Here is a 72,089-nt window from a genome sequence, read left to right on the forward strand (position 1 = left end):
ACATTGATTCTATGTCAAAATCAGAATTCCTCTCTCTCTCTCTCTCTCTCTCTCTCTCTCTCTCTCTCTCCCTTCATTTTCTGGAGAAGGATCCTTCAAAAAGCACTTATTAAATGCTTACTATGCAGTAACCTCTGTGTATTCTGAGAAATAAAAAGGAAAAGCAAATTTAGTTCCTTTCCTCAAGGAGCTTTTATTCTAACAGACAAGATCTACATAAACAGGTATTACAAGACATCTAATAATTGAGAATAGAAGACTTCAGTAGTTTTATGCAATGGGACAAAAAGAATTCTTGCAAAAAGAAAAAAACGTTTAACTAAGCCTTGAAGTCCTTCTTTGTAATGTTTTTAGTGTGTTACTCAAGGGAAATAGAGGAAGAAATAATGAGAGCAATGGATAATTCTGAGATATCAGATAGCAGTATATAATATAATAGACCCCTGTTCAAAGCTTATCCTTACTATCAGCATGGTGTTGAGCAAGTCCCTATTCTTCTGTAGGCCTGTTTTCTCATTTATAAAATAAGGAAGTTAGACTAACATTATCTCTAAGATTTCTTCCAGCTCAAAATACTACTTGGGATGTTGCCCTAGGCTAGTTAACCCTGAATTTCTCAGACTGGGAGGAACCTGAAACTCTTTGAAATCCAGCCCCCAAGGAAACTACCATCAAAGAGAAAGCTATCAAACTATGAACAATCAGAGAAAGCAAGGACTGAGATGGAGACTTTATTTATCTCAGGATGAAGGAAACTCAAACACTTTGAATATAAGCAGATAAATACATAAGAAAACATTAACAACAGAAGGAAATATAACATGAGGATCTAGTAAACTGGTATAGGTGTTTATGAATAAATACTGCAAAATAGAGATAAGCAATCAAAAATTGGTGAGAGAGATACCTTTATGGAATATGAGAACACAAAGATACACCACATTGTTCCTGAGTGTTTCGAAAGAGAAATGAGAATTAAGAGCAAAATGTATGTTCTGCACAGCAAAAAACAATGGGGAGAATAGAAAAACTGGAATCTGAAATGGCAAATCATACACAAGAAACAAAGAGAGAACAAAGATTGAAAATTCAGATGTTGGAAGTAAAGGGCAATGTAGAAGAAGAAAAGCAAAAAAAAAAAAATAGCATCAAAAGAAGATATGCTCATTATTTAAGTAAAACAATACTAATTTCCAGGTTCCTCTCAACCCTGGCAAGACGCAAAGAGACAACCTGAGAATCATGAGTATTCCCTGAAAACATGCCAGAATTGAAATAACAAAAAACAAAAACACAGAAACAACACCATAATGCAGGAAATAATAGAAAAGAACTGCCCAGAATTTCTAAATATAGAAAATGAAATATAAATAACACCAATTAAAAGAATTCATAAATCACTTTAGGGGGCACCACTTCAAACTCTAACACACATAGTAGTTAAATTTAACAATTTAATTCTTTTATCATATAAATTTATTTATTTTAAGTTTTCAGCATTCACTTCCATAAAATTTTGAATTTCAAATTTTTCCCCCATCTCCACCCTCTCCCCACCCTAGAGCAGCATTGATTCTGATTGGCCTTTCCTCCAATCTACCCTACCTTCTATCACCCAGCCCCTTCCTTTTCCCTTCTATTTTCCTGTAGAGTAAGATAGATTTTTGCTCCCCATTGCTTATATATCTTATTTCCTAGTTGCATGTAAAAGCAACTGCTAACACTCAGTTTTAAAGCTTTGAGTTCCGCATTGTATCCTTTCCCCCTCCCCACCTACCCTCATTGAGAAGGCAAGCAATTTGATGAAGGTTTTACATGTTTTGTCGTGTGAAACACCTCCATAACAGTGATGTGAAAGACTATATTTCCTTCTATCCTGTCCTGTCCTCCATTTATTAAATTCTCTCCTTAAACCTGTCCATCTACCAAAGTGTTTCCTTCTAATTACCCCTTCCCCCAATCTGCTGCCCCTTCTATTATCTCCCCTCTCTTATCCCCTTCCCTTCTATTTTCCTGTAGGGAAAGATAAAGTTTCATACCCAATTGAGTGTGTATGTTATTCCCTCCTGAAGCCAAAGCAGATGAAAGGAAGGTTCACTTATTTTCTCTCTCTTTCTTCCTCTCCATGGTGAAAAGGTTTCTTGCCTATTTTATGTGAGATGATTTAGTACATTTTATCTCTGTTTTTTGTTCTCCTAGTACATTCCTCTCAACCCTTAATTTTCTTTTTTAGACATCATCTCTTCATATTCAGCTCACTCTGTGAGCTGTCTCTCTCTCTGCATATATACATATATATACACACACATACACATATTTATATACATACATACATATACATACACATACATCCATATACACATATACATATATATAATCCCTCCAATGATCCTAATACTGCAAAAAGTCTCATGAGTTACAAATATCATCTTTCCATGCAGGAATGTAGACAGTTCAACTTTAATAAGTTTCTTATTGTCTCTCTTTCCTGTTTACCTTTTCATGATTTTTTTGATTCTTGTATTTGAAAGCCAAATTTCCTATTCAGCTCGGGTCTTTTCAACAAGGATGCTTGAATGTTCTCTATTTCATTGAAGTTCCATTTTCCCCCTGAAGTGTTATAGTCAGTTTTACTGGGTAGGTGATTCTTGGTTTTACTCCTATCTCCTCTGACCTCTGGAGTATCATATTCCAAGCCATCTGATCCCTTAAGGTAGAAGCCGCTAAGTCCTGTGTTATTCTGATTGTGTCTCCATGATACTTTAATTGTTTATTTCTGGAAGCTTGTAATATATTCTGCTTGATCTGGGAACTCTGAAATTTGACTATAGTATTCCTAGGAGTTTGCCTTTTGGGATCTCTTTCAGGAGATGATTGGCAGACTCTCCATTTCTCTTTTACCCTCCTGTTCTAGAGTGTCAGGGCAGGTTTCCTTGATAATTTCTTGAAAGATGATGTCTATGCTCTTTTTTGATCATGTCTTTCAGGTAGTCCAATAATTTTTCAATTATCTTTCCTGGATCTATTTTTCAGATCAATTGCTTTTCCAATGAGATACTTCACATTGTCTTTTATTTTTTCATTTTTCTGGTTTTATTTTATAATTTCTGGATTTCTCATAAAGTCATTAGCTTCCACTTGCTCCATTCTAGCTTTTAAAGAATTATTTCCTTCAGTGAGTTTTGGACCTCTTTTTCCATTTGGCTCCTTCTGCTTTTTAAGGCATTTTTTTCCTCTTTGGCTTTTTGGACCTCTTTGCCATTTGGGTTATTCTAATTTTAAAGGTGTTATTTTCTTCAGCATTTTTGGAGGTTTCCTTTAGCAAGCTGTGTACTCATTTTTCATGATTTTCTTGTATTACTCTCATTTTTCTTCCCAGTTTTTCTTCTACTTCTTTGACCTGGTTTTCCAAATCATTTTTGAGCTCTTTCATGGCTTGATATCAATTCATATTTTTTCTTAGAGGTTTTGGATGAAGGAGCTTTGTTTTTGTTGTCTTCTGGATGTATGTTTTGACCTTCTTCATCACCAATGATGTAAGAAAATACCTCTTCACTGAGAAAGTAAGAATCTATAGTCTATTTCTTTTTCTTATTTGCTCATTCTCCCAGCCAATTACTTGACTTTTGAGCTTCTTAGGTGGAGAGCTCCAGAAGCAGCTTCCTTTTCAGCAGTGGCTGCATTGTGCAGGGTCTGAGACTGAGGTAGGGTTTGGGGCTGGGGCTGGGACTGAACCATGCTCATCTCTAAGTCAGGTGAGAGACCCTTCCCACTGACCTTTGAAGCTGTCTTTAGCATTTGTGTGTTGAGAAGTTAGGAATTCACAGCAAATTGCCAATGATTCAGTCCTCTAAGTCCTGTTCCTGCTCAATCTAAGCCAGTATAGCCCAACAGAACTGCATTGTGCTCCTAGCCTGATGCAAAAGACCCTTCCCATTGACATTCAAGATTGTCTTGGGATGGAAATTTCCTTTGGTCTGTTAATTTGTGGCTTCTGCTGTTCTAGAATTTGTTGAGTTATTTTTCCAGATATTTTGAGGGGTTTTGGGGGAGAGCTGTAGTAGGCCTCTCTTTCTATTCCACCATCTTGGCTCTGCCCCCTAACAATTTAATTCTTAAACAAATTCTGCAAATGATCAGAACTTTAAAGAGTCAGGAAAAAGTATTTGAACATTTTTTAAAGAAACTAGCCTTGAACACCTCAAGCAATTAAATGTAGAAGAAAAAAAATAAAAGTGGCTTCCAAGGGCAGCAGTAGCAACAGAGTGACAAGAGGGTAGGAGGAAACTTCCTTCTAAATGTACCCAATGAGATAGGGGTGAAGGCAGAAGTCTGGAGGAGGTAAAAGTGAAGAACCAGAAATGAGAATTGTGGGCAGAATCTGGTGATACTCTATAGACAAATGAATCACTTTCTTGTTTTGTTGTTTGCGTGTGGGGAATATATGGGTGAACATGGGGGAAATACATGGGAAGGTACAAGAAAGGGAGGGAGAGGAGTAAGGGAATAGAGAAGAATGTATGATGTGCTAGTCAAACCAAAAGGTAGTAATGAGGAGAAGGTTACTTTGGGGGCCTCAGAGAAGGCTTACAGGGGAGGGGCTAAGGAGGAAGGGTTAGGGAAAGTAAAAAAGAAAGGAGGCCTTTCTTTGGTATTGAGAGTAGGTTTCACTGATGAATGATCCTATGAGTCAAGAAGAGATGTTTTGTGAAGGGATATGAGCATGACCTGGGGAATTTAGTGTTTGAAAAAATCTACTCATTTTATCTTAGGAGGAGGGAGTTAGAACTCCTGGTGCCAACTGGCACCTGGGGGATGTAGAGATCATAGAAACAGGGAGATTTTGAGGCAAATAGGAAAAAAAGGTAACAAGAGTAAGGTACATATCAATATATCAATGTTGGGGTACAAAATGAAGGAGATGATATAGAGGGGTTCCACTATGGGTCAGGGTCTTCTGTGATACTGGCAGTAATTGAAATTTTTCTGGAAGTGAAGCAAAACGGAAAAAGGGAGTCCATGGGACAAGCTCTATAAGACAGTGGCAGAAATTTTCTAGTCAGGGAAACCTAAAATAGTTACCTTGAAAGCTTTGATGTAGCAAGATACACAGAGAAAAGAGAAAGTTTAGATAAATATAGGGATCATGAAGCAGAGAATGAGGGATCTGTATACAGAAAAAGAGAAAGAAAAAGAAGTCATGAAGAGAGAGTGATAGTTTGAAAAGGGGCATGAAAATGAAACTAAAACAACTAATTAACAGAACTAGCTGAAGAGGAAGAGGAAATTTGCTTGACTGAGAGGGAAAAAGCAGAGAAAAATCATATCCAAATAAAAATGGGAAAGGAAAAAAAAACTAATAAGGAAAACTCCAAAGAGAAAAGGGAAACAAACAAGAGGAGGTAATGAGGGTTGTGGGAAGGAAAATCAGTAGGAATAGGGTCATTAAGGAAGATTAATGTAAAGTAACTGAAAAAAGCAAAACAAAACAAAACATCGTACTGTGTTTACAGCAGAAGAGGGAAGAAAAATATAACTAAAAAATAACATTTACTATTAAACAAAGGTGGAGGAAAATATAACTTTAACAAATATAAAATGAGAATGCAATAGAATCAGACTACAATAATGTGAATGTAATAATTGCAATAAAATGAAAACTAGTGACAAATTTGATGAGAAAAGTAAACCCTACAATTTTTTGCTTACAAGAAAGACATTTAAATAAAAGAAAGAAAAATAGGCTTACGCAAAATAAAACTAAGAGAATGGACAAAAAAGATTATTATAAATCAAGTGAATCCAAAAAGTTCAATAGTTGTCATTATACTATCTGCCAAAGCAAACATTCAAACATGTTTAAATGGATAAGCAAGGAAACTATATTATGCTGAAAGGAATCATTGACAATGATTGAATATCAGCAAGAAATTTAAGCATTCAAATGACCAACAGGACTTCAGAAAAACCTGAAAACATTTATATGACCTGATACTGAGTGAAATGAGCAAAACCAGGAAAATATTATACACAGTAAGAGCCACAGTATGCAAGGACTATATCTGGTAAACTTAGCCCTTCATAGCAATGCAAGGACCTAAAACATTTCCAAAGGACTCATGATGCAAAGTGCCATCCACATCCAGAGAAAGAACTATATGGTCAGAACGCAGAATGAAACCGAATATTTTCTCTTTTGTTATGTTTTGTTTTGTTTTTCTCATGATTTCTCCCTTCATTTTAATTCTTCTGTGCAACTTGACTAATGTGAAAATGTGTTTAATAAGAATGTATGTGTAGAACCCATATAGGATTGCACGCTGTCTTGTGGAAGAACAGTGGGAAGAAAATTTAAAGCTCATGGAAGTGATTGTTGAAAAGTAATTATTAAAATATTTAAACATTTGAAATGCCTTAGCATCCAAATTCTTAAAGAAAAACTTATTTGAGCTTCAAGACAGTAATACAATAGTGACAGTAGATTTCAATATTCCTGCCTCAGTTTTGGATGAGTAACAAAGATAAACAGAAGGAAAGACACAGAACTGAATAAACTGCTGGTGAAACTAGAGTTTAAGGCTTATGGCATGTTCTAAATGAGGCAGCAAATATATACATGCATTTTTTTCAGGCCCACATGGAATTTTTACAAAAAAGTGGCTAGGTACTATCATATAACAAAAATGCAAACAAATTAAAAAAGATAGAAATATTTAATACATCCTTTACTGATCATAACACAGTGAAATTATAATTATTTCAGGAACTACAAACAAAAGATATAGACTCAAATGGAGACTTAACAATGAAATATTAAATAATGAATAATGAAAAAACAAATCTTGAATAAAGAATGAATTTTGAACATAATAATTGTGTAAAAACTAAAATTTTGTAATACCAAAATTCCAGGGATGAAACTAATGCAGTTCTCAGGGGAAAAAAATAACATCTTTAAAAGATACATTTAAAAATTATCAAAAGATAGAGGATTAATGAATTGAATATGTATTTAAGAAATTAGAAAACCAGAATATAAACAAACCTTACATAAGCACAAAGGAGATATTAAAATTAGAGTGAAAAGAGATACATTATTAATAATAAATGATAAATAAAACTACAAGATTGTTCTTTGAAAAAACTAATAAAGCTAATAAACTCTTAAAAGATTAAAAAGAAGAGAGCAGAGAAATAAACCAACAAAATAGCAAATGGTCAAGGTCAAATCATAGCAAAAACAGAAGTAATAAATAGATGAATCAGGACATAATTATATTCTGTGCACAGTTTATATGCTAATAAATCTGAGAATACAAACAAAATAGAGCAATATGTTCAAAAATATAAAACATCCTAAAATCAGCAGATCAGATAGAAATCATAAATAACCCAATCTCAGAAAATGAAATAGATTTATCTATAATTCAACTACCAAAGTAAAAACTTCTGGTTTGGATGATTTCACATGAGAATTATATCAATCTTTTAAGAACAATTGCTACCTATACTTAACAGATTACTCTAAAAAACTGATAAAGTTACCCACCAGGATACTTTTATGAGAGAAATAAAATCCTAATACCTAATCCAGGGAATGATAAAAGACAGAAAAAAATAAAATATAGTTCCATATCATTAATGAATATTGACTCAAATAATTTAAGCAAAATCCTGTCAGATTATAGTGATTTATTCCAGAAATCATTCCTTAGGACAAAGTGCAATTTATAACAAAAATTCAAAAATGGTTCAACATTAAGAAAACAATCAACACAATTAATCATATTAAAAACTAACACAACCCAAACTACATGATTATTTTCGTAGATGCAGAAAAAAACCTTTGACAAAATATAGCATTCTTTTATGCTAAAAAATCCTCGAAGGATTGTTTCATATCATAAAAATAAATCTATATAAAGACAAAAATAATCATCACATACAATGGAGATACACTAGAACTTTTTCCAAAAAATTATGGGAGTGAAGCTAGGATGCTTATTCTCCCTACTATGATTTGATATGATCTGTAAATACTAGCAACAGTAGTAAGCCAAGATAAGCAAATTAAAGACAGAGTAGGTTGTAACTCATAATGGGCATGTCACAAATTTGTACATTGGTTGAAATTGCTGACAAAAGTCATAGAGTAAATGCTCAATGAGCATTCTTCAAAAGTAATTTGCACCACCAACCCCAGATCATCAGTTGTTGAGGAAGACATAAAATAATCTGAGGATTCTATTTTTTACACTGTTTCTTCATTGTTCCTAAAACAGTGAACATGTTCCATTCTTCAGCACTTTGTCCTTTTCCTTATGTTCAATCAGCAGAGGGGAGAATGAAGGGGAGGGTATTATTCCTCAGCATTCCTGTTAATCTTTAAATAAACATCTATTCAGCCAAAAGAGTGTAATGACCAATCAAATCAACATTAAAGGCTTGCTTTGGATGTTCAGGTGAGGAAGCTAATGAGGTTCAGGTCCTTTAAGTTAAAAGGAACAAAGATTTAAGTAGTTTAGCTTAAGAGACTTAAGAATTTTATTCTATGAACTTACCACATCCACTATCCACAAATTTCTTTGTCATCTTTGCTAACCTTAAATACCATTTAGGTGTCCAGTCATTCCTCCTCTTATAAGAGTAATACCATTTGTTTTAAATGCCTATTTGTGTTTTGTGCAGTAAATATTGTGTTTCTTCCTTATTTTGAGACTTCTACCAATGTTTTCTAACAAATGTCTTGCAACCCAAAATCACACTAAGTCCTACTCTGAAAAAATCCTCTTTCTATTTGATCTTGAGCAGACCAGTCTTTTATAATTTGCCTTCTCTCACAAGGATTGCAGAGAGATTTATATGAAGGGGTTAGATTAGAATATTTGATTTCTAAGACTCCTTCTGACCCTTTCATTCAATAGTCCTATATTCATAGTGACATAGATCCTACAACAGTCTATTAGAGCACATGAGTATTATATAGTCAGTCCTACAAGGGACCCTAAAAATTGGTTAGTACAGCCCCATAATTTGATTAATAGAGTATGAGGGTCTAGAGAGATGGGGAGACTTCCCTGTCACCATACAGATAGTAAATAGCAGAGCTGAAAGCTAAATCCAGACACTGACAAATCCAATCAACTATTCTTTCATGAAGTAAAAATTGCTAGTCAGTTAGGTGTCACAGAGAATAAATAGAGTTTTGGGCCTAGGATCAGAAATATGAATTCAAATGAATTCAATCTAGCCTACCACACTTAGTAACTGTGCAACTCTAGGCAAATCACTTAACCTTCATCTGCCTCAGTCTCTTCATCTGTAAAGTTGGAATAATAATATAATTTGTTCCTCAGGTTTATTGTAAAAATCAAATGAAAAAAAAATTCAAACTGTTTTGCAATCTTAAAACACTCTAGAAGGCAGAGCCAAGATGGCAGAGTAAAGGCAGGGACTTGCTTGAGTGCTCTATCAAATCCCTGAAAATACCTTTAAAAATTAAATAAATTCTAGAGCAGCAGAACCAACAAAAAGATGGAGTGAAATAATTCTCCAACCCAAGACAACTTTGGAGGTCAGCAAAAAAGGTCTGCTGCACCAGAGTGAAAGTGGAACACAGTCCAGCATAGGCCCTGCCAGAGCAGACCAGGCCCAAGTAAACCCAGGACAGGCCTCAGGGTGACTGAATCACTGGCAGTAGTGGCAGTTTCCAGACCTCTTAGTCCTCAGATGTCAAACATACCATAGAAAGTCAACAGGAAAGGTCTGTCACAAATGGGTGAGACTGGAGCGCAGTCCAGCACAGGCCATGCCAGCACCATCTTGGCCCCAGCAATTCAGGAGCAGGCCTTGGGAGTTACTGAATCAATAGCAGCAGTGGTTGCTTCAAGAGCTTTCAGTCTACAGTAAGGAAATCTAACAACTGGTCAGAAGGAGATTGCAGAGGTCTTTTTGTTGGCACTAAGACAGGACTCTATTGCTTTGTTCATAGTTGGATCTGGGTGGCAGTGCTGGGTGGCAGTCTCAGGGTGAGGAGGAACACTACCATAGCAGAGCTTGTGGTCACAGTGGAGGTGGACCCTCCTCACAGTTCCAGGGCAGAAAAGAGTGATCATGGTCCCTTACAGACCAGAGCACAACCAGGAGAGTAGTAAACATCTCTCCTTAGACTATACTACCTTGTAAAAACTGAAAACTTATAGATCCCTAGAAATATCTCTGAAAACAACTGCACAAAACACCATAAGCTTGGGACAGTGAGCTCTCCACCCTGGAAGCAGAGCCCTCCTTTAACAAAGTTAAAAATCAAGTAATAGGCTAAGAAAATGAACAAGCAATGGAAAAAAAAACTGATTATAGAAAGTTACTATGGTGACAAATAAGTTCAAAACACACACTCAGAAGAAGACAACAAAGTCAAAGCTCCTGCTTCCAAAGCCTCCAAGAAAAGTGTGAATTGGTCTCAGGCCATGGAAGAGCTCAAAAAGAATTTTGAAAATCATGTAAGAGAGGTAGAGGAAAAATCAGGAAGAGAAATGAAAATGATGCAAGAAAATCATGAAAAATTAGTCGACAGTTTAGTGAGGGAGACAGAACAAAATATCAAAGAAAATAACACCTTAAAAACAAACTAGGTCAAATGGTAAAAGAGGTCCAAAAAACCAATGAGAAGAATAATGTTTTAAAAAGCAGGATTGACTAAACAGAAAAGGAGATCCAAAAGCTCACTGAAGAAAATAATTCCTTCAAAATTAGAATGGAGCAAATTGAAGCTATGACTTTATGAGAAATTAAGAAATCATAAAACAAAACCAAAAGAATGAAAAATAGAAGACAATGTGAAATATCTCATTGGAAAAACCACTGACCTGGAAATATAGATTTAAATATGGTTTAAAAGGTATTGAAAGCCTGAAAACCATGATCAAAAATAGCTTTGACATCATCTTTCAAGAAGTTATCATGAGAAACTGCCCTGATACTCCAGAACCCGAGGGTAAAATAGAAATTAGGAGATTCCAAAATGAAAACTGTCATATTATAGCCAAATTTGACTTTCCAGAGAGACTTTCCAAAGAGAAAATGTTGCAAACAATCAGAAAGAAACAATTCAAATATCATGAAGCCACAACCAGAATAGCACAACATTTAGCACAATGTACCTAAAGGGATTAGAACATGATATTCTAGAGGAAAAAGGAGCTAGGATTACAACCAAGAATCACTTACTCACCAAAACTGAGTATAATCCTTCAGAGGGAAAATGAGATTTTCAAGCATTTTTGATGAAAAGACCAGAGCAAAATAGAAAATTTAGCTTTCAAATACAAGACTTAGGAGAAGTACAAAAAGGTAAATAGGAAAGGGCAATCATAAGGGACTTGATAAGTTTAAGCTGTTTACATTCCTACATGAGAATATGATATTTGTAACTCCTAGAATTTTCTCATTAGGGTAGTTAGAAGGAGTATACAGAAGAGTACAGGTCTGAGTTAAATATGAAGGAATGATATCTAAAAAAATACAATTAAGGGGCGAGAGAGGACTATACTGGGAGAAAGAAAAAGAGACACATAGAACAAGGGAAATTATCTCACATAAAAGAGATATGAAAAACTTTTAGAATGGAGAGGAAGAATGGGGAGGGGAGGTAGAGTGAGTGAAACTTACTCTCACCAGAATTGGCTCAAAGAAGGAATAACATACACACACAACTGGATACAGAAATCTATTTTACCCTACAGGAAAGTAGGAGGGGAAGCACATAGGAGAAGGCTGAGGTGATTTTTGAGGAGGGAAAGGGTGAAAGGAGAGAAAGAATAGAATAAACTGGGGTGGTGGAGTGGAGGGAAATAAATTAGCAACAGTAGTTGTGAAAAAAAAATTTGAAGCAAGTTTCTCTAGTAAAGGAATCATTTCTCAAACATATAGAGAACTGAGTCAAATTTATAAAAAAAGAGGTTTTGCTCAATTGATAAATAATTCAAAAGACATGATCAGTTTTCAGATGAAGTAATCAAAGCTATCTATAGCCATATTAAAAAAAATTACTGTAAATCACCATTGATCGGAAAAATGTAAATTAAAACAATTCTGAAGTACTGCCTCATACCTATTAGGTGGGCTAACAGGACAGAAAAGATGAATGACAAATGTTGGTGAGGATGTGAGAAAAGTGAGACGTTGATGAATTGTTGATGAATGATGGTGAACTGATTCAACCATTCTGTAGAGCAATTTGGAACTATGTCCAAAAGGTTATAAAATTATGTCTAGACTTTGACCTAGCAATACCATTACTAGGTCTGTGTCCCAAAAGAGATTTTAAAAAAGAAAGAAAGATAAAGGACCTATATGTGCAAAGATATTTATATCAGCTTATTTCTTGGAGCAAATAACTATAAGTTGAGGGGCTGCCCATCAATTGGGAAATGGCTGAACAACTTGTATTATGTCATTATGATGGAATTCTATTGTCCTATAAGAAATGATGAGCAGGATGCTCTCAGAAAAACCTGGAAAGACTTACCTGGGCTGATCCAAAGTGAAATGTACTGGGTACAAGGTAACAGCAATATTGTAAGATGATCAGCTTTGAATGACTTACCTGTTCTCAAAAATACAACAATTAGAGACAATTCTGAAAGTGTTATGACAAAAAGTGTCTTCTATCCTCAGAGAAAGAACTAATGGTGCCTGCATACAGCTTGAGCATACTGTTTTTTAGTTTATTTTTCTTGAGTTTTTTGTGTATGTTTTCATTCACAAGATGACTATTATGAACATATTTTGCAAGGTTACAAATTTATAATCTATAATGAGCTTCTTGCCTTCTCAAAAATAGGTGGAATGGGGAGGGAGGAATGGAGAGAGAGAATGTGGAATTCAAAGTTCTAAAAACTAATGTTCAAAATTGGTTTTACATGTGACTGAAGGAAAATGAAAAATGAAATATTTTAAAAATTAAAAACTTTATAGGTGAAAGCTATGATTTTTTAAAAAAAATGCACTATTGTATAGCACTTCAAGGTTTGCAAAGTACTTTTTGAGTAACAAATTTGGGAGATATATAGTGCAAGAATTATTATACCCATTTTATAAGTGAAGTAACAGAGATTTTAAGATGTTAAGTGAATTATTTGGTGTATGTATATATGTATATGCATGTATATATATATATGTGTGTATGTATCTCTATTTGGCATATATATATGTATATATATTAATAAGTATATGAGGGAGGATTGATCCTCACAAAAGTCAAGATTTTCTAACTCTGGGTCTAGTGTTCTTTCTAATATGCCTCCCTTACTCTCCAGTTACTGCTTTCATTCTATTCCTTTCTCTTGTACTTATGTTGAGTTTTGCACATTTGCTCTTCACAAAGATTTTCTTATTCGAAATTACCTTGAATAGCCATGTCAAGGTGAATAACCTTAACCATTATCCCTAAAAAGATCAAGTTAAGTTATGTCCACCTCAAGTTGTTTTTAACATCTCAGGTAAGTTGGGTTAATGAGCTTTAAAGATTTTGTTTGTTTGTTTGAGAAAAGTAGTATCTTTAACACAAATGAGAGAGAATAGTAAGAAAGCAAAATGGAAAACAAAAAGTAAAAACATGAGTGAAGGGCACATGTGCTTTGAAATGTTCTTGGTTTTTGCCCAATTCACTTTCTTGACCTATGTATATATTTATTGGCTTGCTGATTTGCTGGACCTGTTTTTATATAATAAAAACAAATTAAAACATCACTGGATTTGGAATCTGAAAATCTGAGTCCAAATCTCAATATTTTAAAATACTTACGTGACCTTGGATAAACCATTTCCCATCAATTGGACTCTCCTTTCTTCCTTGTCAAATGATGGCATTTGCCTAGGTGGTTACTGAAATTTCTCCAAGCTATTAGTCCCGTGGATCTATGAAATGAAATGTTCCTTAGGTCAGTGAAGCTGTAGGCATGATCTAGAGAACTCTATGACCCTGACTATTACTAGTATTTTTATTAACTTAGAGAGAAGTTGTTACTATGTTATGTTTAAATGACATTTACATGTTTTGCAGCAAATATGAGCAGAATTAATAATGGACAATATATCCAGTATTTTGGAAATCAGTGGTATAGTTGAAGTTGGGTAGCATGTAGTTGTTTACAAATTAAATTAGAATTTTTAAATATCACACGCGAGATGGAAGATGAACTTTATTTGGAAAAAATATACACATGATGATTTTACTGGATAATATTACAGAAGTATTGTATATTTTGACATTGCCAATTCCCAATGCTATGGATATCTTCTCTCTCTCTCTCTCTCTCTCTCTCTCTCTCTCTCTCTCTCTCTCTCTCCCTCTCTCTCTTTGTCTCTTTCTTTTTGCCTGTTTCTCTGTATTATGTCTCTTCCATAGTCTCTGCAGCTACACATCACAGTGGATAGAGTACTGGACTTGGAACCATGAAGACTTGAGTTCAACTCTGGCCTCAGATAAAGATTAACTGTATGACACTGGTTAAGTCTTTTAACCTCCATCTTTCTCAATGTCCTCAATTGTAAAATGGACATCATAGTAGTGCCCACCTCCCAGAGTTATTGTGAAGATCAAATGAGATGATATTTGAAAAGTGCTTAGTGCAGTACCTAGAACATAGTAGGTGCTTTATAAATGCTTGTTTTCTTCTTTTCTTCTCTCTTTCTTATAGATACCTGCTCATGGAAATTTACATGGAAAGTCAATTATGGTAACTGGGGAATATTAATGACTCTTGACTTAAATAATTGCTGGAGAGGTAGTGTCATTGTGGTTAGAGAGGTGGTTTTGGGACCTGGAAGACCCAAGTTCAAACCATGGTTCTGACACATATTAACTGTGTGCCCATAGCTTAGTCACAACTTCATAGTGCTCCTAAAGAACTTGTAGAAGGTGACAAGTTGCTGATCTACATGAATGCAGTTTTCAAATACTTAAATACTTATATATCATATATAATCTCAAATAGACCTAAAGTTATCTTAAGATTTCTATGCTATGAATTACATCATTTGATTCCTAAAATATTTTAGTGAAATTTTGACTTGTCTTTGAGCATTTTTAATCTTTTTCTATATATTTTTATTCTCCTTCCTGGCACTGTTTTCACCTCTAATTCATTTTCTCTAGGTAAATAGGATTGTTATATTACCCCTAGGTTACTATTTACTTTTAATATATGAGAACACTGAAGCTCATGAAGGATAAGTCTTCCAAGACCATATGATTACTAAATGGTAAACCTAGGACTAGAGTCCAGGCCTTCTGGCTACTATTTCTATGTAATTTTCCACTCAGGAGGTACTGGTTTGTTTTGTTTTGTTTTTTTTTTCTGTCTCCTGTCATCTCAAGTTATTTGTGTAGAACCTATCCTGTTTTCTCTCTGAATCTTCACTCTCATCGTCAGATTTAATCCCTGGAAGGTGCATTTTTTAAAAGTTCTAAGAGTAATCTTGAGTGGTTGGAATTTCTAATACTTTTACTTATAAGCCCTTATCCACCATACTCCTCACTATCAATTGACCAGTTGATACCAATTAGTTTTTACAAAAGGACAAAAGTTAAAAAAAAACATTCTTCCAAACTGGGAGTGAATTCTCCCCTATATCTACACACAGTCCTTTCCCATGATAATTCAGTGACACCTCTACTATTAATGCTAGCTCTGAAACTAGCCAGAAAATTGTTTTGTCAACTCATAGCACTGGTCTTTCAGGTGATAGACCAGAAGGACGCTTCTCAAATTTTAATGTTTTGGATTAAAAGTAGGCAGAGGATATTTCCTTTTTTTTCTAAGAATGGGATACTCAATGCCCGGTCTCTTACTAAATTGGTGGGGATTGTTGTTGTTACCTTTGAGATGATTTAAATTTCATAGTTATTTCAGGTATAGAAGGAGATACATAAATATTACATTTGAAGATAGTGGTTGAAATCACAAAGTTCTATTCTTTGTGAATAGAATATAGAGGTATAGAGGCATGGAGGTAACCTTGGTATCTTGGAAGATATGCCAAGTCTTGGCAGATTTCTCATGCCAGAGAGGCTTTCACCATGGCCCTAGTAATAGAGCAAATCTGTTTTCTGTAGACCAGACTAACTCATCATAGAAAGTTATATCAACATCAGGCAGGTCACCTAGAAATGAAATAGATTAAAAGATGACTGAGAGGTACTACTTAGTGAAAGGAAGAAAAATGATGGCACAGGTTTTCTAGTACATTCCAAAGCAACAGGAAGCATTACTTCATAAGACATTTGATAATCATGTATTGGAGCACTAATGGTAAGAATTTGTACAACATACTGACATCAAAATAATTGTAGCTCATGCACCAATAATAGTCGAAATACCAGAGAAATTTAATTTTTTTCTTCCAAATTTATTAATTTATTTGTTTTAAGTTTTCTATAATCACTTCTATAAGTTTTAAATTTTCTCCCCTTTCTCCTCTCTCTCTCCTCAAGATGTCATGCAATCTTATAGAAGCTCTCTACACATTTATTCCTATTAAACACATTTTCACATTAGTAATGTTGCATAGACAACTTATAATGAATGGGAGAAATAGTGAGAAAAACAAAACATAATAAAAGAGAAAATAGTCTGCTTCCTTCTGTGTTTCAACTCTATAGTTCTTTTTCTGGTTGTGGATGCCCTTTTGCATCATGAATCCTTTATAAATGTTTTAGGTCCTTGCCTTGCTGAGAATGGCTAAGTCTATCAAAATCCATCATTGTACACTGTTACTGTTACTGTGTATAATGTTCTCCTGGTTCTGCTCACTTCATTTAGCATCAGTTCATATATGTCTTTCTAGATTTTTCTAAAATCTGCTTATTTGTCACTTCTTATAGCACAATAGTATTCTATTACATTCATATACCACAGTTCTCCAATTGATGGGCATCCCCTTGACTTCCAGTTTTGGGCTACCACAATAACAGCTTCTATAATTATGTTTGTGCATGTGGGTCCTTTCCCTATTGTTCTGATCTCTTTGGGATATAGCCCTAGAAGCAATATTGCTGGGTCAAAGAGTATGCACATTTTTAAACCCCTTTGGACATAGTTCCAAACTGCTCTCCAGAATGGTTGGATCAGCTCACAGCTCCACCACCAATGAATTAGTGTTCCAACTCTGCCACATCTCCCAACATTTATCACTTTCCTGTTTTGTCATGTTAGATAATCTGGTAGGTGTGATGTGGTACCTCAGAGTTGTTTTGATTTACATCTCTCTAATCAACAGTCACTTAGAGCATTTTTTCACATGATTATAGATAGCTTTAATTTCTTCCCCAGAGAAATTTTACAAAGAAATCAGTGAGGACCTCCAGGAAAAGGAGGAGAAGGAGAAGGAGGAGGTGGGGGAGAGAGAGAGAGAGAGAGAGAGAGAGAGAGAGAGAGAGAGAGAGAGAGAGAGAGACAGACAGAGACAGAGAGAGACAGAGAGAGAGAGACAGAGACAGAGACAGAGACAGAGACAGAGAAATATTCTTTAATATCTACTCAAGGCTCTAATGGGGTTATTTATGCTGTTATATTCTCAGTCTCGGAAGTTATATTCTGTGTCTTGGATAAACATTATTTGTCCTCCAGTCCCTACAATAACCAACAAAAAGGCTTGTACACAGTGGATGTTTAATAAAAATTTCATGAATGAATAAATGAATATGTTCAATTGCAAGAGAACCCATACAACTCATTGGCTTGGTAAATAGCCTGTTGAAGAAATCATAGGTTATAATTACATAGTGACCATAAAATATACTCTTATGAGTATTTTTTTTTAATTTAATTGAGACTTACCTTTACTCTGTGGCAGTTAACTCAGTCTGTTCTCTTAACTGTAAAAGGTCACTTGGTATCTGAGGCTGGGAAAGTCAAAGAGATGTTTTGAAAATATTTTGAATATGAAATCAAGAGACTTGGGTTTGAATCCTACTTTCAAAGCTCTCTAACTGTGTAACATTGGGAAAATCATTCAGTGTTCTTTGACCTCACTTTCTCCTTCTGTACATTGGTGTGGGGGGGGGGTCCTGCCTATATTGCCTCTGATGTCCCTTCCACCTTAAGATATAACAACCTGTGATCATTTGACTTTAGAAAAGACATTTAACCTCTCTCAACCTCAGATTTCTCCTTAGTAAAGCAAAATTTGGACAGTTGTACACTACTTTGTTATGGGGAAAATATTTTACAATCCTTAATGTGCTGTAGAAATATCTTTATTAGACTGAATGATTGAAGGAGAGTAGGGAGGTAAGTAGCCTAATAAGTCTATTTAATTCCTAAACAGAACATCATGGTGAGTGCATCATTACCAGTGAAAATTTTGCCATACCCATGATTTTTTATCCTACATGATTCCTAAGAGTGTCTTTTCATAAATCTACTAGAGAATCCAGCAGTCTTCTGAGATTCCTCTAGACCTTTCAATATCTCATGGTCAAATCATGGCATTATCTTCTTGATGTCTTGGTCCTCTTTGAGAATGAAGAACAAACCATAACCTATGAGTAGTTGGAGCTGCCCAGGGGGGACCCAACAGGGCAATTCCAGTTGACCAAGACAGCTCCTCTTCTTTCCTCTTTTCTCCTTTCCTCTCTTCAGATGAGATATCAGACCCTTACCTGAGGGTGTTCTACCTAAAGGAAGATAAATTTTGATGGCTGAAATCTGTCTTTATATCTTACAGACTATTGACTACACTTCTTTCTTAAAGACCATACTTTAAACCTGATTCTTTCTGGTTCTCATGGTTTCTCATTGATTAGACAATAAATCCCTGCCCAAGCACCACTTAATGGTTATTTTTTTCTTGGGAGGAGGGGCGACACTGATGGCTCAGAGTGAGTGTAAATAAAAATTGCTTCTGCTTTGGCCAGAAACCCTGAGGGTATTCCTTTCCCAACTGATTTTTTTTTTTTTAATTAAAGGGACCATTTCTTAGCTCACATACTAATCAGTCCTAATCACAGCATGGCATTGCCTCAGTCAAAGTGAAAAAATTTGGAAAGACCTTAGCTTAAAAAGGCCAAAGTCCCCCACAGTATTGTGGGTCACCTCCAGTTGTCCTGATCTGACCACTGGACCCATATGTCTCTAGAGGAAAAAGTAAGACTGGTGACTTTGCACAGCCCTCCCTCACTTCAATTCATTTGCAAGTCATGGCATCATCTTCCAGAGTCATGGCACTCTTTCAGAAAGAAGGAGAAACCACATAACCACAACCTTAAAATCTCATGGTAGCTATGCAACATTCAGTTTGTCTATCTATATTGTTCTCTTTCTCACTGCATAACCAGCCCATCTCCCTTTCCAGTCCTAGGTTCCCTGAATCACTTTATTCAATATGACTTTTCACACATAAGTCCTAGTTGGTAATGTCCTGAAGCTAACTAATGTCTGCCATATTTTCTTCCATATTTTTTTTTTGGTTACCTGCAGTTTTTGTGCTTGAGAGATAAAGGATCACATGAATATGGATTTAGAGTTAGAAGAAACTTTAGAAGTTATCTAATCCAAACTATTATCACCCATCACTATTTTTCACATGAGGCAACTGAGACACAGAGAATTGCCCAGGATACTATAACTAGTATGCATCTGAGGTGGGATTTGAGCACAGGTTCTTCCAATTTTAGGTCAATGTCACACCCAATATATCCAGTTGTCTCTCATGGAGTCCTATAATTTGTAAACTTATAGTATCCCTCAAAGAATATTGTTGTAAAAAGCTATAACTTTGGAACAGTACCTGAATGTGATGAAGCTCATTCTCACTTTCCTTAAACTTAATTAAGTAAGCATTTCTTAAACATTTAATATGTGCCCACAACTATGAGTCATGCATACAGTAAAGAAAATGAAAGTTCCTGCCTGATTTCATGCTAGTAGGATGGAGGGGGGAGATATACCATATCAGTATAGCAGGGTTAATCAGGGAATCCCCTTCTCTCCTGGTTTGGGATACTCTCTATGAAGCTGAGCATGTATTCTAGTACTTTTGGGTGGGCCAAGTATTGTTATTGTTGTTCACAGGAGCTTGGTGGTGCAGTGGATGGAATGCAGGTCTGGATTCAGGAAGATGTATCTGAGTTAAAATCTGACCTCAGACATTTACTTAACTTTATGACTCTGGGCAAGTCACTTAACCCTTCTTGCCTCACTTTCCTCACCTGTAAAATGATCTCAAAAAGAAAATGGCAAACCACTCTCATATTTCTGCTAGGAAAACCCCAAATGGGGTCATGAAGTCAGACACAGTTGAAAAATGATTGAACAACCATCATGGAGTTCATCATGTGCTCCCACCCTTTTTGGTGGGTTACATACTCTGGCCATTTAATAAAGGTTCATCCTTGTGTGTTCTTGTGACTAAAAGTAGTGTCAGAGATGGTTTTTTGTTGTTTTTTGTTTTTGTTTTTTAATCAAAGATAACCTCTCTTCTCATAACACTATAAAAATGATAGAAAATCCATTTCTCCTTTTCTTTGAGGCTTCTGCTTGATTTGGAACACAAGTTTTCCTTGGACTTTTCTTCAATTAGATGGGGAGAGACTTCTCATAGGCCAGTAAATTGTAGGGTTTACTTAGTTGCCATTACAGACATGGTGATTCTTTGGCTATCTGCAGTGTCTGGACAACATACATAAGCTATTTGAAAATCATAATGAACCATCAGCCCAACTACATGTGAGCTATGTGCATGCTTCATTCATTTTTGATACCTCTCACCTGAGGCCTATCTCTTCAGAATGGTCATTCCCATAGCATTTTAAGACAAAGGAATAAGCACAAAGTCATTCATTAAAAGGAGCATCTAGAAAAAAATAATTTCCCCATATTTTAGAAAAGCTTGTTCTATTTAGACTCTACATGGAATACCCTTCTCGATGGCCACAGACTGTTTTGGTGAGTATACATATCTTCCTCTTTTGTGCTTTGCTTGATACTAATAATCAGATGATCACTGAACAAAATTGTCTTTGGTGTAGTATCAATCAAGAAATGTTGTGTGATATTATATTATATATAGAAGATGCCTCGTTAAAGGAGAGATTTTGATACTTTGTTTTATTCTCCAAATATAGGCCCATTGCTTTTGCCTCTAAGAGCTCAGTTAAGAGCCATATCCTAGTGGATGAACCTGCCCAAGTACTCACAAAAACAAACCTTTGCTTGGGGTGACACTATTCTGATTGTTTTCTTGGATTGGTTTTCAAGATTTGAAAGATTGTAAAACAATGGAAAATATTAACAACAATATCTTTATTAAAAGAGAAAAGAGGAAACAAAGTTAATTGAGGGCAACTATCAAACAACATGCCTGTATTCTTAACTCTATAAAATATTTAGAAAAATTGTCTATGTACATAAAGTACTGTTGATAAAAATATTTTAAAAAAAATACTGGAAATTCAGAGATGATGTTAACTGTCATACAATGACCTGAGAAGTGGAGAGAAGAAAAGTCTACCCCACCACCTGCGATGTTTAGTGTCTGTTAGTTGAACACATACACACACACACACACACACACACACACACACACACGTACACACAGAAAATGTTTGACTAGATAAAGTCCTAAACATTAGTTTTAAGAAGATTTGTTTCAATTGTATTAAACAAACAAAAAAGAACAATGTAAATGCTTTATTTATGTCTGTTATTATGAACCCAATTTCTAGAAACTGAGAAATTGCTAGGAAATAGATAAAGGATTGAAGACTGCATGCAGATAAGGAAAAGATGAGCCCCACATCCATATCTTCTTCATCAGCTTAAAGCAAAATCTGAGATAACTTTCCAGCTGAAGACAACCCAACCAGAGACTAAAGAATCACAGGAAGGGAAGAAGATAAACATCAACGAGAAGGGAAATCAAAGAATTAGAAAATCAACAAATGTTAGAACTACTAAAGGATTTTACCAAAGGAGAAACTGAGACAACTAGATGTGAAGATTTAGCCAAGGTCACCTATTGACTAAGGCAAAATCAATACCAATTAGTAACATAATACAGTGGAAATGATGTGAAATTTGAAACAGAGGACATTGGTTCAAATTCCTGCTCATGTTACCTAAGTTATTCATCATTTAATTGCTGTGCATCTCAGTTTCTTCATCTACATATAAAGAAGTTTGTCTAGCTGGGCACTAATGTCTTTTTCAACTTGAAATCTCTCACCCTATTATGCAAAAACATATATACTAATTTACACACCATTAATTTATTCAAATATATTTTCATCCAAATAATCTATAGTACTCGGATAATTAAACTTGAAAAAAGAAACTAAAACCATCAAAAGTCATTTTAAAAACAGTCAACATCTCCTGTTTTACACAAAATAGGAAGTTAATGGTTGTATATACTTACCTATCAAAACTGCAGATGTCCCAAAGTGCAGAGGAGAGAAGCATGGAACAAAGGTTCTGGCCAAAGCAATTACTTGAATCTGAGATGAGCAGTGAGAACTGTCACCAAGAATATTTGTAGCCAGAAAAGGAAGTGGGGTAGTGATAGAGTGAGAATAAGGAAGAACAGGTGGACAGCCTGGACTATAACAGTTAAACTTTTATCCATGACACATAAAAAGAAACAGAGAAAGATCTCCAATGAGTTGGGGCATGTTACCTTGAGGATTTACAGAAGGGCACAGCCATGAATTGCTTAAGATGAGAGAGTAAAGAGCAATCATGATCTGCACTGGTGGAAGGAATTCCTACTTCCACTGATGGGAAAATGGATCTATTGTATTATCTAAAGATATGTTTCTATCCTAAATCCCAGAAAGTGGAGTCTGTATTTCATATTTGAGGTCACTAATGAAAACACTGAGCGTTACACATATGGAGGCATTAGACTGGCATTTGAGCTTATCAATCATATTGGAAAGCTTGGGAAGGAATAATTGACTACCCTTTTAGGAACAAAGGGAAAATCTTTAGGAAAACAGGTGTAAGCAAATTTGGGGAGCATGATTTAAAAATAGTACTTAAACCCCCGTGAAAATGTATCCCTGAAGGCAAGTGATACAAAGATAGACAGACTTTTTAGCTAAAAAAATCTGTAAAATATCAACTTCATGTTCCGACAGGCACTGACAGATCTAATAATCAGACAATATCAACCGTCTGTTAAATCTCTCCACTCTGACACCCTCAGATGCTACTGAGAGAAGAATTTTTTACTTAGCTTATATAAAATGCACCCTCTCCCCAAAAGTTTTTCAGGAGGTAACAGAAATATTCAAAGACTTTTTTTTCAGTAGGGAAAGGTTGCCAAATCAGGTAAAACTGCCATTAAGTACATCTATGTCTTATTTCAGCACATAAAGCAAAACCAATCTCAGACATCATGTAATAAGACAAGCTTTGGATGTTGAGAGGTTATTTAGACCATAGACTCTCCTGGATTACCTATTAACTACACCAGCAGTTGCCATTTTCTGAAAATGTTTGGAATAGGAAATCTTGTTTCTGGGTGTCATTATGGACCACAGGATCATAGAACTGGAATAGAGCAAACTTTCAGTACCCCTCTACATATATCTCTAAAAGTCTGTATTGTAGATGAATTGCTGAACACATCGATGAAAGCAGTTTCTCTGTGGGTCAAGGGAGGAAGGATAGGAGAGAAAGGTATAAAAGAAATCTCCAAAAATATATTGTAGTCAAATTTTAAAAGGCCTAGAATTTTTTTTTTAAATGTGTATACTTTTTGAAGGTAGATAATGAGGAACAACTTAGCTTTATTTTGCTTTAATATTTTAGTAATAGCAGTAGACATAATCAGAATAGTACTGACAAGTAGATGACTGGTATATTATAAAAGGAATCATTTTCTGTTATAAGCTGGACACAATGGCCTCTCAAATCCCTTGCAATCCCTGAAATTTTGTGGTTATATGATATGATGAGAGATGTATTGGGAAGATTATTTTGGATTAGAATGAAAACTGAAGATAAGACCAGTTAGGAATCTTTTCTTACTACCATGTTAAGAAGCAATGAAGACTTAACCAAAGGTATTGCTAACGGAAGTGGAATTGAGTAAATAGAAACAAATCTTGCCAGAGAAGAATTGATCGGACTCACCAACTAATTAAGGATTGAGGGAGAATGAAGATTCAGATGACTTGGTGTTTTTAGGATTTCATCAAGTTAAACCTTCATGTTTTAGGCCCTCACCTTGACGTGACTCATGGACAAGTTTGTATTAGCATCTGGATCTCCTGACTCCAAATTTAGTGGGGTGGTTTTTCTACCACTTCTTTATAGACTGTCTTAGACATATTAGCTAAATAGAAGTCCTGGAGGAACGTGATGAAATATGGGGCACACACTGTACATGAATTTATGGCTATGTGTTCTTGTCGATTGAAAAAAATCAATGTTTAAAAACATCTGTCAAATGACTACTGTGTTGTAGGTCTTTCATATTAGATGCTAGGGGTATGAAGCTAGATTTAATATAAGCCTTACCCTCAAATAGGTCACAACATAATATAAGGAAGAAGAAATATGCAAATAATTAAGAAAGAGGTAATGAAGAGCTGACCTCAGAATCAGGAAGGTCTGTTTTCAAGTTATGCTTCTGACAAATACTGTCTATGTAATTCTGATTATGGCATCTAGCCTCTCTCTATTTCTAAAATGGTAATGATGATGATGATGATGATGATGATGATGATGATATGATAGCAGTAATAATGGTGATAAATAATTCTAAAAAATATGAATGACTGAATAATATGTATTTGTTTAAAGTGATAAAGGTAAATCAGGATGAAATCACTATAACTTCAAATTTAAGAAAACTTATACTTAAGAAACCTGGAATTTTGTTCATTTCAATTTCTCAAGTGAAATGATACAAACTGCAACAAATCATTGTAGGATACCAAAATGTAACACCTATTAAATGGCAAACAGGGTAATGCCTTATTTCTAGAATTATGAATGAAAACTTCACTGTACTCCATGAATTAACTGATGATAAATATCTATAATTCAAATGTAGACTTCAAAATATCCTCAAAAATTCAACAACTAAGCCATACTGATAATGGATTATAATTGTTATCCATAATCACTGGGAAATAATACTGATCCATAAGACATGTAAGGACAATATTTTAAATAGATGCCAACTTACCAAATGTTCATAATTTTCAAGCTGTGTGGAATGAAAAGTTGCTAAAATATAAAGAAATCAAGTTCGTATGGGAACAGGATAAGGTATATATCAACCTTATTGTCCTGTAGACTCCTGAAGTTGTCCAAAGATACTTTCAATGAGTCTACAGATGGTTAACTAGTGTATTATACTTTTATTCAGCTCCAAAAGCAGTTATTTTTTCTATCTATGTAAGAAGCCATAGAATATTAAGTATAGAAAAAAAATTCCAGAAGTGACTTGTTGCAGAAGTGTTTCTAATTGAACCACATAGAACAAGCAAAGAATGAGACAATAATAATACCTATGCTAATTACCAAAATCTCAACTTACTATCTATGTCACAATGTGGAGGACTGTGGAAGGGGAGAGCAACATAAAAGTCAGGAAATTCCAATTGAGAAGATGTACAGTGGAGATGCTGTGTGTCATGAGATAACTATGAAGTCCTATTAGGAACTCTGGAGTTTTAGCCAATTGGACTGTGATGATAACCAGTGACTGGGTTAACACTCAGCTATGATATAATTCCCATGAATTTAGGAAGGAGATGCAGTGTTACAGAGTTACATGCTATGCCTGCTTAAAATTGTAATGATAATCTGATTGACAGGGAAGACAGTAGAGAAAATGGAGTCCTTTTGGGTTTAAGTACCCCAAGAAGGTAAGATATTCTGTAACAAATCGGAAATATCACTGTAACGCCTGTTGAAAATGCTTCCATCTGACACTGACAAGAAAATCAAGTAAATAATGAGTGAGCATTGATTGGAATGAAGAAGAAATGAAAGATATTTTTTTATTATGTGCCAATATAACATGGTAACAAAATTGAGAGCAGATTTTATCAGTTATAGGAAATGATTTCATGTTATTTTTGCCAATTATATCTTCAGATACAAGTTATACTGCACAATAATGAAGACCAATGCAAGGCAATCATACAAAATAAGATTATTCTGAAACCAGAATCAAATGAAGCAATAGCATAAATTAAATAGTTGAAAAAGGAATTGAATAACTACTTAAATCTGAAAAAGGAAAAACTGAAGAATAGGAAAGCATTGAAAAATTTATATAACACAAAACCAGAAATTCTAACTATTACTAAAAGATATAGTAAAAATAATTTTTCATGTCTTGAATCAACCAAATTTATTAATCATAAATATCAGATACTATACTAGGATCTAGGAGAACAAGTGCAAAAGAACTAAATAATCTGTATTTCTAAGGAGTGTACATAATAATTAAGATGACAATATATACATATAAATATATGCATCATAAATATAAGGTTAATAAATGCAAATATAGGTAGAGTGGTTAAACATGAAGAAATCTAGGAGGATCATGGAAAGTTTCCTGTAGAAGATATTGCCTGATCTGTGACTTTCTTTTAATGAATTATGTTAATATACTTTGTTTTTACCTAGTCTAAAATTTCCCCCTTATATGTCCCTTTCCCCCCTCCCAGAGACCTATCTCACACAACAAAGTTTTATTAAAAATAATTGTAAGAAAGGAAAAAGAGGGAAAAAATCAGAAAAATGTCTTATGCAATTAAAACTATATGACTATATAATATGAATTTTTCCATATATAGACTTCCCTCTATATGTCTTCTTTGGGGTCATGTTTATTCTCTATAATTTTGCAATATTCAATTTCTATTTTTTGGTCTTTCCATGTATATTATTATAGTTATTGTGTGTATTATTTTCTTCGGTCTATTTATAAGTTGCACCAATTCAAGGAAGCTTTTTTTCAGTATTCTCTGAAATCATTATATTCATTGTTTGTTATAGCACAGTGGCATTACAGTATATTCATATAGCATGATTTGTCCAGTCTTTGTCCACATGATACACATCTACTTTGTTTGTAGTTATTTGCTGCCAGAATAAAGTAATGCTATAAATATTTTAGTGTATTTAGGGCCTTTCTTCTTATCAATGGCTTCCTTCAGGTATAAACCCAGTAAGGAATCTCTATTCACAGGGCATGAACAATTTAATCATAGTTTTAGAATTCAAAGTTGCTTTACTATATGGTTGTACTAATTAATATTCACTTTATCTTGAAGGAAAAGAGGAACTCTATAAGGCACAGATAAGGAAAAAGTTCCTTCTAGCCATATGGGATAGACAATGAGAAGGATTGGAAATGGACGATGGAGTATTATAAATAACAGGAAGAAGACCAGTTTGACTTTATTGCAGAGTGTGGAAGGAGAAGCACTACTAAGCAAAGTGAGTCTAGTGAGATAGATCATGGTCAGTTCGTATAAAGAACTTAAAGCTACGTAGTTAATTAAAAAAAAAAAACTGAGTAGTTTATATTTTATGTCCAAAGCAATAGGAAGACACTAGAGTTTGTTGATTAGGAGAATCCCATTGTTAGATCATTACTTATGGAAAATTATTTTGGCAGCAGTGAATGAGATAAACAGCAATTGGTGAAGTTTGAGTCAGGTAGACTAATTAGGAGACTCCTGCAGTGAGATAGGTTATAAGTGATGAGAACCTGAACGAAATTTCTGTATGAGTTGTGAGAAGAGAACATAAGAGAAACAACTTATGAATGTAAAAATGGTAAGATTCTTCAACTGATTGAATATGTGTGATTGGGGACAGAAAGAAGAGTACTGAATCATGCTAAGATTACAGGCTTGAGACATTGGAGGAATGGTGGTTCCTTTGACAGAAATAAGGAAGTAAAGAAGAGATTTTTTTTTATTAGGAAAGATAATGAGTTCAATTTTACTTATGTTGAATTTAACATGTCTCCAGGAAATCCAATTCATATTGTCCAATTGGCAATTGGTGATCTGGGATTAAAGTTCAGGAAAGAAACTGGAGTTGCATGTATAAATATAGAAGTCATCTGCGTAGAAATGACAGGGAAATCTATGGGAGTGATGAAATTATCAAGAGAAATAGAATAAAGGAAGAAGAAAAGAGCAAAGAAGAGGAAAATAAATTTGAACAACACATTATGTAAACAAAAGTACGTGAGATTTTTATATCTCTCTATACATATCTATATCTATGTTCTTGTTTTTTATTGTTCACCCTTCATTTTGGGAGAGGACCAGTGACATCATGATGCTAGGGTAAGACAGTGGATAATGAATGATGTCTTGACTTCCAGGTAAATAGGATTTAAGTGAGGTAGAGCTATGCGTTCATCAGCCTCACTCTCTCTTGCAGATTCATAGAAGTCCAATGACAAGACAAAAGTTAAGGTTGACTAGTTTTGGCTAAATACAGTAATACAAGACACAGTGAATGACCATTGCATCTTTGATGTCTAACCAAGCTCTAAGTACCCTACAGAACCTGCTTCAGTTGCCTTCATTGCCACTGGAACAAATTGTTCTCATCTACTCAAGTCTTCACATTATTGGGTTATACATCCTCTGTAACTCACTATTGGATTTGAAGCTTGTTATTTACCCACCTGCCAGATGGTCTTACTGGGGTTCAGTAAGTGCATACTATAGCTATACTTAATATTGAATATTTTCAATATTCTTGACACTTTTAATTTATAATTGAAAGCAAAAGCCAGACATAGCAGGACTTGACATGTCACTAATAACTATTCAGTTAGACTAGCTAAGTAGTTGAACAAAGCTGTACCTAATTCCAAATGGTGCCACATGAATGCCTACCTCTCATCCTTCATCTCTATCTCTGTCTTAGCTCTCTACTTTATATGTACTACAAAAGAAATTTGCCCCAACCATGGCCCCAAAATGGACCCTTTCCATGCAGAGATGCAGAGATCTCTCCAGAGCCTGGGGCCCATAGGGTTGAAATGGACAAGGTGGTCGTATCTTCCCCCATCACTAGAAAATTTCTCCCTCTTACCAGCTCTGTTGCTATGTGAGGATAAAGGAGATACTTCTCTGTGAGGAACCTTTCTACCACCTTCTCCCTAATTTGAGGAACCAGTCCCCCCTCTTCTAGAAGAAGAGACATTCTCTTCCCTCCACCTCCTCTGGAAGAAGTGGGAATTGGATCCTCAGCACCAACACATCAGCCCAGAAGAAAAGTGAGCAGCATTGACCTGGATATAGAATCTGTCCTACTTGTATGCGATGGCCCAGAATGATCCCTGAGCCCAAGATTTCATCTTGATCTGTGTCCCTCCCAGATATCCCTCAATTCCCTCTTGTAAGAGTAAGCACCCCAACATACATGGTAGAGGGGGCTGCTATCACAGGTTCTGAGTTCTGTATTCATAAAAGGAAAGACAACTTTTGAGGGATTAGCTTTAATCAAGCACATGTATCATTTCTTTAATCAAGCACATATATCATTCACCTAGTTCAGGGGAGTCACCCGAACTTCAAAGAAAATATAGAGAAATTAAAGATCAACAGACATGGCTTCCTCTGCCCGAATTCAACAGACAGTTGAACCCCAACTGTCTGACCATAGTTACCAGAGAGGGAAACACGGACATCTGGGTTTTCAAAGCTGGGGGACTCCTTAAAGCGGCTTCCCAGAGTCCTCATCTGGCCAAACAAACACTTCCAGTCAGTAAGCCCTCAAATAAAATTGCACCTTCAAGTCTTCATACACTTTAGAGCCAGAGTGCATCACATCCCTTGAGAAACAGTGCCTCATTAACAAAAGCCATGGACTTCCTACAAATCTTCCCAGGCCTGATAATGGGTGGGAAAGATTCTCCTTAGTCACATTCAAAAAGAGGCATTATTCTTCTTGATTACACTAAAACAAAAATAGCTAAAGATCTTTTTGTACTTGCCTTTACACCTCCTAAGCTAAGTCTCGTACTTGCAGTTTCCAGTATAGTACCTTTTCCTCCTTCATTGGCTTCTACTGGTCCTCCTCATTCCCACTCTGTATTTGTGGCTGAAACCTCAGCCACACAGCCTTTTGATCCACACTTCCAGCTCCAGTGGCTTCACTCTCATCTAAATCTCCATCTGTAGTTATACCCCCATGCCAAACCTAGAGGCCTGTATTGGGCTACCCGAGTCTTCCTTACCTCACCTCCCGAGGTCTTCGGCTGGCCACGCCGGATGCACATATGAGAGAAAGGACGTTCCAGAGTCAAACAGGGGTTGAGCTTTATTACAGGGTTTCGGTTACAAGTGCAGGGGCTCTTCTTTCTTAGGACGAAGAGGGGGAGATTTCCTAAGAAGGCTAAGCTTAAGGGAATGGAAGTAGAAGTACAAGCGGGGAGAGAGGGGGAGGGGAGAGAGGAAAGAAAAGAAGCGGAGCCCTACTTTTCTCTTTGGCTCCACACGTGCTAAGAGCTTTCTGGCTTCCTCAATCCTACTTAATCTTCAGCCACACAGTTTGCATCTCAATACCATGCTGTTAGGTAACTAGGTGTGCTCCAATCCGGGACGACCTCGAGGGCAGGGAGACTCCACCCATCAGGTATCTCCGGGGGAGAGGCAGAAATACCCGAGCTAGCCGAGCTAGCTCGGTCTGACCTTCTCGAACCCCCGCTGTTCATGGAGGGCCTCGTAAGACTCTAAGATTTAGAAGTCCCACTTTTACCTGCCCGAGACTGTCCACACGGAATTGAGCTTCCAGTCCCAACATATCCCCTTCTTTGTTATGCGCGGAGCGCACCTGGCTCTAGAGCAAACAGTGGCTGGAGGCTGAGTGGATTAGGAAGGCCTTTAGCATATGAGTACCTTACAACAAGACTTCATTCACACAGAAATCTGCAGCTAGCACAACTGACAAAGGGAGGCATCAAATAAAACAAAGATGAAACTAAATGGCTGAGTTACAACAGGGGAAGTGCAATCAACTAAAATCCCAAAGCATATTTTAAGAGAAGCAGCTGGTGTAGGCGCCTTACACGTCACCACTCCCTTAATCTTGCAAATGGATCTATACAGGTGGAAAATTGGTCACCTCCTCCCCACCCAAGTGTCCTGGGTTTGTGATATCAAAGTCCTCATTCAGCTGGCGAAAAAAGGATGCCTAGATGGGAAGCTGTCAGCAGCAGTGTCTGCGGTTGTGATGAGGGCTGCTTCCTCTCTGGGCAGCAAGGTTAAAGCTGTCAGCAGCAGGCTCAGGTGGTGTATGATCCTTCTCCGGGGTCTCTGCCTCCTGCGTCTCCGTCGTCTCCGACCTCGGTTCCCACCTACGGATCCTTCTAATGGGAATCCACGCATCACCTTTTCCTGTGGAGACACAAACATACCCTCGACCCCCTATTAGTATCTTAAAATGTCTCATAGCTGGAGTAGTATGTGCGCTCCTTGAGACAGCTGTATCAGGCTCTGATTGTATTAGGCCTCTTGATCTTAGCTCTGATTGTATTAGGCGACCTTTTCCCCTTCTTTGTTTAGCGAGGATCGCCTTTAAGGTAAAGATGATAAGAATGCATAGTGGCTCTTTACTTAGGTATAGCTGCTGCCAGGTGCTTACAAATGCTTCATTAACATCTGTAAGGAACCTGACTTTCCCAGAATTTTTTCTTTTTAACAAACACAGGAGCATTCCAGGGTGCTAATTGCTCCTTAACCAATAGTTGTAGTGCCTGGAGTTTTTCTGAAGTCAAGGCCCAAATCGGGGTGTCTGACTTCCAATTCAAGGGTGGGGACTCCAGTGCAACTGCAATGGCCCTTACTAAAAATTTGATAGCTTCATCCCGAGGCGGCTCATAATGTCCCTGCCCCAGATGTTAAAACTAAGTCCTGGAATCACCAACGGCCATACGGTCCTTTGGCGATCCTCTGCCTCCCACTTTACTGGGTGCATTGTCTCTAAGGTATTTTGGCACCCTCCTATTCCCCACACTGGTCTCTGGCTTTCTTTGAGCTTCCAGTGCCTTAAGGGAAGGGCAATAGCTATGGGAAGCTGATCCTGGCCCCTCCCTGTACTTATTTCTTTCTGCCCAGGGGTAAGGCAGGCTCTGGCTAAGCTCTTCCAGTCATTAGGAGTCAGAATGAACTGACCGCTGAGAGTTTCAAGCATGGCTATAACAAAGGGTGAATTAGGGCCATGCTTGGTACAAGCCTCTTTAAGAGTCGCCACTCTCTTCCACTCTATAGGTATGTGGCTCCTCCGAACCCCACCGGGGACACTGGGGTCCGCTATTTCTAACACAGGAAATGTCCCTACATCTTCTCCATTCTCTATAGCCTTTCTTATTCCTTTTTCCAAACTGGACTGTGGCCCTGAACTGTCTGACCAATGGAGCAGGTTATAAGGAGGCGCGGAGGGAAGGCACGGCGTATTCTCCCCTGCCTCGCCTTTTCCATCTGCTAGATGGAGCTCCGGGTCTATTTTTTCTTTACGCTCCTTAACTTTCCGCTGAACTTTCTGCTTGCCTGGGTCCTCCGTCCCTCCCGTGTTCTCCCCTCCCCTCTCTCCGCTTCCACTCTTATTCCAATCCCGCCCTGGCCTCTCCGGCCCTTCCTTACAAAATTCTCGGAGGTCGTTTAACTCTATTGTGACCCCCGCCTCCCTGCATTCCCTGTGAAGTTTCTCAGCCCAGACCTCCTGTTCCTCTGGCTTTATTACTGGCAATTGATTCCTCATCCCTGCCCTTTTCCCAGGGGTTTGGGAAGCTTCTCTCCCCTTTCTCTCCTTCCGAATCTAGGATTCGGGACTCGCTTCTTTCACAGCCCCTTCCGGGTGTACCCCAAAAGCACCCAGGATTATCTACGCTCCCAATCCCTGTTGGGACGCCAACTGGCAAGCCTAGAGGCCTGTATTGGGCTACCCGAGTCTTCCTTACCTCACCTCCCGAGGTCTTCGGCTGGCCACGCCGGATGCACATATGAGAGAAAGGACGTTCCAGAGTCAAACAGGGGTTGAGCTTTATTACAGGGTTTCGGTTACAAGTGCAGGGGCTCTTCTTTCTTAGGACGAAGAGGGGGAGATTTCCTAAGAAGGCTAAGCTTAAGGGAATGGAAGTAGAAGTACAAGCGGGGAGAGAGGGGGAGGGGAGAGAGGAAAGAAAAGAAGCGGAGCCCTACTTTTCTCTTTGGCTCCACACGTGCTAAGAGCTTTCTGGCTTCCTCAATCCTACTTAATCTTCAGCCACACAGTTTGCATCTCAATACCATGCTGTTAGGTAACTAGGTGTGCTCCAATCCGGGACGACCTCGAGGGCAGGGAGACTCCACCCATCAGGTATCTCCGGGGGAGAGGCAGAAATACCCGAGCTAGCCGAGCTAGCTCGGTCTGACCTTCTCGAACCCCCGCTGTTCATGGAGGGCCTCGTAAGACTCTAAGATTTAGAAGTCCCACTTTTACCTGCCCGAGACTGTCCACACGGAATTGAGCTTCCAGTCCCAACACCCCCAGATCCATCCTTACCCTTAACCCTGGCCTCCACCCCTACCCTTAAGTTTAGACTTGTGTCCCCCAAATTCACTCCAATCACTCTGAAGTTTAGCCCTCTGGCACCTGGGTTTCCTTTCATCAGAACATTTCACACACGTACCACACTTGTGCAGGATCCTCTCAACAGATTGCCAGCTTCACCCATGCTCAACAGAAAGACTAGCATTGTGTTCAGGAGAAACAATGTCCATTCCTCCTTCCTACTCAAGACCAGGCATATCCTCCTGGATCCAGGACCTCTAACTCTTTGGGAGGTAAAAGAGTTGGGAAAGTTGATACAGCAACTAATAAAAGACATGAAGTAGCTAGCCAGTAACAAGCTTCTCATCAGTGAAAGGTGTGGTTGGTGCCACCAGGTCCTGCTACGTTCCCAGCTGACAGACTGGGCACTTGGGTCAATTCCATGTTGTATGTTACACATACCTTTAGTGTGAGTGGCAACTGCAAGGACAGCAGTTCTACAAACTTGAAGGAGCATTTTTCTGTGAACAGTGATATGAGATTAATCTAGAAAAGTATAGCATATGTGGAGGGCCTATCACTGAGCAGATGCTGAGAGCCACAGGATGGCCTTTCCATTCCCAATGCTTTTCCTGTGCCGTCTGGACTTGCCCCAGAGGGTAGCTCCTTTATCATGAACCAAGCCAACAGTGCCACACTGTCCCTGACTGTCACTGACAATATGTCCCACTTTGCTTGTTGCTGAACCCATCATGCCTGAACCTGGCCAAGATGAGATTATTCAAGTGGTAGCTCTTGACAAAAACTTCCACATAAAATATTACAGGTATAACTGAGAACTGGGGGAACTCCTGTCCATTGAGGCTGAGAGATTAGTTGTTTTTCTCTGGATAGACAAGTAATGCATCATCATAGACACACAATCTTAAGGGTGAACTTAAGGTAAGACTTAAAGGTGAACTCATTTTCATGAATCATAAAGATCTAGGATGCACTTTAGATCAAAGAAACTACTTACTTTAAGATTGTCGTCCTTCATTCAATTTAACTTCATTCCCTGTCCAAGCCATAAGAAAAGTTACTACTAGCTTAACACTAGTTCCTCTTAGGTTCTGGGGTATAGGGGTATACATATACATGTATATATGTATACATACTATATGTGTGTGTGTGTGTGTGTGTGTGTGTGTGTGTAGAAAGAAAGAGAAAGAGAGAGACAGAGAAAGAGAGAGACAGAGACAGAGACAGAGAAACTGGTTGTTATATATAATAGGCAGTCAACTCAACTCAACAAGATGGAATTGCTCCAAATCATTCTTTAGCTCAGAAGTTCTAAGTATTTTGAGTGTGTGTGTATGTGTGTGTTTGTGTGTGCATTTCCGTATGTATGTGTGTAAAGGACCCCTTTGTTACTCTGATGAAACTAATGGACTTCTTTTCTTAACATTTTTTTTTAATTCATAATTGATCAAGATGCTGCATTTGCATTAGAGGTAGGCAATTCTACGTTTTAGGGATTCTCTGTCACCAGATTGAACCAGATTGGCCCAAGGTGCCTTATGAAAATTTATCTCCTCTTGGAGAGGGCAGGGTAGGTCAGTAATTTTGATCAGGCAGACTCTCATGAAACAGCTCTTAGACTGCTCTATCAAAACCAGCAGGCTCCTCTTGCTCTGCGCTGACAGTGCTGGCTCTTGGTCCAGCAGCGTGGTCAGCGGAGCGGAGCCGCAACACCAGGCCCTCAACAGGAGTGCAGGCTTCTTGGGAAGGATTGAACAGATCACAACCATGCCTGAAATAAACACTGACAATCTTGATGAGCAGCAAGTTCAGCTCCTTGCAGAGATGTGCATTCTTATTGATGAAAGTGATAACAAGATTGGTGCAGAGACTAAAAAGAATTACCACCTGAATGAAAACATTGATAAAGAATTATTACATAGAGCTTTCAGTGTCTTCTTATTTAATAGTGAAAATAAGTTATTATTGCAGCAGAGATCAGATGCTAAAATTACTTTTCCAGGCTGTTTTACAAACACTTGTAGTAGTCATCCTCTAAGCAACCCAGTGGAACTGGAAGAAAATAACGCCATTGGAGTAAGGCAGGCAGCTCAGAGACATTTAAAGGCTGAACTAGGAATTTCCATGGAACAGGTTCCTCCGGAAGATATTTCCTATCTAACACGAATCCACTACAAGGCACAATCTGTTGGCATTTGGGGAGAACATGAAATTGATTATATCTTGTTTGTGAGGAAGAATGTAACCTTAGATCCAGATCCTAATGAGATTAAAAGCTATTGTTATGTGACCAAAAAAGAACTAGAAGAACTCCTGGAAAAAAGCAGCTAATGGTGAAATTAAGATTACACCCTGGTTCAAAATCATTGCTGAGACTTTTCTTTTTAAATAGCGGGATAACTTGAATCACTTGAATAGATTTGTTGAACATGAGAAAATTCGCAGAATGTAAAAATGTGAATCTAGAAAACTCCACGTTAAATTCATTTTAAAATTGAATTATTCTCTTTTATGAGGACCATCATAGATGATGCACTCTTTGACTATGTAGAAAGACCACTGGCTAGGTGACTGTAAATTGTATGGGTTAGGTGTATACATGGCCAAAAAGTGTATACATGTGGAAGATTTTTATTTAAAAATAATACAAAAACCACACATACCCATAGACACACTCACAATTTAGCTAGATTAAATTTAACATGTGCCTAAAAATCTATATGTGGCAAATTTATACAAATTAAGTTTTAATATGATTGGGACTGACTTTTTCAGTATCTTCTTCATTTCTTTTATGGTTCAGATAAAAGTATTTGTCTAAAGAAGGATTATGTTTACTTCTAAAATATTGATTACCTTCTTATATGCTTGGCTGTTTTGAAACATGCTGAAATAATTTCAGTGTAACTATTAAATAGGTACAGACGATTCTAAGGCAACTGGTGATATCTCAAAAGTTTGGTTTCTTTACCTCTATTCTGAGTGAAAATGGAGGTTAGTCATTCTGAAAGTGGGTCCTTAAAAAATAAAGGTAGAAAAGAAAGTAGTTTGAAGTTTTAGAACTGCTTTTTTGTATAAATACATGAATTCAAACAGCACTCTTCAAGGCAGAAATAACAGGACAAAACCTCTTCTAAAAAGTTTTTCAGCTAGGCACATTTTTCATATCAAAGTTTTAAAAATCAAAAAGACTACAACTATTTATGAAATAGGAATGTGGATCAGAAAACATAGGGAGAATGACTTGGTTGTAGAAGAGAACAATTAAAGCCTGACAGTTATTTGAAGATAGTGTAGAGTAAGACCTTCTGGGAGCCAGCCTGCCCCAAGTGATTTTTGGTTAGTTTTAAGTTTTACCTTCTGATTTACTTAGCTACTATCTAAAATCTAGGGAGATTCTGCTAACCGTAAAAGTTATAGTCTAACAAAAGATGAAGAGGAAATTTAAAATTTGCTTCTTTAAACCCGTGATAAACAGTGGGGATGAGGGAGGGAGAATCCTGTCCTTAAACTTTACCATGTATTTATTTATAGTTTCTAAATAATTATATTGAACCTTTTTTGTCCTGCTAATCTGTATTCAGCATGACTTACGATGGATTTATTTTACTAAACAAAGTATAAAAGTCAATAAAAGAATTTTCACATTCTTTAAAAAAAACACACAAACCAGTAGTATCAGCTGCTACGGCCTTTGTGGAAACCCAAATGTCCCAAGCAATAGGCTGTGGAACACAAGCTCACAATATGAGCTGTTCTGATCTAATATTCATGCAGTTCTCTTATGCCTTTCAGACATGCTATTATATTAAGGGATTTCTGTTCACTAGATACCTTCAAACAAAAGCTGAATGAAGATTTGGTAGGCATGTTGGAGAGTGGCTTCATGTATGATGGATATGACTAAATAACTTTTAAAGTCCCTTCTAACTTTAAGATTTGGTTGACTCTACAATTAGAGTCATTTGGACTAGCTAAGTAAGACTGTACAATTAGTCATTCTTCACTTGACCTGTTTTCTGGCTATCTTCTCTACTCCTATTTCTTATATATTTTCCACACTTCAAAGTCTATCTCAGTCTTGTTTCCTGGTTTTCTTTATCTTCGGTTATTTTCCACACTCCTTTCCTCCCTCCCTCCTCCCTCTCTACTAAATGATGATATCCAAATAACCTTTAAAAATTCAACATTTATAAACTTCTTATATGTCGAAAAGCACTGATTGGTGCTTGAAGAAACACAAAGTGTAAGCAAAAATGCTCTGCCCTCATGGAAGATTAGGTGTTAGGTTAAGACTTGAAAACAGATGTGCAAAATACATAATATGGATGGTAAGTGCATTAAAGAAGAATTAAAAAAAAAAAAGACATGAACTAGGGGAAATCTAAAGAGAAAGTTATTATGATTGAATTAGCAGGAAGTTAACCTTTGAAGACCAGGTGGGCAGCAGGCATGTTCATTTAAGGGCAAAAAGTCATCCAGTTCAGCTACACTATAAAGTTCTACATGACCCAGCTAATACAGCTCTGGAACTGGAGTTTAAATCCTACTTCAAACTTTTAATAGCCAAGTGATCCTAAAGAAGACATTTAACTGCTTTGTGCCTCAGTTTTCTCTTCCATAAAATGAGGGGGGATGGATTCTATGTCATCTAAGGATTTCTTGAAATTTAAATCTATCATCCTAAAATGAAGAACACAAGGTGGGAACTATGAGGCTGAAAAATCAGTCAGTCAACATGCATTTATTAAACACTTTGCTGAGGACTTTGCTAAGCAGTGGGGATTCCAAGAAAGACAAAAAAACAATCTTTTGTATCAAGGGGTACACATTCTAGTGGAGGAGACATTTGAGTAATGATGTGCAAAGGTGTACATAGCAGATATATACAGTAAAAACAGAAGAGGGGTGGGATTAAGAAAGGTGAAAAACTAAGAGAGAAAAAAAATCTCCTACAGAAAATGGAATTTGAAGGATACCAAAGAAGTTAGGAAATAGTAGTGGGGAGGGAGTGCATCCCAGCTATGGGGGACACAATTCAAATCCATGGAGATGAGAGATTGAGTGTCATGTATGAGGAAGAGTAAATAGATCAATACTTGCTTTGTATAAATTGTAACTGCATTGTAAAGTGTTGGCAAGAAAAAAAAATGCGTGAAAAGACCAGCATAAAGTGGTCAAGTTATGAAGGATTTTAAGTTCAAAAAAGTAGAAAAATTTAGATTTGGTCCTGGCACTAATAGTCAGCCTTTGGAGTTTACTGATGGAACAAAGGTGGGCGTTGGGGTATGTGACATAGTCAAATTTGCACTTTAAGAAAATCATTTTGGCATCTAAGCAGAAGATAAATATAAGGACCAATTAGAAAGCTATTTCAATAAGGATGCCTGATTATGGATCATAGTGTACCACAAAAAGATTTAAACTTGGTCAGCAAATAGAAAGCCACTCTAGATTTTGGAGCAGAAGGATTACATGAGCAGATCTATGAATAAGAAATTTTTTCAAACAGTAGTATGAGTGTCAGATTGGAAGGAAGAGAGAAGAAAAGAAGGAAGATTTATTAGGATGCTGTTACAATAGTCCCAGTGGGAAGTGATGAGGACCTGTAGAAGCATTGTAGCAATATAATGAAATAATCCCAGAAGAGAATGGATAAAAAAGGCTCACACAGGAGCCCCTTCTGCCCTAACCTCAGTGTTCCTATAGTTTCTCTCTGTCTATTAAGCCTACAAAGCTGTTGTAGAGTTATTACTCTGTGACATATTCTTGGACAACTCACAGATAAGCACAGGCAACTTATTCCTTTCCCTTTAGTAGGCCCAAAACATAAGTAGAATTATTATTTAAAAAAAAACTATAATGAAAAATAAAGCAAAGAAGTTAAAAACAAATAATGGATATAAAAATATAGCTAAGTTTAAAATAGTTCTAAATTTTAAAAAATTGAGTCAGTTTCTAATACGAGTAATTTAACACAACAACAGCAACAGCAACAAAGAAGTTCCAACTATATGTATTGACCTTTGTTGAGTATTGGGGAAAGATCTGAAAAATAAAAATTTCCCCTTATCTCAAGGTGCTAACATGATAAAAGGAGGGCTCGTGCCACACAAGGAAGATACAAGGTAGACTTTGATAAGGTAATGTGCACAAAGAAAATCTAATACACTTTCAGGTAGGAGAAGTTCAGGGAGACTTCATGAAAGAGGGTGCACTTGAGCTGGGTGTGAATGAAAGAAAAGGATTTCAATAGGCTGAGATAAAAAAAGAAGGAATCCCAGGCAAAAGGGATAAACTCAGAGATAATTACAGATCTTGTTGTGCCCCTGTACCTTTGGCAGAGGAAGCATTCCATAAATATTTCATGATTGACAGACACTATTTTCTGGAGAAGTGAGATCTGGAACAATTATAAGCAGCATGGTGTAACATGAAGAATACTGGACTTAGAATCAAAAGACCAGGGCACAGCTCAAGTCCTCTGCTTATTAGTTGCATGAACTTGGACAAGCCGTTTTAGTGACCAAGTAGTACCTAGTGATCTGTGAATTCCTTTCTTTCAGTAGAGGTCTGTGAGTCTACAATTTCATGATTTGGCAGAAGGCAGTCAACATATCTATCAGTTGCCACCATTTAGCTTACTCAAGTCTGCTGACCCCATCTCTGACTGTTGGGACTTGTTTGGAATTGCTGGAATTTCCTTTCTTCCTCAAACTGACTTGCACAGAACTTTCATTATTTCCCTTTATGCTATGAGGCACAAATTGGAGAGTATATGATTGTAGCTTTTGATTGGTCTCAGGGTTAGGAGCAATAACTCTTACAGAGGGTATTTAAGGTCCAGGCAAAAGCCAATATGAACTGGAAGCTAAATAACACTAGGAAACAAAACAAAGGTGATGGGGAAGGCTTAGAGTTGGGGGGGTGGGGAGAGAGGACTTTGGCCAGACTAAATCCCAAAACTAGCCAAACCTCCATGTGTTATGTAAGACCGGAGTCAAAGTTCATGCCAATCGTGGGAAACTTGTCTCTTGCCAGCCCCAAAACCAAGTCAGTTTTCCTCAGCTTGGGGTGCCAAGATAAAAGTTCATTCTGCGCACCTGTTCCATGTCCCTTCTCCTGCCAGGACCTTTTCTTCTCGGTGTGACTGTTTCGACCACTGTTATGTTTGGGCTTGGCAAGGACAGACATTCCTCACTAATGAGGCAGCTTTGGTTTGAAGACTGCTTGACAATGGGGCATTTGTGCATGTGGCAGCTTCCTCCAGCGGAAGGGCCCTACCCTTTCTCTCTTCCAAAGCTGTTGCTCCTGTTGCATTTCCAGATCCTGGATCATGGGACCTATTACAATTGAACCTAAGAATATCAGAACATAACACTCCACTTAACTTCCAGTAATTCTGACCTTCCAGACAGCATTGAAAGATGACTGAGCTTTCTTGTTATACAAGAGTCATCCAAGGTGATATCTAACATGATGACTGAATTTTCAAGAGAAGCATTAGCTTTTGTTCAATATAGAAGCAGTTTAATTTGAAGAGGGGAAAAAATGAAAAGAATATTGGACCTATAACCAAACAGGATGGTATCAAATCTTGACTTTACCATCTGTCATTTCTTGGTCATTGACCATGTCACCTCATTTCTCAGTCTCAGTTTCCTTACTTGCAAAATAAAGATAATGTATATTTGCATTACTTAAAGTATAAGGTTGTGAAAATTATATGATATAATATATGTAAAGAGTAAGATAAGTGTTAAAACATGACTTAAAATGATAATTTTATAATAATATTGCAGTTTCTAGAGTTAAAATACAACTTAAGAATCATGATCCTGACTTCCCTCATTTTATAAACAAATAGATGTGACTGAGGATAAATAGATGTGACTTTTCTAAGACCAAATAAGCAGAACATGGATTTGAACACAGGTCTGATTACTGATCTAGTGGTCTTTTCATTACATCACATTTCTCTGTTTGAGAGAGCAGAGGAATGGGCAACAGATCTGTGATCTACTTTCATCCCAATTCAAAATCATAAATTAAATAAATTGTTTTGTGACCTAAAAAATATCTAGCTTTATTTTTCTGAAAAGTTATTTATTTTCGCCATATGATTCTGCAACAGTTTAAGGGAAATAGACCCTATGGCACAGTGCGGCATAGCCATAGAGTGTGGAAGACCTGGGTTCAAATTTCACCCCTGATATTTTTTAGTTCTGGGTCATGTCACTTTACCCCAAGGTACCTTATACAATTCCCTAGCATTTATCATTTAATCCATAGATGAATTGATATCTATAATGGTAGAGTAAGTTCTCACACCAAAAGTTCATCCCAGAGATTAAATTTAAAAAAAAATTCTTTCTATCTTTACATAGCATTTCTGTCATAGTAAAAAGGGTTACACTTACAAGAAGTAAAAGACCCCAAAGCTCTAGACTCACATGAACTAGCTCTCATCTTGGGGTCTGAGCCCCAAATTGATAATTTTCTCTCCATGAGTCTTTGCTCCAACCTACAGCTAATCTAAGAAAACAACAAAATATACCTTATATTTAGGTCGTTTCTAGATTGTCTAGAGTCCCCAGTTACCAAACAACATTCAAACTACCAAATACAAATGGGGTATGGAATATCCTTTTATTTTATCTGAAATTCAATGCAAAAGATTCAAAGGACTCAAATGTGTGTCGTGACATTTATTATTTTTGTTGATTACTGCAAAGTCCTTGATTCATTCATGTATTACAAATAGAATAAAAATAAAAGGAGACCCAATTAAAGCGAGAATGTTAGAGTATTTGATGTGCATATGGAAAAGTTTTCTATGATTGTCTTAAAGCATACCACCAAAACAGCACTTGCAAGAAAAATTTATCTAAAAATGTGGCATCCTTTAGGAAAATGGTTTAAGCTTGTAATAGTTCTGTCTAGCCATAAAACCATTATAATCTCTTCTAAATATAAGGAAGCAGGATTTCCACGTAAAAAAGGCAGTCATACCAAAACATCTGATTAATTACTTGGGGTACACAATGACATAAAGATATATGGCTCCACTGAAAAATGCAGCAAATAGCTTATTGATCCTATGGAATGCTTCTCCAATGATATCAAAATGTCATTTAGATTCAGTAATTATAAAATTTTTGATGTACATGAAGGAAAGATAAAGAATGGATGGTCTGAACTTGAATGCAGAGGCTAACTAATCCCAATGAATGAAAGCAGTATTTATTAATATCTTGGCCTTCTCTTGGCAGGGCATATAAAGAACACATCTATGAAGGAGAAAGTCATAGCTATATATGACAAGTGTCTTATGGACATCATGAAATAATAGCTCAATGAGAAAAATATGCTTAAAAGAATTAATCCCTACACCCATGTGCAATATCATACCATAATATAATTTAGATTAAATTGATAGAATTATCTTAATAAAGTAAATTTATCATATGCATATATTTAATATATGTATATAATTTATACATAATCTATAATAGACATGGAGTGCAGAACTTTGAGTTTGGAAGAACTGGGTTCAAAATTCACCCCTGAAACCTTTTATTTTGGGGTGAAATCATTTTGCCCCAAGATACCTCATACAATTCCCTAGATTTAATCATTTTATCCATAGATGAATTGATACTTACAATGGTAGAGTAAGTTCTCACACCAAAAGTTCATCCCAAAGTTAAATTAAAAAAAAAATTCTTTCTATCTTTATGTGGCATTTCTGTCATAGTAAAAAGGGTTATACATAAAAGAGGTGAAAGACCCCAAAGCTCTGGGCTCACATGAATTAACTCTAATCATGGGGTCTGTCCCCCGAATGGAGGTGCTACTTACTACACACACAATGTTCATGGGACATAGGTTTCTTCACTTTATAGAAGGAATAGAAAGGATAACACTGCTTTGATAAAAAAAAAAAAATAGGAGGAGGATTGATAGATGTTTTCGCCACACACAATAAATAGATTAAAAACATAGAAATACTTTTTTGGAGCAAATAGATGTCAGTCCAATAGGAAATAGCAAAGATTGACTTTACATACATACCATTGTAAGATGAAGCCTGGGAAAGAGCTATGATCCAACAGCAAAATCCAAAGGTCATTCTTGGGCATGATCCACATTAATTCAGTCAATCTGTAGATAGATATATTGGACAAATAACTAAGTCATGCAGATTATTTGCAGAAATGGAGAGGTTATAATAGCATTTCAGGACCAGGTCATTAGCACCAGAAATTACAGGTGAATTATCCTCAAACCTATTGGATTTAAATGCTCATAGCAGAATATGCAAGTATGCAGTAGAAACCCTGCAATGCATCACTGTATGATGTAAAATTTTAGTTTTCACCAACTATCTAGCAAAACATAGCTTGGTACCTACGTGTATATATCAGAAACTGACTGTAGTTCATAAACTACTAAGCAGTATATCTCTGGACTTCAAATATATTTCAAAATACTCCTGAGAGGTTAACAAATGAACTCTATTGAACATGGATCATTATGATAGGAATTATTACCTACAATTGCTGATTTATATGATTGATCCATGTGAATTTATAAGTTATGACATTCATAAATATTTCTAAGCTATGTATAATAAAAGCTATTTGAAAAATGGAGTTCTAGATTTAAAGCCATATATGAACAAGATAATGTATATATTATTCCCATATTTCTATCTGCCACTAAAGTTGTCCCAAAGATGATTTCAGTGAGTCTATATGTTACTATATTCTAATACTTTGTGAATTAGAAAGTTCAATAATTTCCCCACATATATGTTAATCTGCAGGTTATTAAATGTAAAGGAACAAGAGCAGGATAGTGACTTTTCCTAAGGGCCTTTATTTTTCTGAACACCATCCAAAAAATGAAAAAAGATGAATAGCATGATGATGATGATGATGAAGAAGAAGAAGAAGATGATGATGATGAAGAAGAAGATGATGGTGATGATGATGAAGAAGAAGAAGATGATGATGATGATGATGATGATGATGATGATGATGATGAAGAGGCAAACGAAGTACCCACCTCTTTATGAGACTCAAATGAGATAAAATATGTAAAGTGATTTGAAAACTTTAAGGTATTTTATCAAAGCCACCTATCATTTATTATTTTATTTATTAATATTACTCCTGAATGTTAGATTTGCATCCTATTTGGAGTTAATCAACCAGCTGATATTTTCTAAAGTTTATAAAAGAACAATTTTCAAAATTCTTATGAGTTTTTTTTTAAAATAACTTTTCTCTGTTAATTGTCATTTTTTAATCAGCTTCTTCTGTGTATAGGTTGTGGGGAAGAGGGAGACAATTTTCTCACTTACCATAAGAAAGGTATCCTTCTCAACAATCCTGGCACTCTTCATTATTACTTCTCTTTTTTCTCTGATAATTGTACCTAGTCCCTCCTTTTGCCCTTGGTTTGGATGGTAGTAGTACATAAGATAAGGCATAAACATCAGGCCTATGAATAAACTGAGTCATAAAGCAAAGCAGAGGTACATTAAAGCTATGGCAATTAAATCTTCATTATATAAGCTTTGATGGAACTAAAGTATAATTCAGTTTTAATGCACAGGGGAGTATTTCAGAACGACCTGAAATTAATCAAGACTCTGCACAATGTTTAGCAGTTTTTGTACTACCTTCAGATTTCTATTTTTTTGAGTGGGCCCAGTTCTGAGATTTCACCAGTATGAGGAGAGGCCAGTGAAAACTGTCCTCAACTTACGTATCTCATACTTTCTCTGCAATTATAGTCTTAGAGAGTTGCCTAGAGCAGTGGTGTCAAACTAAAATAGAAATGGAGGATACCAAACCATATATATTGGGATCCCTGTCAATTGTATATTGACTTAGAAGAACCACATGTTTATATGCACTCAATGCACTACGTCATACTAGAGAAATAGAGGACCAGCCACTAAACAAACACACCTGATTGTGTGACCCAGGACTTCTCAGGGCTCTCAGAAACTCTCTAAAACTCTAGTTGTAGTGAGAGTACTGGTCTTCTCTGATGAATTTGCTCATCTGGAAGCTTTGTTGATCAAGAAATTAAAGATCCAGTCCCAATCCTACCCAGGATGGTAGAGGAATTACTTAGCGATTGCTTTATTTGTATAAAGTTTTCATGAATCACAATTTTACGTAAAATGACATTATTTAGTGCTGGAAGCGGCCTTAGAAATCATCTGTTTATGCCATCGCAGCATCGTAGGATTTAGTACAGGAAGGGCCCTTTGAGATCATGTAATAATAATGTCAGTAAAAACAAGTAGTAATGCCTAGCATTCATATAGCACTTTTTTGTAGTGCTGTAATGCTAGGGTTGGAAGCTCAATTCCATGTGGACAGTCTCGGGCTGGTAAAGGTGGGAACTTCTAAATCTTAGAGTTCTCACGAGACCCCCCCAGGAAACGACTGGGAATCGAGGTGAACCGAGCTATCTCGTGTATTTCCGCCTCTTCCCGTGAGAAACGTGATGGGAGAGAGCTCTCCCCGCCCTCGAGATTGTCCCGGATCTGGGCACACTATTGTTGTCTAACAGCACGGTATTCAGATGCAAACTATGCTGCTGGAGAGTCTAAGTAGGATCAGGAAAGCCTGAAAGCGCTCTTGGGTGCAGGGGCGTGGAGCGGACAGGACAACAAGGCTCTGCTTTTCCTCTCTCCTCTCTCCCCTCCCCCTCTCTCCCCACTTGTACTTCTACTTCCAATCTCTTATTGTAAGATCTTTGCCTCCTTGGGAGATCTTTCTCTTTCCCTCCTAAGGAAGAATTCCCCTGCACTTGTAACTAGACCCTGAAATAAAGCTCAACCCTTGTTCGACTCTGGAACGTCCTTTCTCTCATACGAGCATCCGGTTTGGCCAACCGAAGACCTCGGGAGGTGAGGTAAGAAGACTCGGGTAGCCCTCAGGCCTCTAGGCTTGGCACTGTAAGGTTAACAAAATACTTTACAAATATTTTATCCTCACAGCAACCCTGGAAGATGGGTAGCATTATCATCCTTATTTTGCCAGTGCAGAAACTGAGGCCGACAGAGGTTAATTGACTTGCTCAGGGTCACATACCTGGGAAGTGCAAAGCTAGATTTGGATTTCGGTCTTCCTGAATCCAGAGCAAGTGTTCTATCCATGGTATGTCCTAGTTGCCTCTTAGCTAGTCCAATATCTTCACTTTCCAGATGAGGAAATTATGTCCTACAGGGAATACGTGATTTCCATAAAGTCATACATTACCTGTTCTTAACAGAGCCAGTATTCAAACTAAGGTTCAATTGCTGCAAAGGCAGTGATCCTTTCAAAACTTCACAATGTCCTTAATGTATACTTACTATTATGCCTAAGTTAGGCCATAGACTATGATTAAGAGCACTTCATGGCATGGACTGTAACACCAGCATGATGCCTGGTCTAGATGGAAGTTTTCAGTGGTAGCATATTAATTGATAACGACCCCAAAGCAAGGGAAGCTCACTCAAAGGGGGAACAAATTGCCATTAAAATAGGAATTATAGAAAGAAAGGATGAACAGTGTGTTGGTGAGAAGAACCAGCGCCAACAGAAAAAATGATCCACAAGATGTTGAAAACCCCTATTCAAATAGGAGGCTTGAAGACAAACAGTAATAGAAAGTTGGTACAATGGAAAGAGAATTAGACATTGAGTCAGAAAGAGATGAATTCTAATCTTCTCTCCAGTATTAGCTTTATGACCCAAGGCAAGTTACTTAAGCCTCTTTCAAACTCAGTTCCTCATTTATAAAAACTGAGGTTTAATTATATCACTGAGTGATTCTAAGGATCAGATGAGATCATGGGCAAAGTGCTTTACATATCTTAAAGTGTTTATGAATGTTAGCTATTATAATATTGATAGTAGCAATAAGAGGAGGAGAAGCAGGATGAAGAAGGGGGGGAGGGACAGGAATTGGGCACACTCTATGGACTGAGAATATTAATTTCTCTTTGAGCCTTAGCTTAATAATGCTAATACCTCCCTATTTGTAGCTCAGAATATTTTCTAGCTGTGAACAGCTCCAGGCTACTAATAGCATTTCCCTCACGGGAAACAGTCAAGTTTTATATGACAACAGACACATTCCTCCTGTTCTACTTCTCTGGACTAATGAGGATTTGATTTCTCTTCTACTCACCTTTCCCCCTGCCTTTTCATCTGAGTCTCCCACTGATCAGTGCTTCCTATTTTGCAAATGCAACATGTTTTCTTTGTGATTCCTATTATGAAAATGGGCCTCCAGTTTTCTGCATTTTGGGGAAAACTGCTTGATTTCTTCTGGCAGAATTGAAAAGTTATAATCTCCTGGAGAACACTCAAGCTGTGCCATTATACCGTGCCTCAATTTGTCCAACTCTTCTTACAAATTTAATGGACATAGCTTTTTTTTTTTTTAATGAAAAGCTAAATAAAAACATTGTAAATTGCAAGTTGCTTTCATATATGTCTTGACTTGTAATGAAGGATATACATTCATTGATAGCAAAGTCTCATAGGAGCTTGGTTTTACACTTTTATTAATTTCCAGTTAATTTTCTTTTGAAGAGTTTGTGTTCAATTTGATAAAGAATATCCTGCTTTTAGATCACAGAGAAAATGAAAACAGATGATGGGGGTAAAATCCCATCTAATCTCAGTGATATTGCTAAATAGGTTTTATCTATTTCAACATCAATATATTTTGCTTTGAACATATATATTTACATATTACTTCTATTTGCTTCTTCAGAAAATATTTTAATTTCATTATTTTTCTATGTTCAACATACAATGTAGTGACTACACCTTTATAGAGCAATGGGACCTATGTAGTGACAGCTAATCAAGGCTGGTCCTTTCATTTTACATCTACTGAATATAGGGTAGAGGTTTTGCCTAGGATTGTCAGATGTAGTCCCAGAAGAGGCTAGGGGTAAGTGACTTAACCAGTATCATATATGTAACAGAGTCAGGATTCCAGTCCATATCCTAGGATTCCAAATCCATGCTCCTTTCTTGAACTTGTATGGTCCATGATATCTATCCTATGACACACACATACATAGAGTAGATGACCAGAGAATATGATTAAAAGCTCTCTTTGTATACTTTGTGTCACATGAATACCATAAGAAGGTTAACCTTCCTCATTCTTTTATCCTCTATAGTAATGGAAATGCATAGTGCCACAATTTGACTCAGAAGAATTCTCTTTAGACCCTGACTCATGATCTTGGTTCTCTCTGTATTAGATTGTGGGCTTGTTAAGAGTGGAAATTTCCTGTGTTTTATATATGAATCCTTAGATATTATCACAATACTTTGCCCACCATACTCACTTGATGGAATGCTTTTTCATTCATTCCTTCATTCATTCACCCATTTGACACACTCATAATTACATATTTCTATTCCTTTTTGAGTTTACAAAGTACTTTTCTCACAGCAATCCAGTGAGGCAAGTAGTATAAGTTTATTTATCATCTCCATTTTTAGATATAAAAGTACTGAGATGCTAAAGAAACTGACAGGACACAGACTCAAATCCATTTCTTCCTCAAACAAACCCAGTGCCCCTTCTATTTATTATTTCTCAATTTCTCTCAGAAAATTTGGATAAAATTGTGAAATTATAAAGTTCTAAAGTATATCAGCCAGATATACTCAAGTATTAGTTGCTGAACTTTTTGAGTTAGCAAAGGATTGAAGACCCAAACATAAAATACATGCCCATTAATTGGAAATAGTCACTAAAATTGTGGTACAAGAGTATAATGATATATAGTTCCATCCTGGGAGAAAATAAATATGAAGAACTCAGAGAACATTGGAATACTTTATGTGAACTAATGAATGAATGAACAAAGCATCTATTAAGCCCAGACAGTCCCCACTGTCAAGGAGCTCACATTCTAAAAGGGGAGTCTAAATATATATATATATATATATATATATATATATATATATATATATATATATATATATATATATATATATATACACACACATATATACACACATGTGTACACACACTATTTCATATATACATAAACATGTGTGTATAGGTACATGTGTACATACACACATATGAAAGGTTTCAGATAGAGAGTTCCTATTAGGGTGCAGCAGAAAAGCATATATGAAGACCTTTAATATTCACTTTAACTGATAAATCATTTCAGCTTCTGATGCTGAACATTTTTCAGTGTCAAGTACTGTACCAAGAAATATGATCTCCTGAGTCTTCAGTAGCTGGAATTGTTGAACTCTCAGGGGCAATTTCCAGTCTACATCTCCAAAGGAATTGCTTCTCAGGATTATAGGTGAGGGCATTGTACTGTAAACATTCTATTCTCGTGGACTCTTGTCTTCAGGGTCCTGATCTGTCTTCTTTGGGATTTGAGGGGAGATGGTCATCAAGATGGTGGTAGTCACTTGACTTGCCTGGGACAAAATGCCTCCCGTTTCTCTTTCAAGGTGCCGGATTACTTCAGCTAGGCTGAATTGCTGCCCTATGAGTGCCAGTCAGTTGTCAATCAGTGAGAAGGGCTGTTCCTTTCTGCACAGCAGTTACTTCTCCAGATGATGGCCATGGTGATTGGGCTGGAAGCAAAACCAGTAGTCTCAGGGATGCTGATAATCCCAGAACTCCTGCTTCTATCTGTCTTTTAGTGTCAACTAGCCAGCAGTTAGCCACACTGCTTGCAGTGGTGAGCAAATTGAGTTCCCTCTTTGCAATGATTTCTTCCTCAATAATAGCTATCTGGGGTAGGCAGGATAAAGTAAGGAAAATCAGGAAACAATATAATTAATAATCATTCAAATATTCTGTGTGTTTTCTATGGAACAAGTATTTTGCTAGGTGACAGGGATGCAGAAGCAAAGTGAAACAGAAAGAAATGTACAAAAATAAAAATGGAAAGAATCTTTAAAAAGTAACCTAGCAATAATAGTATGATCCAAAGGTAGGCAGAGTAAGCAGAATCCAAACAACAATATATAACATGACCATCATAACATAACTGAAAAGACGACCAAAAAGAAGCCAAATCTGAACAATTGGAAAAAACCATAGCAATGTTTCCAGAGAATAATAAGTCTATCTCCTTTCTCACTGAAGACAAACAGAAGACTGCTGCTGTTGGTGTTCAGTCTTCTCAGACTTTTCATGAACCCACTTGAGGTTTTCTTGGCAAAGATCCTGGAGCGGTTTGCCATTTCCTTCTCCAGCTCCTTTTATAGATGAGGAAACTGAGTTAAGTGGCTGGTCTAGGGTCACGCAGCCAGTAAGTGTCTAAGGCGGCATCTGAACTCACAAACATGAGTCTTCTTGATTCCAAGTCCAGTGCTCTAACCACTACACCACCCAGGTACCCTACAGGACAACCAGGGCAGAATATTACATGCATTATCAAAAATTGTCACTGTATTTGTGAACTTTAACTTAACTGTTGTTGCAATATTATGGGTTATTATGTAATTACAGTGACCAAGTTTGTGTTAAGAGATGAAGTGAAAAACTGCACCTCCTTGTCTTCATTGCCAAGGTGAGAATCTGAAGGCATGGAATACACACGCACACGCACACACATATACATACACATATGTATGTGAGTATATGTGTAAGTATGTGCATATATACACATATGTACTTGTATATGTATGCACATATACATATATATATATATGCAATTTGATAAACCCCTTATGTCATTTGGTTTTGCTGAACTGTTTTCCTTTTCTTTTTTTTTCCTTTCTTTCTTTCTTTCTTTCTTTCTTTCTTCTTTTTCCAATCTTGGTTTTAAGGGAAAGTTGTTTGGTAAGATAGGTGGGAAGAATGTATTTGACAATGAATATGATGTTAAGAAAATGATATTTTTTTCTCTTGAAGCAAATTCAGAGAAACAGGGAATTCTGTTCTCAGTTTGGTTGTCTGAAAGCAGTCACTTGTAGACTAATGCTCCATTGGGTAATGCAGTGTTGAAAACTAATTAACACTGGGGCTGTAGCGTAAGACTGAGAGAAACTCGTTCCCTGGGATTTTTGATTCAATCAAGACCTAGCATTTAAGCTTGTTCAGTAGAACTAGGTGAAAATAAGTCTTCATCCACACCCAGGGCCCTCTGCTACTTCTCTCTTGAGATGTCTTCTTGCACGCTGCAGATGCCACCCAGTATTTAAGAAAAGATACACATGGAGCAAACTGACAAAGAAAGTAGATGACAGCAACCTCGAGTTTATTGGCTGCTGAATATGAGGAAGAGTGAAGGTTGAGAGTGTTGTGTGCCTTCAAATCTTACACAGTAAGAAAAGAACAGGGAGTTACAGAGGACAGCTCACTGAATGCTTTTGGTATGCTGGTTTCCATTTCAGAGCTCTGCTACCCACTCCATAAAGCCCTTGTGAGGCCCAGGGTGCTTTTGAAATGGGATTGTAAGTTCTTTGGTTATAGATATGCCATTCAAAAGCTCCCCAGGTGGCCTCTCCATACAGCCTCCCCTCCAGCCTGAAAGGGTGATTGCTAAGTGTAGTTAAGATACACTAAGAGAGGAAGGAAATAGAATTCGACCACAAAAGGAAAAAAAAATGGTGCTGTAGGCCAGCTGTCCAAAAGATTTAGGATGAGAATGTAATCATTCTTACTGTATCTCCTAACCCCTGTAAGTCAGTGAGCTGTTTTGTTCGATACCTTATTCCTCAATATTCCTAGGGAATGTGTGTATGTGTTTGCATGTATGTGCTTGTGTTTTTATTTATATGTATACATACATATGTGCGTACATTTGTACATGCATATATAGGATGTGTCTACATATATACATAAATATATACATACATGTACACAATCTATCATTCAGTTGAGCAAGATCTCTGTATCACCCATACATTTGATGGATGAACTTCTCCCAAGAAAAGTGTAAATGTCAACTCAGTCTTGACTTCATGAATGTGAGACAAAAAATGCCAGGTTGTCCATATTGGCAAAACAAAAAATCAGCACAGTGTAATCAAAAGAACACTGGATTTGAAATCAAAAGGACTGAGTTTGAATCTTGGCTCAGCTACTTTTTGCCTGTGTCTCTTAAGTATCTCACTTAACCTATGATGACTGACTAAATTGTGGTATGTAAATGTAATGGAATATTACCATGCCACAAGAAATTATGAAATGAACAATTTCAAGGAAACTGATGTATTTAGGAATTAGTGCAGATTAAAGTGACCAGAAGTAGAACAATTTATATAAACATTATATTGTTACATTATATATATTATATGAAACATAACTTTGAAAGACTTTAGGACTATGATCAATGAAATGAAAAAAATTAGGAATAAAAGCCAATAAAGGTGAAACACACCATTCACTTACTGACAGAGAAATAATGAATTTAAAAATACAGAAAAAGATAAAAAAAATTAGGACATGATTAATCTAGAAATTCAATTTTGACAGATTATATATATATTTAAGAATTTGTTTTAGAGATTTGTTTTATTTGCTTTGAGAGACAGTTTGTTTGATTTGCTTAACAAGAAGGAGAGCCAAAATAATTTTTAAAAATCTTTTTAATGGAAAAGTTGAGGAAATAAAAAACAAACAAACAAAAAAAAAAACCTTTCTAGTCCTTAGTCTCCTAAATTTCTAAAAACAAGCACTTGAACTAGATGCTCTCTAAAATCGCTTTGGTCTTTAAATGTTACAGCCTAACAGGCTTACAACATAGATGACTTTAATAAATTCTCATAAACTGATTTGTTTATGAAAGTTTCTATGCATTCAATCAACAAAAGCCTTAACAGTTTCTCAGCATTTTGCCAGAATTAATAAGATGTTTTTCAGAGTAATAAAAGTCCCCCATCTTCCTGAGTTTTCCCATGGTCTCTGGAACAACTTGTGTTTCATAGGCTTGGGATATCTGGCAGATTGGACTTTCGATGTGAATTTCAGCTCTGAGACCTAATAACTGTATGGACCTAAGCAAGTCACTTAATTTTGTAGTAACTCACTTAGTTTGAGGAGACAGTGTTAGGGCTACAGTCAGACAACCAGGGTTCAAATCCCTCATTTTACCAATGCTGTTTGGTATCTATTGATCTTGGGTCTCAGCTTCCTCATATGTAAAATAAGATTATTGGATTAGATGGCCTCAGTTATTTTCCTCTATTTAAAAAAAAAGAAGAAAATATAATCTCTAAGATCCTTTCCAGTTTTAATTTATCCTAAAAGCCAATACTATTCTCCATCCACCCAGGGCCCTTGTGTTTTCTTTGCTCTACTCTCTGAAAAGAATCTAATGGAGTATTTTCATTTGGTTAAATCAAAGCCTGTGGGTGGGTGGGTGGGTGTGGCTGTGTATATTCCCCACCCACCAACCTTAGGCCCTAAGAGGCTGGGAGGGGGAAGATGCAAAAACTTAAAAGGCGTAACACATGCAGCCATAATGAAGGCCAAGACTAAAATAAACTGGGGAGGGTGATATATTGCAGTAGGAAGAAACATTTGCATAAGAGGAAAGCTATTTTAGCCAAATAGCTAATAAAGACCTGAGAGTTACCTAGAGCAAATAACCACTTCAAGGCATCAAAGGCTACACTATTTCAAAACAACAGAGGGAAACAAAACTTGGATATATTGCACCTCTCATTTTTCTATCATCCATGGAAAGGAAATTCAGCATGGACCTCATAAACCTCTTAGTCAAACATCCTCATTTTTCTAGTCAGGAAATCAAGGCCTAAGGAAGTCAAACATCTTGGCCAAGGTCAAACAAATAGCAAACATCAGAGACAGAATTTCAAGCAAATTTTTAGACTCCAGAGACCATTTATTTTTCTTTCCCCACTGCATCATGTTGATGCTGGGAGTTGCTAGGTCATGCAATGGATAGAATGCCTGGAGTCAGAAAGACCTGAATTCAAATTTGGCCTCAGATAGTTACTGACTGTGGGAAAGTCACTTAGTCCTTGTTTGCTTCAGTTTTCTCATCTATAAAATGAGTCAGAAAAAGGAATGGCAAACCACTACAGTATTTTTGCCAGGAAAACCTCAGGAAGGGTCACAAAGAATTGGACAGGATGAAAATGACGAACAAAAGTTGAGGCCAGAGAAATGTTTCTATACGGTGGGTAGAAAAATGCACCTGTGGTCAGGAAGACCTTTTTTTCAAGTTCTGCCTTTGACACTCACTTGTGGTGGTACGAGAGGAATTTCTTATCCCTCAGTGTTCCCAGGTGACTCTAAATCTACAAATTACAAGATGTAGGTCTACTAATCTACATCAATGGAGGAAGTTTTCACACTGGAATTTCCCACCATGGAATAAATCACATTTGGATCAATTTTTTTTTTTCTTTTGGTTTCCTTTTTGTTTTAAATCATTATTTTATTTGTTTTCAGTGTTCTATAATCACTTCCATTGGATCAGTTTTTTTTTTTATGAAATGATAATATTTTGTTTGTTTTCCCTTGATAAAACTATGAATGTCTGCCTGATTCTAACTGCATAGGTGTTGTAAGAGACTGAAAACCATTTAACCATTGTTGGCCTAACAGATAATCAAACAATTGGCTAACAAAAGTTCATCTCTCCATGATGGAACTCTGAGTTCTACCATCACAGACACAAAATGCATTTCCAAATGGACTTGTTTTGCATACAAGCAAACAGCGTGGACTGGGGAGACCTTATTTGGTAGAACAGGACCTTGCACAGTCTGGAGGTCCTCAAAGACTTAGGAGTCTGTAGTTTTTCAAGCTTCTCTGTGAGGTCTGTGCTTTTTCACTTGGAAACAAGCCACTCTCAAAATGCAGCCTTGGCTTGGCAACTGACCACTGCCAGATAACAACTGACACCAGGACTAATTTGGTAAACGTGCAGCTCTGGGGAGTGACATTTACTGTATCTGCTGGTGTAACTGACACAAAGCATGCTGCAGCAGCCAGTCCAGGATTCACATGATGTCAGCTGGAGGCAGGCAGGATGGGCTTTGGCAGAGGTGAGAGCCCCAGCTCATCAAAGCCACCTCCATGGAACATAAACACGGGGATGTCTCCTCTGCCCCTCGGCTGCTATTCTGACCATTACTGGTTATTTCAACTGTCAACACGTCGGACTGAGACTGATGTTTGGGAGGTGAAATATGTACCAGTGATAATGGTTTCCCTAAAAGAGTAAAGTGACAGTAAACTAAGATAAAGGATTTTGTGGCCTAATAAGAAAGCAGGCAAGGTAGCCCTCATTTTCCCAATAATAATGCCTTAATTTGTAGAGTACTTTACCATTTACCAAGTGCTTCCACAACTATTACCTCGGTATAGCATTGTGTGTTAAGCAAAGCTGCTACCCTTGTCACTATTCTGTTTTGTATTATATTAATTATGCCTTCCAAGTTCATATTATCTGCAAATTTGATAAGTGTGATTTTTATGACAATACACATCATTGATAAAAATGATGATGACCATTAGGCCAAAATAGTATGCTTTTTAATAGGCATGATTTTGTAGCTTCATCCAAAATATTGATAAAATGTTGATTATTATTGTCAAGGTTGTATTAGGGGACTCAGATGAATAGAGTTGCTGGATCTGGAATCAGGAAGACCTGAGTCCAAATCTGGCCTCAGATACTTATTGACTGTGTGACTCTGGGCAAGTCACTTAACCTCTATCTGCTTTAATTCACAGGAGAAAGAAATGGCAAACTACTCTAGTATCTTTGCCAAGAAAATCTCATACAGAGACATGAAGAGTCAGACACAACTGAACAACAACAAGACTGTATTTGTACCCGTTGGCTTTGATCAGTTCTTACTCCCCTGTTTGACACCAAGAGTCCTTCATAACCTGACTCCGGCTTATTTTTACTGGCTCATTATACAGTACTCCCTTTAGTACTCTCGGCTGCCCAGTCACATTGGCCCTCCTGGTCTTCTTCTCACATGGCATTCCATATTTCAACTCAATAACTTTGTAAAGACTGTCTCATGTGCCATAAATGAATTTCCTTCTTACGTCTATCTCTTCTTCAAAGCTCATCTCCCGTTCTTCCACCTAAGGGCCTGTCCTCCCTCCCTTCAGATGAACTTTGCCTTCTTTATACAAATTTTGCACATACTGGTATGTGTACATGTTATTACTCAGATAGAATATGAACTTTATGAGGGCAGAGATGCTCTTTTTTTCTTCATCTAGCACATAGCAGTTACATAATAGTGTTTGCTGTTTGATTGAGCCTTTACTTATTTCTTAATGAAAATATTCAACCACAAATATACATATTTGTGATTTCATTTAGGCAGTATTTTTCTCTCCTTTTATTAATATCTGATACAAAATGTTGTCAAATAGCTTCCCAAAATGAAGCTATACCACAAATTTATAGCATTCTTTTGATCAAGTATTTCATATCACAGTAAAAATAAGAAAGGAGGTTAGTTTCATTTGGCTTCTTCATTTTCTTCTTCTCTTTCTCCTCTGTCTTCTCCTCCTCTTCCTCTTTCTTCTTCTTCTTCTTCTTCATCTTCTTTCTTGAATCTATCATGACTCAGTAAATCACAGCTTCTTTTTTTTCAAATTCTCAGAAAGCTTGATTTTTTTTTTTCTAGAAGTTTTTCTGGAAACAATTCCAATCTTCCTATATTTTCTGAAATCTGCCATTTAAAATCCAGCATAGGATTTGATCACCTCCAGAATGCTGACTCCCGTTCCAGTCTCCATGATTCCTCAGAGATTATAGACGATGACACTATAATCATACGTACTAATTATTTTACTGCTATGAAAGATAACCTAGATCTGGAGACCTGAACTCATTTTTTAAGTGGCAACATGCATCAACTGTATTAGCAGTGATAATGCCAGCAGCAGCAACAGCATCTTACATTATATTACTCTTAAGTATTAAAAAATACTTTCACATTCATTATCTCTACAAATATTCCATACTTCATTGGTAACTTGATCTAAGCCACGTGCATCTATAACAAAAATTCACCTCTTATTCACAGCTCCTCATCCTATGCCACCTATGTCCATTTTTTTCTGTCTTCAGTTCACACTACAAATGTATGCCGAAGTGAATTTGTGAAGCACATTTCTAATCTTTTCACTGCCCTACTCAAAATTCTCTATTACATCTGGAATAAAAAATAAATGCCTATGCTGGCCTTTTACAACTTAGCTTTAGATTATTTCCAGGCTCATTGCATATTATTCCTTTCCTATGATCTGTCCAAACTTGGAGTCTTTCATACATAATATTCCATTTCTCATCTCTGTCTGTGAGAATCCCTAAATGTATACATTTTTTTTTTTGCATCATTCCAATGTAAGTTCCTTGAAGGCAGGAAATATTTTCCTTTCTTTTTGTTATAAGCTTCTAGTACAGTGCCTGGAGGGTAATATGTACTTAATTGGTCCTTGTTGAATTCTTGATTCTCCAATAAATTCTCTCAAGAGCATTTCTCCAACACATTAGAGTCTAGGATATCAGTATAGCACTCAGTCTATTTAACAAATAACTCATTTTCAGGAATGATATTTGTATGGAGTCAAGGGTATATGTGTGTCTTCTTGCACGGGAGTCATAACTGGTTATATTGTCCAACATGCTAATGCCTGACTATCTATTGATGACCATTTGTGCCTCTCATAACCTTGATCATTAAAGTTTTTTTTTTTAATATAAACTACTTTTTATTTAGAGAAGCAGCATAGCATAGTAAAAATAGCATTTAATTCAGAATCAAGAGAGCTAGGTTTATGTCCTTTCCCTAGTGTTTGCTAGGTCTATGGACACAGGAAAGTTAGATTATTTCTCTGAATCTCTATTGTCTCATCTAAAAATTTGAGTGATAATACTTACACTGCCTCTCCTACTGTTGTTATGAACAAAGTACTTTATAAACTTTAAAACAATACATAAAACATCTACTTTGGAGTGAAGGAAATAGTGCAAGTACACTAAGGAACGTAAAACAAGCCTGAACTAGATTAGATGTAATTGGGAAATATTTAACAAAATAAAAAGAAAAGAAATCAATAAAACATTCTTAATATGTGGTTTCCTAAGTCAATATGCACCTGCAAGGACATTTATGTAGGCTTCAGTGGTCCTATTTCTGTTTGAATTTAATCCTAATGTGATGGTGTGTGATGGAAGCATAAAGGTGATTAATAATAAATGCTTTAGGGAAACATGAAGAAGGAGAAATTTATTTTCTGGTGTTGATCTGAGAAAGCTTTATGAAAGAGATGAAAGCTGATCCGAGCGTCTAAAGAATACCTCGTAAAGTAGACATGAAAAGCAAAAATACCAATAGAAGGAATCCAGGTGAGACTGTAGAACAACTGGTAACCCAATCTGGTTAGAGTGTAGAGTGGGTTAAGAGAAATAATAAGCTTAAATTATGTAATGTCTGCTAACTTGTAACCTTTTTAGGGACATTGATTTTCTTTTTTGGTTCTTTCCTCTTCTAATACTATGACTTTGACGGGTATAGTACTCAGCAAAAAATGATCAAAAGCTATGAACCTGTACAGGAGTCTGGTTATGCTTAGTTAGGTGATCTGTCACTCCCAGGTAAGTCAGGGATTAAGAAAGAAGAGACAAAATCAGGAACACTGACTATTTTTTTGAATGACCCATGAACTAAAAATTTTTAAGTACTATAAACTTTATTTTAAATTGTAAAATCCATTCTTAACTTGAGGGCCATACAAAAAGAGAAAGAGCAGCAGATTTGGTCCATAGACCATACTTTGCTGCCTTTTAACTCTATCTTGAAATGCATCAGCAATTAACAGCCATTCTGCCTTTAATGCCTACAGTTGAAGGTAGCTTTCCCAATCAGTTAAATGTACAGAAGGAATGCATGGACGTGCAAATGACAAATGAATAATTTTAATGAATTTTCTGCAGAGAAGGAGCCATTTTGAGATCTCTAGCAACTTGATTTGAAATATATCCTCTGCCTTATCCCAAAATTTCATGAGGCAAAGTGGAAAGCATGATGAATTGTGGTGACAGTGCTTGGGTTTGAATATCAATCTTGGCATTTGCCATGGTGTATGACCTCTTACCTTGTACAAGTTATTTCAGTTCATGGTGACTTAGTTTTCCTCATTCATAAAATAATAGGGTTTGACCATATGATCTCTAAGGTCTCTTCTAGCTCTAACTTCAGGGATCTTATGATTCACAAAGGGATAATAAACGAAGCAAAAAAAGAAAAAGCACAGATATACATCTTCTCCTCTCCTGACCACAAATAATTAAATAACTTCAAGGTTATATCAAAATTAAGTGTGTGTGTGTATCTGTGTGTGTGTGTGTGTGTGTGAGTGTGTGTGTATGTTGTAGGAGGGAAAGGAAGGAGAGAAGATGGCTTCCTAAATATTAGGACCCATACATCCTCCATGTCTACAAGATTTAAGGCATCAAAATACTGTTGTAAGTAAAGAGTCTGTGAAACATGTTTGTCAGAGGTCAGCTACTGATATATTTCCACAGACAATTTGGTTTAAGCAATAAATTTATTTCATTGAGTATGACCATACAATAATTATTTAGGTTAGATTGAATGGCCCATACAAATGGACTCCGTGTGAAGGAATTCCAAGGAAATCTGTGTTTTATGGGAGAACTCATGATCTCATAGCTTGAAAGAGCATATTGTGATGGTCAACTGTGTGTCTGATTTCTGTTTCTCTCTAACCTATGAAGCCAGGAGTATTTAATATTCACTCACCCTTTACTTTAGGATGGATTCTATCCATAAGTAGTTTGCATATCAAGAACTTTAGGTCAGTAGTTAATAAGAAAATGTAGTTTTGTAGCGTAGTAGACAGAGTATGAGATTTAACTGTAGGGGATCTGGGTTTGAATGCTGCTTCTACTAGCTGTCATTAGTGTGACCTTGGGCAAGGCTCTCTCTGGGTCTTAGTTTTCTTTTTTTTTTTTTTAAATTAATTTATTTATTTCACTTTTAACATTCATTTTCACAGAATTTTTGGGCTCCAAATTTTCTCCCCCCACCCCAAAACACCGAGCATTCCAATTGCCCCTATCACCACTCCGCTCTCTCCTCCATCATTCCTCTCTGCCCTTGTCTCCATCCTCTTCTCTGTCCTGTTGGGCCAAATAACTTTCTATACCCCTTTACCTGTATTTCTTATTTCCTAGGAGCAAGAACAGTACTTGACAGTTATTCTTAAAACTTTGAGTTCCAACTTCTTTTCCTTCCTCCCTCCCCACCCCCTCCCTTTGGAAGGCAAGCAATTCAATATAGGCCAAATCTGTGTAGTTTTGCAAATGAGTTCCATAACAGTCATGTTGTATAAGACTAACTATATTTCCCTCCATCCTATCCTGCCTCCAATTACTTCTATTCTCTCTTTTGATCCTGTCCCTCCCCGTGAATGTGGACCTCAAATTGCACCCTCCTCCCCATGCCCTCCCTTCCATCGTCCCCCCCACTGTTTATCCCCTTGTCCCCCACCTTCCTGTATTGTAAGATAAGTTTTCATACCAAAATCAGTGTGCATTTTACTCCTTCCTTTAGTCAAATGTGATGAGAGTAAACTTCATGTTTTTCTCTCACCTCCCCTCTTTTTCTCCAAACTAAAAAAAATCTTTTGCTTGCCTCTTTTATGAGAGATAATTTGCCCCATTCCATTTCTCCCTTTCTCCTCCTATATATTTCTCTCTCACTGCTTGATTTCATTTTTTTTTTAAGATATGATCCCATCCTATTCAATTCACTCTGCGTACTCTGTCTCTATGAGTGTGTGTGTGTGCATGTGTGTGTGCATGTGTGTAATCCCACCTAGGACCCAGATACTAAATAGTTTCAAGAGTTACTAATATTGTCTTTCCATGTAGGGATGTAAACAGTTCAACTTTTATAAGTCCCTTATGACTTCTCTTTGATGTTTACCTTTTCATGCTTCTCTTCATTCTTGTGTTTGAAAGTCAAATTTTCTTTTTAGCTCTGGTCTTTTCATCAAGAATGCTTGAAAGTCCTCTATTTCATTGAAAGACCAATTTTTCCCCTGAAGTATTATACTCAGTTTTGCTGGGTAGGTGATTCTTGGTTTTAGTCCTAGTTCCTTTGACTCCTGGAATATCCTATTCCATGCCCTTTGATCCCTTAATGTGGAAGCTGCTAGATCTTGTGTTATCCTGATTGTATTTCCACAGTACTTGAATTGTTTCTTTCTAGCTGTTTGCAATATTTTCTCCTTGACCTGGGAATTCTGGAATTTGGCCACAATATTCCTAGGAGTTTCTCTTTTTGGATCTTTTTCAGGTGGTGATCGGTGGATTCTCTCAATATTTATTTTGCCCTCTGGTTCTAGAATATCAGGGCAGTTTTCCTTGATAATTTCATGAAAGATGATGTCTAGGCTCTTTTTTTGATCATGGCTTTCAGGTAGGCCCATCATTTTTAAATTGTCTCTCCTGAATCTATTTTCCAGGTCAGTTGTTTTTCCAATGAGGTATTTCACATTATCTTCCATTTTGTCATTCTTTTGGTTTTGTTTTGTGATTTCTTGGTTTCTCATAAAGTCATTAGCCTCCATCTGTTCCATTCTAATTTTGAAAGAACTATTTTCTTCAGTGAGCTTTTGAATCTCCTTTTCCATTTGGCTAATTCTGCTTTTGAAAGCATTCTTCTCCTCATTGGCTTCTTGAACCTCCTTTACCAATTGAGTTAGCTTATTTTTCAGGGTGCTCTTTTCTTCAGCATTTTTTTGGGTCTCCTTTAGCAGGGTACTGATCTGTTGTTCATACTTTGCTTGCAAGTCTTTTATTGCTCTTCCCAGTTTTTCCTCCACCTCTCTAACATAATTTTGAAAATTTTTTGAACTCTTTATGAGCTGTTCCCAGGTCTGATCCCATTGAGTGGGCTGGGATGTAGAAGCACTGACTTCCGTGTCTTTCCCTGATGGTGAGCACCGCTCTTCCTCATCAGAAAGGAGGGGAGGAGAAACCTGCTCACCAAGAAAGTAACCCTCTATAGTCTTGGTTTTTTTCCCTTTTCTGGGCATTTTCCCAGCCAGTGACTTGATCTCTGAATATTCTCCTCACACCCACCTCGCCTCCTGATCCTCCCAGCCAGCGCTTGGGGTCTGAGACTCAAATGCTGCTTCCCAGCCTCATGGCTTTGGGTGGGGGCAAGGCTGCTATTCAGTGTGAGATCAAGTTCAGCTGCTCGGGTGGGGGCAGGGCCACCTCATGGGCTCAGTTCCCTCAGGGGGTTTATGCAGAGACCTTCAACAATGGATCCGGGCTCCTGCCTGCTTGGGGAGCCCCGGTCTGCTCCCACCTCTGCTGGTGCCTCCCGAGGGGGCCTGAGTCATGGGGGCTCCCCACTCCCCTCTCAACCCGCCGAAAAGACCCTCTCACCGACCCTTGTCACCTGTGGGTGGAGGGACTCGCGCGGCTGCTGGAGATTCTGTCCCTGAAGCCTGCTTGGATCTGCTCCCCACTCGGATCTGCTCCTCTCGGCCCGGGTGGCCGCGTCAGGGCTGTTCTCGGCTCCCAATCTGCTGCGTGAAGAACCTTTTGCGAGAGGTTTTCAGGCTCTCTGCAACAGAAATCTTATCCGCTCCACTGTTATGTGGCTTCTCCTGCTCCCGAATTTATTGGCAGCTCTTTACTACAGATATTTCATGGGCTGTGGGTTCAGAGCTAGCGTATTGGTGTGTTTCTACTCCGCCACCTTGGCTCCTCCCCCAGGTCTTAGTTTTGTTATCTGAAATAAAGAAAGATTTGAACCAAGTGATCATAAAGATCCATCTGATTATGAAAGTCCCTCTAATTTCTTAGCCTGGTATTTCTACAGCTTGTCCTTGCTCTAATGCCCCAGTCACTGGATTGTGGCACTTTCCCTCCTATAACTAGCCTTTATTATTCAATCATTTCAATTGCAATTAACTCCTTGTGACCCCATTTGGACGTTTCTTGGCAAAGATATTGGAGTGCTTCGCCATTTTCTTCTCTAGCTCATTTTACAGATGAGAAAACCAAGTCAAACAGGGTGAAGTAATTGCCCAAGGTCACACAGCTATTATCTGAGACCAGATTTTAACTCAGGTCTTCCTGACTAGAGACAGGCCCATGTCTGTATCCACTGTGCTACCTATATTTTATTTCCCTAGTAATTGTATACATGACCTTTGAATAGGGGCCACTAAACCACACTGGAAAAATGGCTTGCTTTTTCATTTTATAGATTTTGCATTAACTTATCCGCTTACATGTTGTTTCCCTTAGTAAATTGTAATCTACTTGAAGGAGGAATAGTTTTATCATTTTGTTTTGTTTTTGTATTTTCATTGCCTTTATACATAGTTAAATCTCTACTAAATACTTGTCAAATTGAGTCAAACTGGTTTCCTTGCCATTCTTTTTTCATTAAGTTTTTTCCCGATAAAAATCTACTCCTCACAAAGTGGATTTTTTAGACCTGAACATGAATCCAGTTGGTTTAGGATTATGTGAGCTTTAGAGTTAACATAGGCAGCTTTTAGGACCCTCACAACCCTCACAGAAATATCAGTGAAAATCAGGAGTCCTATTTCATCCTGATCTTACACCACGTAAATACCTTTGAGTGTTTATCTGCATCTGTCATGCAGATCCATTTTTTTTTTGGCTGAGGGGTAGAGGAAAGAATAATAGAAAAATACTCTCTTGCAAGTGTTAGTGATATTTGGAGAATATGATAATAGTCTTTAATTATTTGAAGATATTGCTTGGATTTCCTGGAAAAGTTAATTAGAAAATACCCAGTGGAACAACAGGGAAACCAATTATTTTTCCTCGAACTTCCCCACCATAGAGGGAAAATGTTGCAGTTTGAGAGGCACAGATCCAGTAACCAAAATGTCCCTGATTATTTTACATCAAGTGCTTTGTCCCATCCTCTGACTTCGAGATACACCAATTTAGGAAAGGATGGGCTAGTAAAAAGCAATTACTTTGTGTATACTTATTTAATTGAAATGTTCTTATTTTCTATCGTAAATTGGAAACTGATAGCAGAGCCTTGAGTGATTGTTACTGTCTTTCTGCTTTCCATGGTATTTACCTTTATTTTCTTAACCCACTTTGACAGTTTTATTCATTAACTTAATCTCTTTCCTTTCTTTTTTTTTTTTTTACTTCAATTACCCACTCCACTTTCTACATCTCGCAATAAAGCCTTGCCTTAATCATTTCATTGGATCAATTCATCTCCTGATTTTCCTTTCTGCTAACTCAAGCTGGCCTGCTGTCTTGATATGTAGCCACTTATCATTAAGGGGGCTCATGGGAAGTGTAGTTTTCCCCATATGGAATGATGATGGTGGGAGGGGGACAGAAGCTTCAATGATAGGACAGGGGAGCCTGCCAACTTTTTAGAGGTTAGGTGACCTGGATGATATCTAAAATCTCTTCTGGCTCTAAAATAGATGTGTAAGAATGAAATTTCTGACATGTAAGAGTAAAGTGAAAAGAGCAGTGCCTATGGACCCAGGTTCAAATTCCACTACCTGTGGAGTCACAAGAATTGGTCTAACATCCCTAGGTCTCAGTTTCTTTATTTTTCAAATGGAGTGGGTGGCCTAGAAGGTCTCTAAGCTCCTTTCCAGTTCTAGATTTGTGATCTTTGTGATCTAATCTCCATGTGACAAATGAGCTCCACATTAAGAAAGTAGCATGCTCATGAGTTCTGTGGATATTCTAAGAAAATTCCATAAAAGAGTTTTCATGAAAAATAGTATGAAGACAAATATCTGAATTTAAAATATTTGCTAATGTACCAAATCTTATGGTAAAACACTATAAACAAATCACTTTCCTGAAATATGTTGATTATCCATATGTGAATTCAATGATTTTGTTAATCCAGTTTCTATTTAATTACTTGGACAAGATAATGCAGTTAATTACTAGATCAATATTCTAGCATTTAGTACTTAATACATAAGTACAATCTATAGATCAACCCATACACGCAAGTGTGTATATGTGTATACGTAGACATAATATATGCATGTACATTATATGCTTTATACATATGTAACATATGATACATCATGACATGACAAAACATAACATAACATATGTAACGGTAATTTACATGGGAAGATCTTTCTCATTCATTAATAGGCCCATGGGACCTGCTTAAATCACATAGAAGCCTAAGTCACATATAGTGGGAAGAGCTTGCTGAAATGGGAGAACGAGAAGGGTGGAGCAGAGCTGGGAGGAAGTTGATGAGAAAGGTTAAGAGCAGTGAGAAAAAGGAGGCAGACAGGCAGGCACAGTTAGTCTCCTGGTGTTTGTTTGTAAAACAGCCCCAGCAAGGGGCAGGGACAGAGAAAGGCTTGGGAATGGCTTTGTCCCCTCCCCTGGCAATGTGTATTGACTTTTTGGTTACTATAACAGACTTGGCTTTCTGGTATTGGGTATTAATTTTCTCAGGTCTGAATAAATGTTTTACTTCTGCCTTCCATATGGAGAGTCTGTTATACTTTGCAATTCAGAACCACACCTGCATATTCATAGTCACCCATGGTGCTGTAAATATTGCTTGGATGATGCAACATAACATAATGTAACATAGCATAGCATAACATGGCACAGCATAGCATAGTATAGCACAGTATAATATAACAACATTTTGCATGTGTATATGTATATATGTATATTATGTGTGTATATACGTGCTTGTGTATTATATATAATACATGTTATATGCATGCATATATATACATGCATCTATTATTTATGTATTATATGTGCATGCAGCTATATACACATAGATTCTCAATATACCCATTCACACATGTTCTTATTTGTACATGCGTCTATATATTTGTATAATATGGATATACATGTTTATATATATTTTAGTCCTTCATCTTCACCAAAATAGACAAATTTTGAAAGACCATCTGAATAACAACTTAGCTACCAAGAATTTAATTTTAAAAATCACAGTAGTCTTCATTGGTGTTATTGTAAAGTAAATTTACTTTGCTAAATGGATAATACAATTATATGGTATTCTTTGAAGAATTTCCTTTAATATGTATTGGTAAATAGTGAAAACAATACTGGACAAAATCAGAAGGTTTGAATTTCAGTCCTAGCTCTGTCTCTTAAAAACATGTTATCTATATACCAAGCAATGAATTACTTAATCAATAATTTGGAGAGGATGAAGTTAGAGAATTTCTATGTAAAACTGACAGCTTCTGAAGAAAACCAACACATACTTTTTATAAAGTGATTCTTGGTGCTTTGAATGTGTGGATGAGTATAAGGGAGGAAAATTACATATACGTTAGAAACTATATCTCAGGGTTAAGAAATGAGAAAGATCATGATATTCTACAACATGGAAATCTCAGGCAGTTACATCAGGAATACTTTCTAAAGGAAAAAATCAAGTGATATAAAAAATGAAAATGATTGCAACTTAATAGATAAAAATTAATTACGAATGTTGGAGCTATCCTGATGCAGTTGTCAATCAAATGAGATCAACAACTTATTAAAGCAAGAAGACTGTTAATCCAATTCTAAAATAATTAACAACAGAGGTGAAAAACAAAAGATATGTAAAGCAATTAAAGCAGCACCAATTTGACCCATTGAGTTAATGGCACAGAAAGATATGAAGTAGAAGGAGTATAAGCCATTGACAAAGACTGTAATAGTCATATGAAATTTAGCTTGAACAAATCAGTGACAAAAACAAAAGAGCTTTAACTCACTGTAGTCAGCAAACCATTGATTTTGTACAGCAGAGAGATGAAAACACTCATGTATAATATACATTTCTTTGTCAAATATCAAGGAGAAGGAAGATAAATATCAATCTATAAGATAACAAGATGTGGCAGAAGGAAAGCAAAAAATTAAAGAAAGCTTTTTAAGAAAGTTGTCTAGGTATACCTAAATGGTGCCATGAAGAGTTAGATGGTGCATTTGATATGAAAACAAAAGACTTCATTAAAGTCTTATTTTGCCTCAGTCACTAGTGATGTGACCTTGTGCAAGTCTCTTAAGTACTGCCTGCCTTAGTTTCCTCAATTGTAAAATGAGGATAAAAGAACCTATTTCCCAGTTTTGCAATGGGGATAAAAGGAGATAACTTGTAATGCAGTTAGCACAATGCCTGAAGAGCAGTAGATGCTTAATAAATACTTGTTTATTTTCTTCCTTCTTAAGAGATCTAACTAGTCAAAATCATCATAAGAATATTGAAGGGTAAAACTGAGATTTAAACAATAAGATGTAAAATGGAAAAGATCTGCAAATATTTTTCAAGGCCATCTTCTCTCCACCAAGGACACTGGAGTAACTCTGTTTTGATTATAGTAACACAGTTCTGTATGTGGAAGTGACACTGAAGAAATTAAAATTGGCAAAAATAGCTGTTCTAGACTTTATACAAATAGAGAGGGTCTTTACTAGAGGAAGGGCAATTATAAGGATATTCTCAAGGTCTGTAAAAGACAGTAGAATACAAGTCATGGAAAATATCTTGAAACCTCTTACTACAAAAAAGACAACTAAAACATAATATTAACTATGAATTCATATCCATATTTTGCAATCTATATAGAAGTTATTCTATACACCAAAAGCAGAAAGGATGGAAAGCTCATCATGGAGTCAGGGATAGTAGGATCAAGTACCATCTTTGAAACATACTTGTTGAGAGACCCTGGTCAAGTCATAACCCCTGTGCCCTAGATAATTCTCTAAGGCTAGGTTGAAGAATAGGTCTTGATCTTCTTTAGAGGAATTTTTGTTCTTCCCTACTCCACGAAATCACAAATCTGATCTTCCCAAATCTACAACTTAAAAATACAAACAGATTAAAAATAAAACAAAAATCTATGCATTCATTGGAAGAGTTTTTGATGAATGATTCACAAGACAACAGAAAATATTTCTAAAACAACATTCTACTGCAGACAACACTGTTTTACAATCATGAAATTGATTAAAGTTTGGAAGAAATCAAGATTCCACTGTGGTAATTTTTCAGTTTATTTTTTACAAAAACTGACTTGGTAGAGCAAGATCTTCTAATGTTGTTCTTTACCAATAAGATGTAAGCCATATATATCTGCCGAGGTCATACTTTGAATGACAATGATATTAAAATAATAATTTCAATATGAATGTTATAATGAAAGAAAAAACTAGTCAATGATGCTCTGGTGATGAAATGTCAATGGGATGTATGACTGCCAAATTATTTCACCACTGCCGTTGAGAGGATAGAGTTAAGTGTCTAAGTTGAAAAGGAATTCCCTAAGATGAGGAAGTGATCCAGATACTCTTTTTTGAAGATAAAATTATGCTATTTACATTAGGTCCCAGCACATGGAAGAGACTTCACAATGAGATATATACTCTCTCAAAACAGTTTAGCATAATTATTCACACAGGAAAAACAATGCATGAAGAGGAATGACTGCTATACATACTTTAATTTGCAGTTATTTGGATAGCCGAAGGAATATATCCTTCTATACATATTTCTGAACAGACAGAAATAAGGAGCTAGGTTGAATTGTCTTTTTTTTTTAGTACTTTTATTTTTGGTCATGCAAAATATATTGCGATATTAGCCATATTGCAAAACAAAACAGACAAAAAATACCAAAAGAAAAATGAAGTGAAAAATGTATGTTTCAGTCTACACTCAGAATTCATCAGTTCTATCTCTGAAGTTGAATAGCATGTTTCATTATGGGTCCTTTGAGTCACTGTCTTGATCAATTAGCTACATCTTTCACAGCTGATCATCCTTACAATGTTATTATTAATGTATTCAGTGTTCCCTTGGTTCTACTCACTTCATTTTGCATCATTACATAGAAGACTTCCCAGGTTTTTCTGAAATCATCTTTCTTATCATCTCTTATAGCACATTATTATTCCAACACAATTGTATACCACAAATTCTTCAGTCATTCCCCAATTAATGGGCATTCAAACTTCTAATCTTTACTACCACAAAGAATTGCCATTAATATTTTTGTACAAATATGTCTTTTTCTTTGATACCTTTGGGATACAGACTTAATTAGTATGCAGTTTTACAGCCCTTTGGGCATATATTCAACTTTTCTCCAGAATTGTTAGACCAGTTCACAACTCTACTAATGGTATATTTCTGTCCTTATTTTTCAATATTTCCTTCAACATTTGCCTTTTTCCTTTTATGTCATGTGAGCCACTTTGATAGGTTGTTTTTGTCCCTCAGTTGTTTTTCGGTGGTGTCCAAATCTTCATGACCCTATTTGAGGTTTTCTTGGAAAAGATACTCTAGTGGAATGTCATTTCATTCTGCATCTCTTTTTAAAGAAGAAGAATCGAGATAAACTGGGTTAAGTGGCTTACCTAGGGTAACTAAGGTAGGATTTAAATTCACAAAGATAAGTCTTCTTGATATCAGGCTTGTCACTCTATTCACTGTGCCACCTATCTGCTCTTAATCTGATGGGGATGAGGTAGTATCTCAGAGTTGATTTAATTTGTATTTCTCTACCAATTAGTAATTTAGAACATTTTTTTCATGTGACTATTAATAGAACTAATTTCTTCTTGTGAAAACTGCTTGCTCATATCTTTTGACCATTTACCCACTGGTGAATGGCTCTTATTTTCCTAAATTTGATTCAGTTTACTCTGTGGTTGAAAAATGAAATCTTTACCAGAGAAACTTGCTGTAATTTCTCCTTCAGTTTCCTGTTTTCCTTCCAAGTTTGACCACATCAGTATTGTTTCCACAAGACCTTTTTAATTTCATGTAATCAAAATTATCCATCGGTACTCCCCATGAACTTTTCTATCTCTTGTTTAGTCATAAACTCTTTCTTTATCCATACATCTTTTCCATACTCCTAATTTACTTATGGAATCACACTTTATATCTAAATCACTGGTTGATTTTGCCTTTATTTTGGTATAGCTGGATTGTCTTTGAAAAGTAGTTAAACTCTTTTAATGACTCATTTCTCCATGAAAGAAACCTAACTTTTTAACAGCAGTATTATTTTTAAAAATGCAAGTTAAATTAAAAATGTGTTTATTTGTCACCAGAATTTGCCTTGTATCTTCCCCCTTCCCATACAACAAAGAAAAAAAATAGGAGGGGGAAATCAACAAAATGATTAATACACAAAAATATTAATCTAGATATTTGATGTTCTGTAATCATTGACTTCCCAACTCTGCCACAGAATGGTGACTGTTATCTTCTTTTATTTCCTCTTAAAGCTATGATTTTTTCCTTCATAATTTTGTGACATTCAGTTACAACTGTTTTCTGTGTTCTTAACTCTACTTACTAAATTCTTTGTCAGCTGATGTAAGTCTTTATGATTGTCTTTATTCATCCTGTCATTATGTCTTACAGTACAGTACTATTTCATTATATTTACATACCTCAATTTGTTTAGTTATTTCCCCATCAATGAACATCAACTTTGTTTCCATTTCTTTAATACCACACAGATGTTTTTTCAAGTATTTTGCTGTGTATTGGATTGGATCAAAGTGTTTAGATAGTTTAGTTATTTTGTTTGTATATTTCCAAAATGATTTTTCAAAGTAGTTATAAAGATTGGCAGATCAACCAATAATATGCTCATTAATCTACCTTCTCACAAACCTTTTCAAATTGGTCATTCCCATCTTTCGTTGTCTTTACCAATTTGTTGTGTTTAGTGAAACTTCAGGGCTGTTTGAATGAGCATATCTCTTATTCCTTAGTTATTTGGAACATTCTTAGATATCATTGCTAAGAAACTGTCATTGTTTTGAGAACTATTTTTCCATATCCTTTGACCACATCTGTAGGGTAATAGTGTGTGTAATAGATTGTGTGTGTTGTCTCTATATCTTGTATTCCAAACCCTTAATTTAGAAATCTGATGCAAAGATATTTTTTTCTATTTGATGACATTCCTTCTTATTCAAGACACATTTGTATGAGCAAAAGCTTTTCAGTATCATATAATGAAAACTATTTTATCTTCTGTAATTACCTCTGTCACTTCTTTGGTTAAGCATATATCTCCCATCCACACATATGAAAGGCATATAATTTAATTCTCTTAATTTTTATGCTATCATCTTTAGTTTTATCATCATAGTTGCCAATTTTGAATTTACTGTGGAAAAAAAATAAATAATAAGTTTGATTTCCTTTACACTTCAGACTATGTATAACAGCATGTATACCTGATATTAGATATTAATACAAATATATTAGGTAGTTAAATCATGTTTATTTGATTTATATTTTCTTATTTTGAAAATCAAAATGGCTTTAGAAAAATTAAGGTCAAAATAACTCAGAAATTTATGCCTATTCTCAGGTTATTTTCCCCTCAATCAGATGGTTATCTCGGCTTCAGATACAGTACTGAGTAACAGAGCCATGATCACCAGAGGGT

At 36.5% G+C, this 72,089-nt stretch overlaps 2 pseudogenes; both read left to right on the forward strand.

Moving 5' to 3' along the window:
• Positions 1–20,932: 20,932 nt before the first annotated feature.
• Positions 20,933–35,314, forward strand: LOC140518902 (zyxin pseudogene; annotated as a pseudogene).
• On the forward strand, positions 35,290–36,012 carry LOC140527587 (isopentenyl-diphosphate Delta-isomerase 1-like; annotated as a pseudogene).
• The last annotated feature ends 36,077 nt before the right edge of the window (positions 36,013–72,089 follow it).

Source organism: Notamacropus eugenii, chromosome 1, assembly GCF_028372415.1.
Source record: "Notamacropus eugenii isolate mMacEug1 chromosome 1, mMacEug1.pri_v2, whole genome shotgun sequence".
Classification (NCBI taxonomy): domain Eukaryota; kingdom Metazoa; phylum Chordata; class Mammalia; order Diprotodontia; family Macropodidae; genus Notamacropus; species Notamacropus eugenii.